The 54,686-nt window shown below is 38.2% G+C and overlaps 2 protein-coding genes across 2 annotated transcripts; one reads left to right on the top strand and one right to left on the bottom strand.

Annotated features, from left to right (window-relative positions):
• Positions 1–10,979: 10,979 nt before the first annotated feature.
• Positions 10,980–30,117, top strand: LOC145984391 (O-glucosyltransferase rumi homolog). Its single transcript, XM_083118051.1, has 6 exons — positions 10,980–11,177; positions 18,585–18,750; positions 21,098–21,299; positions 27,547–27,825; positions 28,789–29,021; positions 29,782–30,117. The coding sequence occupies exons 1-6, from the start codon at positions 11,039–11,041 to the stop codon at positions 29,978–29,980; spliced, it is 1,218 nt and encodes a 405-aa protein (XP_082974177.1). The 5' UTR covers positions 10,980–11,038; the 3' UTR covers positions 29,981–30,117.
• Positions 30,118–38,472: 8,355 nt separating this feature from the next.
• Positions 38,473–52,941, bottom strand: Arf4 (ADP-ribosylation factor 2). The gene is made up of 5 exons (XM_083117211.1): positions 52,722–52,941; positions 45,604–45,684; positions 43,255–43,436; positions 41,659–41,784; positions 38,473–39,140 (listed from the first exon to the last, which is right to left on the bottom strand). The coding sequence occupies exons 1-5, from the start codon at positions 52,786–52,788 to the stop codon at positions 39,054–39,056; spliced, it is 543 nt and encodes a 180-aa protein (XP_082973337.1). The 5' UTR covers positions 52,789–52,941; the 3' UTR covers positions 38,473–39,053.
• Between the last annotated feature and the right edge of the window lie 1,745 nt (positions 52,942–54,686).

Genomic DNA, 54,686 nt, shown 5'->3' with positions numbered 1-54,686 from the left:
GTTTCGAGGTGATTAAAACGTCTTTTCGATGGTGCTCTGATTTTCTATTCTAAATGAAAAGAAGGTGTTACAAAGGTTACAAATTATTTCCAAAAAGTACAAAAAACAAAAAATAAAACTGTGAGTGACAATTGTAGTGATTCTGCAGTACTGGCTGTACATAGTGTTAATCCTTCGCCGAGTGCATCACACCAGCAACAACAACCTCAGAAACGGCACGAACAACAGCGACATTCCAACATGAAGCCAATACATGTAATGTTTCATGTTCTGATTTTCCCTCTATAAGGTCTGAGCAACAGTGGTTGGAGCCTAAGCAAAAACATACATGGTTGGTAGCTAGAAATGGGTATTTAGGGTGTGATGATTGTTGCTCCGTAGGTTATTTAGGGCCTGATAAAAGTCAGGGATTATCATAAGTAGGAATGGGTCAAGTGTCAAGTTTCATTTAATGGCACGAATAAACTACAACATTGAAGTCTTTAAGAACCAAAATTTCGGCCCACCAGCTATCTGTAGCACATCAGAAGGTAACACAAATTCTTGCTGCATCTAAAAAACAGAAATTTGAACATGCTACTTTAAAACAAGAGGAGCATTTGATTGATGCGACAGAAAAAAAATCTTCAATACTTCATACTATTTAGCTAAGAATGATAGACCATTCATTGATCATAAGTAGATCCCGGAAGTTTGGCAAAATGGTTCTTGTTGTCTACTGAATATATTGATAAAATTTTTCCGGATATACGTTTTTTATGTTGTTTCGAATGCTTTAGAAGCCTTTTCATTTTGCCTATTTTGCCTATTTGGGACCCCACTGCCTATTCTTAATTATAATGCCCTTTTTTTTGCCCTTTTCAATGAAATTTGACCATTCTTTTTTTTTAAAAAAAATGTGTATATAAATTATTTTTCTCCCAAAAAATATTGGCATTTATTTTACTTCCGTTTATTATGTGAATAATTTTCGCCTTATTTAAGTAATATTGAACTCATGCATGTTTCAACATTGCTGAAGGATAAAGTGTGAGAAAAAAGTATTTCATGCTGAGTTAGGATATTGCCTTTCCGTTAACATTTCCTTGTACATGATTGACTGCTGAAAACCTGTTGCAGAACACCTGCACAATTACGTCATCACGTCCAGCGTCCGTGTCAGGAGGTTATTGACAAGAAACAGCACTAATGCCCAAGGGCCTTTGCATGGATTCCACAATCAAGTTCTCTATCTTTAGTTTAGTTCTGCACTTTGGAGGGAAAGGATCGTCTTGTTGTCATCATGCCAAAATTTAGTGTGCCATTAAGTGGTAAGTTACATAGGGCCCGTTCCGAAAGTCGCACGAGTTTAACGCGTTAAACGAGTTATGGTAACTGGCCGTTCCATAAGTGCTTCCGTGCGTTTCGTGAGTTTCATTATGCTGTCCCAAAAGTCGCATTCCGTGCGTTTCGTGCAAGAACGAGATTCACCAAACGCACGGGCCAGGATGCTGGTTTGTTCCGTGAAAATCGTCTGCTTCTTGCAGACAAAGCGCGTGCTGATGGATTCAAACTGCACTAGTTCGGAAAATGTATTATAATTTTAACAGAAAGCGATATGAAGCAACATGCACAAGATAAGTATGCCTTGACTGTTCTTAGAATGTGATTAAAATGAGTAACAGTGGCCATAATAGAGTTTATTTTTGCCATAAGGACATTCCTTCCGCTGACGCCATGCGGAAACTTTCTCTAAACAAAACGCTGCGCCTGCGCTTTCGCCTAGCGTGTCCCATAAGTCTGTAAAATAACTGGTTTCACCAAGTTCACGAGCCCAGTTATTTTCGTTGAATGCGTTCGTTTCGTTAAGACTTTCGGAACGCACCCATTGTTACGTGCGTGAATTTGGTGAAAGCACATTTTCGACAGACGGTACTATTCTTCTCTGCAAGATATGTGAAAAAACAATCAACCATGAGAAAAAATACTTTATATCTCAGCATGTGTCAACAGCAAAATATAAATCTGCAGCTGCTAAAATTATCGTACAGAAGAAGATATCCCTAATTTCAACAGTGGGCACTTCATCCAACAGGCAATCTTACTCAGTTTTCTCTTGAACTGTGCAAAGCTTTCAGGGAAGCAGGAATACCTTTCTGGAAAGTGGAAAACAAGTCACTGAGGAAATTCCTGGAGAAATACACTAAAGAAACGGTGCCGTCGGAATCTAGTCTGCGGAAAACATATTTAAGCGTCTGCTACGAAGAAGCTCTGCAAAGATCTCGTGCTGAAGTTGGTGGAAAGAAGATCTGGATTTCAATAGATGAAAGTACTGACGCTATGGAACGCTACATAGCCAACATCATCTTAGGAAATATGGCACCAACATGTGGAGAATGCTCGTCATTTCTTCTCACGTCAGAACAACTAGAGAGAGCCAATTGTTCGTCAATAGCTCAGTTATATTCAAATACCCAACTTCTGCTCTAGCCAGATTGTGTACATCATGATGACGTGTTACTTTTTATCAGTGATGCAGCTCCTTATATGAATATGGCTGCCATAGCATTGAAAATTGTCTTCCCGAACATGCTTCATATCACATGTGTAGCCCACGCAATGCACAGAATCGCCTAAGAAGTTAGAGTGTTGCACCCAGAAATGGAAAGGTTGATTTCGAACACAAAGAAGATATTTCTGAAATCTCCCTCTCGAGCCCGAAAATTTCAGGAAGTTGCGCCTGAACTTAGTTTACCTCCGCAACCAGTCTTGACGAGATGGGGAACTTGGATATTATGCTAACAACCTTGAAAAAAATCAGTGAGGTGATCGATGCTCCTTTAGAAAATGAAGCGGCTTCAATTCGTGAAGTGAAAAAACTGCTGTGCTATTCCGAACTGAAGAATGAACTGTCGTTTATTTTTGCACATTATGGTGCATTGCCAGAGACAATTACAAAGCTAGAGTAAAGAGGTGAGACTCTTATACCATCCATGAAAATCTTCTAGGAATCTATGCAGCAAAATGGAAGTGCCAGGAGAAAAGGGGTCATCTGTTGCGGAAAAGTGCAAACGGGTAGTGAGTGCAAATGAGGACTTGAAACAATTGAAAACAATTTGTGATATTGTAAAAGATGAAAATGCTGTTACCGAAATGAGTCCAGCTACATTAGCTTGTTTTATGTATGCTGCAATAACTTCTGTCGAAGTAGAAAGATCATTTTTTTAATGAAAACATTCTCTCTGACAGACGACCATCAATGAATGTTGAGAACTTTAAAAAACACCTTGTAGTTATGTGCAATCAAGACGGAGAAAATTGAAATGCTCTTCCCAATGTAGATTTTAACATTTTGCCAGAAATTATAGATAAAGTAAGTGACTTCCAAATATACCTTTTTTTCATTTATAGTGCCAATTTTCCACATTATAAATGCCTTTTCGCCTGCCTATTTTAACGAAAATAAATGCCTGAACTTCCGGGTTCTAATCATAAGGATCTAATCATTTTGCAAAGGTAAAATGGGCTTGATGTGCGGTTAGTAGTACCGAAATAATTAAACACATATCATCTGAAATGAAGAAGTTAATTGAAGTTAAGTTCCGAAGATAATAAATTTTCTCTCACACGTTTATTAAATAAGAAAATATGAGGTTTACATATATAGCTTTAAATATATTGTTCTTGTTTTTTCGCTGATACAATTATTACTTTAACCTTTGATTTATCCTCTATTTCGCATTTTTTAAATGGACATTTCCACTTTGACATGAAAAACGTTTTAAATCCATTCATTTTACAGATAATGACACAAACATGAGATGTGCAAAATATCTCGGCGATATTTGTTTCGGTTCTCGAGAAACACGCCTTCAAACACCGCTGAAATCTACCTCCTACGTCACGGATTTGAAAACGTCCTCTCCACAGACACAATGTCCTCATACGTCATCACATAGTAATGCGTGCAGGCATAGCTTCTGCTCGTCCCGTCAACTTAGCATGAGCCGCGGAAGCGACAGCAAACTCACTTGTTACTGTGTAAAACAAGTATCTTGCAACTTCCAGTGCAAAATCTGTGCTTCATTTCTTGGAGATGAATTATGCCCTAGCAGTATAGCAGTATTTACTATAATTTAGCCACTCGATAGAGGGTTTTCCCATTAGGGTGACAAAGCAAACCTTGTAACAGTCAATGGCTGAATACGTGAACAGCCTTGTTCATTGCGAATACATAGGTTGGTTCTGACTGGCAAGAACTTAATGTTATAGGAATGCCTTTTCTGGAATTACAATTATTTTCGTCATAATATTTTCTTCGCAAATTTTAAGATAATACGTTTAGAGCACTGGTTTACACGCCAATTTCTGCAATATAAGAGGTGATACGGTATAAAAAGGTACGGTGAGTTTTTAAATTTCCTGCAGTAAATGACAGTTTTCTTCAGTTAATATATATATTGCAAATTTTTGTATTTAGCCTACTTTTACGTCGCTTTTCCGTTCACTTTGTTTAACCGCAACGATGAGAACGCATGCTTAATTTAATATAATTTATTTATTAATTATCATCTCTAACATCACATTTCTTCCCACTTTTGGCTAATCGCTACAATGAAGATGAATAACTACAAGCTGTATTCGAAGTCGGGGTGCAGGAGTACACCCCCCCCCATACACACACACACTACCACCAACTGCACAATCTAAGTATCACCCAACCTGCCATGATAAGAGACGAACTTTTTCTTCTGTCCCATCTCATTTCGAAAACATTCACTTGTCCCATCTCCTTTTATGAGACGAGACGGAACATGCCTCGTCTCATGAGCAACACTAACATTAACAATATAAGCATCCCCCTAGCTGTCCCCAAAGTCTCGAGCAAACATCCTCCCATGTAACAATTTCCAGTTCAATGAAATGTCACTCACAAGGAAACAGTCATGCCCAGGTCGAGAGTCAAACCTGGAACATGCGACTTCCTCAGATAAATCATGAATTTTGTGTATAATAATTACAACGCCAGTTCATTCCTGGTAATTCTGAATCTGCAGTTTGGTTTGCATATATAAGCAGGATAATATTTAGTTTTCGAGGGCTGTACCGTCGAAACAAGGAGTCAAAAGAAAATAATAATTAATAATAAAAAAATATTAAGAAAGGTTTTCTTTGTATTTATAATGATAAGCCTCTGCATACGTTGTTAATTCTATATTTTTCTAGACTTGAGACGAGAACGAGAATTGCCCTCCCAAACCGAGACGGATGTTTATAAATTGAGACGAGACTGTCAATGAGACATTTACAAATAAACACGAGACAGACATTTACAACTCTCAACGAGAACGAGACCAAGGTTGTCATGTCTCGTCTCGATAGGATCATTAGTGGTGAAGTTGTGAACCAACCAATTAATGCGTTCGGGGTAACGAGATGAGGCGGCTTTTTTCGCAGTACAAAATTCAAAATAATTATATCGTACCATTTCAGTATGGGATATTGTTATACACATGGGCGTATATATAGTTCACGTTGGGGAGGGATGGATCAACTTTTGGTATGATTAGGGTTGCTTTATTTCGTAAGTGAAAATCCAGGACACTGATGGCCGGAAGCTTGTTTGGGGGGCAGGGGGGAGGGGATGTTTGACCCGACAAAGTTGTGTGTTTGTAGTCACGAAGTATTGATACTTTTCTGTTCATCTTGTGTCACTACGTTTTTAAGAACCAAATTTCTTTAATATGATTCGAGGGGAAAAAATAACTGATTTGATAGTCTCAATGCAGTTTCTTATCGCAGAAATTCCGAAACTATCAGGAAATTGCAGATATTGGTCTGCAGTCCCATCTGGTGAGTGGAATTACGAAATTTCCTTCCCATCCTATACGTCCCTAATTTAAGAGAATGAAATAAGTCCGAAGGATTTTTTATGAACAAGCGGATAGAACAAGGAAACTGGTAATTTTAGTGAACCAAAAAAAGAGAGGGGTTGGACCCGTTGAATCCCCCTTAAATACGTTCATGGTTATACACATTATTTCCTTGTAATAATTATACATAAACTAAGTATAGATATGTATTGTGCAACTAATGTAATCTTCTCAGTGTATTTTCTCTTATCTGCACAAAAATAGTTGATCATAATTTGCGCAACAGAAATGGAACACAAACTGAAATTGCTTTATGGAAAAGAAAGTTAAATAGGCTTTATAAATAAAGTGAAGAATGTGAAAATTCCAATTTTGCACTACATAGGTTACGGTAATTATCGATAAATATAAGTTTAAAAAATATTTTTGAGTGTCTGGTCAGCAACCAATTTTATAAGCAATATTTTTCGCATGGCCTGAGAACACACACGTAGCTGAACCCTTTCATTCATCTTGCACGTGAGCAGCACGGATATTTCATAGAAGAATGATCATTACAAAGCATAGCTTTCCTTTCTCCTATCGCTCCTTCTTCCATTATTTAAATCGGTACAGATTTGTAAAACTGCTGCACGTGTTCGCTCACCATGGGCTACCCATCCGGAACTGGACGCTCGAAGCAGACGACAAACGAGCTCTCCCTAAGGAGTGACGTAGGAACATGGCGGCGGCGTGTTTTCAGCGCAACGCTAGCCTCGCAACTTTGGAAGTCTCGTTTCTGCCTTAAACTGGACGCACAGAAACGCGAGAACTTGCAGGGGTCATTTTTCCAGGGTGTAGTTTTTAAAATTGTTGTAAAAAAAATTGAGTGGAAATGTCCATTATTAATATGCAAGTTGCATATCAAAATGTTCTTGTATTTTTATAAACCAAATTGGAATTCGGCATTTGCTGCATTATGGGAGAAATTGGAAGGTTACGATAATATTTATTCAATATATGAAATACTGTGCAGTGAATACGAAAATACTCACTGTGCAGTGAAAGATGCGCGTTAGTGACACGAAGATGCATATTATGAGAAAACAACGAAGGGAAGGATCGCCCTGGTTCTATTTATTTTACCACTACACCGCTGTTGACACTGCATTCCGCCAATGAGTTTATCATGTTGCAAGTCATATAACGTTACTCCTACTCTCAAGCAGGAAATCAAGTGATCATCAGTTAATCGATTCCTCTCCTTTGATTTTATCGCATTCATTGTAGAGAACGCTGACTCACATAGATATGTAGATCCGAAAGATACAGTCAAATAAAACACCACTATACGAATATTTGGATAACTGGTAGACCGCGGTCTATATATATATATATATATATATATATTACACGTATAATTTTATTTCAGTCATAGTAATAGACATTAATTATTGTAATGCAAATGTGGGGTTGCGATAATTTCAAATTCATGTGGTTTTTTTTTTAGGAGGCAACACTATTATAGGGGAATATGCCCCATGGAAAAATACCTTGCTCGTCCCTCCGTGGAAAAGAATCTGCAGCCGTCCATGATTAGGGAGGGCAACTGCCCCTTGCCCCCCGTGCGCAGGTCTATGCTCGCGACATCAGAACACAAGGTTGCTCCAGTGTTGTGCGATAAGGAAGACGCGATGTTTTGCGATGGGCGAGGGGTTTGGACAGTGATGTGCGTCTACGCGTAAACAACGATAGTCTATATTCTACACGTAGACTCTTTTATACACGTAGATGACGTAATCTATGTAAACAACATGGCGAAAGGTGATAACTTAGCAAAGGGCGCCGTGGAAGTAAAACAAAATTATACTGCGTATCAGTTGCTGATGTGTGAGGAGAACTTTTCATACACTCCCTTCCAAATTCCAACAATTTCTCACCTAGGAAATAACCTAAGATGGGAAATATTCTAGTGTTTTATGGGAAAAAGACTAATTTTGCCTCACGACTGCCATCTGTTGCTTCTTTTGCATACTATTTATCTTTTTCCATAGTTGATAATAGAAGAGAAGATAATTTTTGTTGTAAATAGGATTATTTTCAGTTCGTTAGGAACCAATATAGTTGAAAATGTCACTTTCCTTCATGAAACCCTTGAAAATTAATTTTTAATGCACTTTAGATTGTCTACGTAGTCTATGTAAACTTCAAGCTAATGAAATCTACGCGTAGATTACGTGTAGACAACGCATGTAGACGTAAACTTATAGTCTACGGGACATCACTGGGTTTGGAGGATTCTGAAAAGTGGGTAGAGGAATCAAAAAATAATTACCCGTCCTAATGTCGAATTCGGGAAATGATATTCCCACTTTGGGATCCCGAAGAGTAGGGACATTTCAAATGATCGGTTGCTACTTATCAAGAAATTTTACAATATACGCCTTTTTTTATCGATTAGACAAGTCATACTTCATTTCTGTGAATGGCGCTCAAATCAAACGCTTAGGGCAACCAAATGATGGATAACGAACACAACTATTCTCGCCGGGAATGGCGTATTTTTCCGTCCCGAATGTCGGGCTTGAAAGAAAAAAGAATCCCGCAGCTACCAAAAAATTTCCGTCCGGCGAGCACCCCTCTTGGACTAAGGTAATCTGTCTCCGCGGCGTAGAAGTAAAATCCAAATCCTGTCTTAATTAGCTCGAAACTCGAACAAAATGGGGCTGTTCATTGCCAAACGTTTCCGGCGGCGGCGCCACCCCCGTTGCGTCCCTAAATAATTTCGTTCGTCATTTGGTTGCCCTAAACTTTAGATTGGAGCTCGATGGAATGGCTATTCAAAAGTTATTTTCAATGAAGGTAAGAATTTCTCGTGTAAATCGATAATAAAAAAGGGTTTAGCAAAGCTTTAAGATAATGTAGCTAGTCATAAGTTTCCGAAAATTACATTCTCCTGAACCTACGAATTAATATATTAAAGTGCAACGGAATGGTTGCGAAAACGAGCTAACTGACGTCATTTGGGTCGTCTCTAGCTGGCATGGGTCGTCGATACTACAAAAATGTAGATTTTTACACTATGCTTTTCTCTTTTTCTGATTGCGAGCATGTGTAATCATAGAATGGTGTATTTCAACGGCGGGTAGGAATCGAAGAAACTCCCAACATTATAAAGGGAAAATGTAGTAAGTGCGTAACTACATGATATATATTATTATACACTAGGACTGACATTATGCCCTATCCGATAATTTAATATTAACGTATGTGTTCATTGTATTAAGCAGATAATCTCCCTTCGTATTTTCGTCCTTCTTTTTCTTGGTAACAACAATTTTAAAATTACAATATATCTGTAAATAAGATAACCCTAGAAGTTGCAAATGAGACATGAAAAAACATTTTATGTAATAACTATTCTTGACGAATGTGTCTATATAAAACAAAGGAGCATATTTACTAGCTACGTATTATATCACTTGGAAAAAAAGTCATTTATTAAAAACAACTATAAAAATAAAAGTACAGTCGCGCGGAATTATTAGGCATTATTCTTGACCGGATTCTCAAAAATAAATCACTTAAATTGTGAAAATTGCAAGTAACTTAAAAAAGTGCTATGTAAATTTTAAGGTTTGATTTGATTTGATTTAGTTTATTTTACTTCGCGTTTTGTGCCTCTTGGCTAATTTGCGAAGATGGGGATGAGTGATGAAATGATGAAATTGATGAATGGACATTCACAAACAACCAAGCCCGACCAGGATTCGAACCCGGGACCCTTGGCGTCGCAGCGCGATGTGCTAACCACTCGGCCACAGGGTCGGGCTAAATTTTAAGGCTTCTTTGAGTTCAGATATCTTTTCTGATGTTGATAGGGGTGTGCGGGATCCAGAAAAGTCGGGACCGGGATCGAGAAAAATAAAATTCCCCTCCCGATCCCGACTTTTCGGGATCCAGAGCAGGTGGGAAATACCGAATGGTAATTTTAAAAAGGCGTTAATTCTCGACGTTTTCTGCATTGTAAATTTCTGGAACTTATCGGAAATTGTTAGTTTTTATTCCAGAAATGCATCGCTTAATGAAATCGCTTAAAGTGAAAATGGGCCCGTTCCGAAAGTCGCACGAGTTCAACGCGTTAAACGAGTTATAGGGTGCGTTCCGAAAGTCTTAACGAAACGAACGCATTCCACGAAAATAACTGGGCTCGTGAATCTGGTGAAACCCGTTATTTTACAGACTTATGGGACACAGCGTTTTCTTTAGAGAAAGTTTCTGCATGGCGTCAGCGGAAGGAATGTCCTTATGGCAAAAATAAACTCTACGGTGGACACTGATACTCATTTTAATTACATTCTAAGAACGGTCAAGATATACTCATCTTGTAAAATGTTGCTTCATATCGGTCTCTGTTAAAATCATAATACATTTTCCGAACTAGTGCAGTTTGAACGCGCTTTGTCTGCAAGGAGCAGACGATTCTCACGGAACAAACCAGCCTCCTGGCCCGTGCGTTTGGTGAATTTCGTTCTTGCACGAAACGCACGGAATGCGACTTTTGGGACAGCATAATGAACCTCACGAAACGCACGGAAGCACTTATGGGACAGTCAGTTACCATAACTTACTGTCCCACTCGTGCTACTTACGGAACGGGCCCATGATTTCACCAGATTCACGAGCCCAGTTATTTTCGTTTAATGCGTTCGTTTCGTTAAGACTTTCGGAACGCACCCGATGACGTGTAGAATTCGAGATCTTCAGAGCTTCGGGAAATTTCGAAAATTTCCCTATTTCGTCCCAGAAAATTCTGTCCTGCACACCCCTAGTTATTGAAAATTGTCTTTTCAAAAGTCTTACTCTTAGAGCACTGATTATTCAACTATCATGTTCAGACATCATTGATGATATTAAACTTGCAATTTAATGTAATAATAATAATAATAATAATACATTTTCTTTATTCAGCGGGCGATGTATTTAATTGAGAGAACAATTGCCGATCAGAAGCGTGGGGTCGCAACAGGGGTTGAAAAACACAAGACAAATAAATTGGCCAGAAGTTTGCCAAAACAAGAAAGGCCAAACAGAGGAACAGAAGAAGAAGAAGAAGAGCATAAAATATGTGCAAATGAGTGAGTCTGTGTTGAGTGTATGTATGAGTGGGAAAAGCGAATGACAGAAATGGATTTTTATTGTCAAAAATGGGAAAATATAAAGGTTTCCTGCTGACTGTCTCTTTCCTTTCGTTCCATTTTCTGTTCGTGACGTCAAACAATTTCTGCAGTGTTAACGATGAAAAATGTGAATATTCTGATCATGAAGGGTCTAAATATTCAGAAGGTAACATTAATTTTTATTTCTGTACTTTACACTAATCCTCAGTAGAATTTAAAAATTCTTAATTTATGTGCTTTGTACAATGAAGATCCACTGACCATATATTTTAGCAGGGTAAAAATGTACTATTCCACAAACACCGGTAACTTCTTCGTTTCGTCACTTTTAAGATTCGTACTTACCTATCTGCGTCGCGGAACATTCTTTAAGGTATATTCACGTTTTTTTTGGATGAAAGTAATTTCAATTTTTCACGTTACGAGTACTTCTTTATGTGCGTTGTCTCGCTTGCGTATGACGCAGTATGGCGCGTACACCTTGGTAGATAATCGCGCGTCGTGCTTGTGTTTTGTCGATTTTCATTCGGTATCCAGTGTTTCCAACCTTCGTAACCCAAAAAAAACACTCGTGAAGAAAGCTGATGTTTTTTTTTTTCCGCATTGCTTTATGAACAAAATTTTAACTATGCTTGCCTAACCTAACCTTGCCAGAAATGGTTTGTGGGACTCTCGGTATGAATTTCACCACCGCATTGTTTTACGAACAAAATTTGGTAAATTTCTCGTATCGGACAAACGGCTGAAATTTGCTAGTTTATTTAATTTGAATATTCGTACTTACGTATTCTGCATTGAGAAACATTGCTGAAGGTGGCATTTTGCTTGTTTCACGGAAATAAGCTATATTTGCGACATATCGAGTAAGTTTCCTTCGTTTCTTTTTGCCTTTGGCAACACTCAAAATGACGGTCACAGTTTCACTACCGTACTCGGCATGCAGTGTTTCCACCCCACTGCACCCAAAATTACCTATGTAGCCCCACAAACCATTGATGCATAGCCCCACGAACCATTTCTGGTAAGGTTAGGTTAGGTAGGGTCACGTATAGGTTACAATAGTTAAAAATTGGTTTCAAAAAAAATATGCGTAACCCCACACACCAATCTCGCATAACCCCATGAACCATTGACGCATAGCCCCACGAACCATTGACACATAGCCACACAAACCATTGACACATAGCCCCACAAACCATTTGCGGAAACGTACCTTCTTCAGTTAAAAAACACATGTTTGGAAACATTGACCAGGATTACGTCATCACACACAGGCTACATCCACCTGGAAGTAAATGGATGCAAGAGCTTTCGTGCATCGGTCACACATTTATATCGAAAAATAGATGATTTACCGGCAAAATTCAATGAACGATGAAAGAAAACACTTCCCCGAACTTCCACAAGTATAAGGAAACTGCATTCGGTAAGTAATTTCTCCTGTAAATTTGAAGAAATCCGTTTGTCCGATACGAGAAATTTACCCAAAATTTTAACTATGCTTGCCTAACGTAACCTAACCTTGTCGGAAATGGTTCGTGGGGCTATCCGTCAATGGTATGACGGGCTCCTGGTATGAATTTCACCACGCATCCATGACATGTCATTATTTGTATTTTTGGTTGGAAACACTGCAGGTAACGGTTCCGATTGTTTAATGATTTCTCCTAGCAAAAGACTAATTCTTGTAGAATTTTGGAATTTATTGTAACACGAAATTTGAACCTTCCTCAAAGTAATGAGCACTGTTAGGACTCGAAAAAAGTTATTTATGTTGAAAAACAACTTGAACATTACCTTACGCACTTCTAATGGACAAGATATTCTTCGTCGACAAGCAACAGTAAATATTGCAGAAGTGTGGGAATGAATGTAGAAGTAAACCGGAACCTTAGTAGAATGCATTTAGGTACTTTATTTTAATGCTATGAGAACCTAACCTAACCACGAAAGCATATTTTGAACAAAACCTTAAGTAATCGCTAAAACTCCGCAGTCTATGTTAACAGACGTACATCCAAATCAAGGCATGTAAAAATTGCATTCATAGCATGATGAAATCACAATAAAACAAAATGGACTTGGGCCCACACTGCATCCCAATGAACATCAACAAACACAAGCATGACACGTGATCATCTACGAAGGTATATGCGCCAAAGGCTATTGTCCGTCAGAGAATTAACTTTCAACAAAAAACATGAATTTCCACAATGATGCATTCCCAAATGACAGAAACACCTTCCAGATGTTAGACAATGCTACAGGAAGTTATTACCGTAAGTAGTTTCTTGTGTAAAAATGAAGAAATCTGTTTGTGGAATAGTAAATTAGTACCGTTAGTAGTTTTATTGACATACGATAACTTCTAAAACCTAATTGCTCATGGACAACGTTTTAAAAAAAATCACTTGATGCAGTGTTTTTTAAAAAGAAAAAACCTGCCATACTAGTCCACGGCCACTGCCTGTTTATTTCTGAATGTCTGTGGGTCCAAGTTCTGATTGTTTAATTCCGAATTAATCATGGTACACAGACATTTTTTACATGACACAATTTCTATTTATATCTGTTTAGACATATTTCAGTGTCTCAATGATTATTTACTGCTTCTTGTCTCCAGAACGGTTTTCTTCCATACATTTTGTAACGGTTCCGAATGTTTTATGATTTCTCCTTGCACAAAGACTAATTATCGTAGAATTTTGGAAATCATTGTCACACGAAATTTGAATCTTCCTAATGAGCACTGTTTCGACCCGAAAAAAGTTATACATGTTGAAAAAAAAAAAAAACTTGAAAATTTCCTTACGCAAGCAAGCGCACTTTTCATGGACAAATGATTCTCTGTCGACAAGCGATAGTAAATATCGTAGAAGCGTGGGAATGAATGTAGAGGTAAATTGGAACCCTAGTAGAATGCATTTAGGGACTTTATTTTAATGCTAAGGGAACCAAACCTAACCTGCCTACCCTAACCACGAAAGCATAGATTGAACAAAACTTTAAGTAATCGCTAAAACTTCACAGTATGTGTTAACAGACGTACATCTAAATTGAACCATGTAAAAATTGCATTCATAGCATGATGAAATCTCAATGAAACAAAAGAAACTTGGACCATGCAGGAAAATGTATGAAAACTCCATGTCCAAGATGACCAGAAACCAAAAATGACTGTTTGCTGCAAAGCATGGAAGCTTGCAAGAGTTACTTTTCAAATCATAATTTCTCCAGTAAATAATACTTTGTGACAGTAGCAACTGCTGCCTATTTGCACACACAAATAAATATGTAATGCAATTAATTTTTATTGTATTTATTCATTGAATATCATTTCTTCAAAACATCAAATGTTACCAGGCCACATCACCTTCCATTTAATTCCTTACCTCAGTGTTTCTCCTTTCGCATTCACAACTTTTCAAAGTGAACCACCTCCTGGTGCTGTTTTCAGTGGTGAGTTAAGAAAGCAGAAAGGCTCTTACGGCTTGGATCAGTAGACTTTCAGACTTGTTTCGCACAAAAAATTGAGATCATGTACCTACAGGCATGCACTGACTCCCTCTTCATCATGTAGTTTTACCCATTCCTTGCCATGTGACAGAGTTGAGAGCAACCCACACATCATTACAAATTGAGGTATTTTTTTTTAGTTAGGGAAATTTCGATAATCTCTCTCTCACCTCACCCTGTTCCAAGCATGGCATAGAAATCCGCAAACATTTGGTGCCTTGCCTTGAATGAGGAATGGTAGGAGAAGGGAAAACAGCTGACTTCGAAACTGGAATTGTAAACAAAATGTTGCAATGAAACCCTTTTGACCCTTTGCTTAGTATAACGAAAGAAATAATGTATTTTCCAACAGGTTTCGAGTAGATCTGTAAGGGAGGAAGATTGTTGTAAAACAAGAACAAAGAAACTCTGCTCAAGAAACAGAAGTTTGATGTTTTGCAGTCAACTGAGGAAAAAGAGAAAAGAGAGATTATTGTTTGTCTGTTTTTTGAGAGTGGGATCAACAGGTTGCAAATAGCATAGAGCTTTCATATATGCTTATGCGAGATGTAATGGGAGGAATATATTGATACAGGTGCTGAAAAAATATGTGTATGTTAGAGTTATTTAAAAAATGTCAGCAGTTTGAATTAAACCCATTCATAATGTCGTATGAATTGGTGTCATTTAGATGCTCTGACTTGTGTTTGGAAGTCCAACAAAAATTTTGGTAAGAGTTCCGTATATCGGAGACACATTAAAATCGGATATTTTGGGTTTCGCATGGTCCGTACTTACCAATTGTGTATTGCGGAACATAGTTCAAGGTGCCATTATGCTTTTTACAAGAAAACAAACACAATTTTTCACATAGAGAGTATTTTTTTATATTCCTTTCTTCACTTCTGTAACACAGAATATGGCGGACATAGCTTGACTAACATTGTGGTTATGCAGTGTTTCCAACCTTCTTCACCAAAAAATACCTACTATCGTGTTCGTCACATGTGCAAATTGTACATTTCTTGCTTTATTGAGCAAGGACTTTCAGAGAACAAATGGGAGGATGAAGCATCTGCTTCTAGTCTTCTTAAGGACTTGATATTAGAAAAATTGGCTCGACACATGCGATGAAATTTTTCAACCGAAAAATCATGCATCTTTTTTCTCAATCAAAATTTCTGCTCACGGCAGCACTGTACAAAACTGTCTATGTCTTTTGGTGAATGCATTTCCCCCACATATAATATAACTTCTATGGTCCGTCTTCTGTTTTTACAGATTTTTACTTTCTTGAAGGCAGATATTTTGGCTGTAATAACTAATAACGAGTATACACGTATGTTATGATGTTCTTCTGAACACTCCCAAATGTTAACCTCATTTCCACGTACTTCACCTCAGCAACTGCAGTCTTGGAGACCAACGAGGCCCTGGCATCTGAACCTATGGCCAGCACAATCCTTTGTAGTGTTGTGTGATATGAGATTTTATTTTTAAGTACACTTTATACACAGATAGGAAAATCCGGAGTGGACCTAGTTTAAAGTTGGATCTGAACCACTTTGTGCCTCCACAGGGTATCGAACCCGGGTCCTCTTGATCACAAGGCAACGACGTTACACTAAGCCATCGGGGAGGCTACCTTTGTATGGTGGTATGTATGGTCGGTCTCCTGTATATTGCTCATAGGAATACGAGATGTGCTGAGTGCTCCAGTACTGCCTCGGTTTTTACCCTGGGTAAGGAGATTTTAGAGACACGCATGGTGATTTTTTATACATTATAGGGGGCTTGGCCTCTTATAAAATGACGGGTGAAAATAGCCTAATTGCTGATGCATACAAGATTTTAATTTCATCAATCAATAACATTCTTCCATGAACATCGGTAACAATTAAACAAAATTAATGGCTAGTTAATACTACAACTACAAAAACAACTATTATTATTGTTAATAATAATAACAATACTAATATCAATTATTATGATTATTATTAAATTCGTGATTTTGGCCACTTGGCCCATAGACTACTTTCTTCAAGTCAAGTATTTCATCAGTATCCGCTCAATCCTAATCATCACTCATCCCCATCTTTGAGATTAACGAAAAATTGGAAGAAAAATAGAGTAAAATAAACAGTCAATCAACCAATTAAAAACCTGTGACCCCCAACCCAGAGAGAGAAAGTTGTTAATCTACCACTTTCTGAATAGTATATATGTTTGTGAAGTGATGTACAACCTTGGTGACAATGAAGTTCGACCAGAAAGGAATACGTGATTAAATGCACAGAGGCATAGGCGGTGGAATGACGCATGTGTGTAAGAGGAGGCGTGTGAGCAGGCAAGAATCGTGATCCCAGCATGTTGCACCCAAGGTCACGTAAAGAACGAAAACTGGGAACTATACGCGTGACATTGAACTTTGACCAGGCACCAGACCCATACGGAAAATTCCAGATAGTGGCGCATTCGACAGAAGCATGACGTCACTGACACGATAAGGGAGTCCGCCATATATAAGCACGTGCTGTGCACCGAGGAACCGCAGTGCATCATCAGCATGGCCAGGGGCAAACCTATTGACAACACCGTGAGGAGAAGAGTGGTGGAGTTGCAACGGGATGGACTCAGTGAACGGGAAATAGGGTGCTAACTGAACTTACCCAAGTCAACCGTCCACTGCATCATCAAACACCACCAAAATACAGGTACTACAGAGCCAGGTAAGGCCCCCGGTCGAAAACGCCTGCTGAGCGTGCATGACCTACGGATATTTAGGCACTATATCCAGACCAACCATCATGTTTCTGTGGCCGAATTACGACTGTGGACTCGAGAACGCTTTCACATTGAAGTGTCAACCAGAACCATTCGCCGTTACCTACAGCGATGCGGTTACCGAGTGTACAAGGCGAAACGTAAACCCTTCCTTTCCATGTTGAACAAAGGCAATCGACTACGGTGGGCACGAATGTACCGGGGATGGACATTTCGGAAGTGGAACAGGGTTTTGTGGACGGACGAATCCATTTTCAATGTTGTGTACGGGAAAATATGGAAAACAGTCATTTGTCGGAAGGTGGAACAGAATGAAGCAAAATGTTATGCACGTCGGGTACAGAAACCTGCGTCAGTGATGGTATGGGGATGCATGACGGCATCTGGGGTTGGCCCACTACACGTATGTGAGGGCATTGTGAATGCACACGCCTATACACGCATACTGGAGCGGCATCTTCCCACAGTGCGAAGGCACCTGTTCCACAGGCGGCGTCTCATCTTTCAACACGACAATGCCAGGCCTCATACAGTGCGGCTGACAAGAGAATGGTTGACTCGCCATCACGTGCGAACTCTGCCATGACCACCATCGAGTCCCGACCTCTCGCCCATTGAGAATGTGTGGCGTGTTCTTAAGCGACGTGTGCAACAGAGGGGACCCACGACAGTGGCTGCTCTTATCGCCTGCCTGCAGGAGGAATGGCACCGCATCGATGTGGAATACCTTGAACGACTCGTCCGCAGCATGCCCCGATGCATTGCCACAGTTATTCGCCGACGGGGCGGCGTCACACCATGGTAAACAGGATCCTCTCTAACAGTGGTCGTGTCACGTGTAGATGGACGAAAATGTTTTATTTTGTGTGGACACCATACATTGCTGCATTGCAGCAGAAATTTATGTTTTCCTTTGTTCCATGTAGCCTGCTGAATAAAATATGTTCAGCATATGCATGCGTTCTCCTTCTTTCACAACGCACTCCTATATTTGTGACTGGTTGAACTTCATTGTCACTAAGGTTGTACATTGTATATTGATTTGCTTTATTTTACTTCACGTTTTGTGCCATTTTTGGCTAATTTGAGAAAATGGGGGTGAGTGATGATATGAAATTGATGAATGGACACCCACAAACATCCATGCTCAGGCTGGGATTCGAACCCGAGACCCCTGGCATAGTAGCGTGATGCCATGGGGGCCAGGGAAGTGATGTTCATGAAGCGTCATACTTATCACCACATAATCCTTTGATTGGTATAATTTTAATTGCAATAATTATTTCTATTGCAGGAGAAAACAAATGGGAGCTGTACAGAAGTAAACTTAAGCTTGCAATTCTACAATATCAACCCTGCAACTACAACAACTGTACTTGCTATGCAGATGTAATTGAGAGGGATTTGTCTTCTTTTGCTTCAGGAATAAGTGAAAAGTTAATCTATGCTGCCAAGGAAAAGTAAGTACTGATGTAAACAATAGAATATACCCTTGTCAAAAACATATTACAAGTGACACTTTACATTACAGTTTGTGAATATCACTGCCACGGTAGAAAAGTTAAAATATAGAAAAATAAAACATATGTATACAAACAATTAATGTATTGATAATAGAGAGTTAAATATAAAATCACAATTAATGCACTATTATTACAGAGTTACAACTAAATCAAATATGTCAGTCCTGTCAATTCCAACAAAGGCAAAGGCAGGTACTATTGTTTGGACAGTAAGTGATTTTCAGGTTTTAATTTTTGTGTTGCAGGGTGGAGCTCCCCTGAGGTAAGTGGTGGGAGGTACTTCATTCCATTCTTTTATTGCTGTGCCTATGAAAGAATTTGCATGTAGTGTTGTTTTGTGTTTGGGAATCATGAATTTAATTTTCTGAAGAAGGTTAATTCATTTGATCTTCATATTCGAAGAGTTCTGTAAGAGAAGGGGAGAAATATTGTAGTGGTATTTCTGACTTCATATTTGCAGTTGAAATTCATATGCACCCTAATCCTAAATCCATAATTAACATTAACAAATGTATTCAAGTGAATTTTGGACTTCTAAATTTCTAATTCCCATTATAGTGGCACAGCTACACCTGAAAGATTAAACCCTCTTTTCCTCATTTTAAACCACAGAAAAGTTATAGACATTAAAATGAGATGTAATAGATATTTCAAATTATCTGCCTGTGAGAATTTATTTCCCTATCTACATGATAGTTCAGACGTTATTGAAGTTTGAAAATTATATTCTGTTACCACGAATTAAGTTTCAAGTGAGGCATGTACAAGTGTATTTTCATTCAAGTGATTATTGGCATCTATTATTGCTTAGGAGTGGGGTGTGTTCCCTCACAGTATCTTTATGAACTCCATGCAACTCAATCATTTTGTTTCTTTGGAGTTAAAGAAAAACATTCATCTTATATTTGTCACTTTCTTTTATGTTTGCATGTCCTCCTCCGTTGCCGTGTGGTCTAAGGTACCTTGCTTTGGACAGCGGCTGCGGGATGGTATGGGTTCGATCCCGGGTTCAGTCTCCGGGAATTTTCGGCCTATGTATAGGGCCGTTGGCAACCCACCATCGTGATGAAATTTGGAAGTTTCGATAGAGTAAATGTAATCTGATCACGGAGATCTACTATAATGGCTGGGGATACATTGGGTTGACCACCTGGCTATTCCAATACTGGTTGAAGATCTCCATGCTTAAGAGGTGACGAAGGAAAGCATGGGAGGGAGACCGGCAGTTGGTAGATAAGCCAAGGCCCTTCATGGACTGTTACGCACAGGATTATTTATTATTTTATGTTTGCGTACTTTCAGATGTTAACATAAACAAGATACATCTAAAATTGTGAAAAGGATGTATTTACTAGAGATTGAATTCCACTTCTTCTTTCCGTGAATTGGGGTGTAAGGGTTGCCCTTTCCGAAGACACCTAATTGCCAATCTCTCTTCCACATAGTACACCCTGGACTGCATTTTGCAGACAAGTGAGGTTCTGCCATCGACCCATGGCAAGTATAATCCTCTGTGGGACTTTGTTGTGTGTATCCATACGTGTTTGTGATTGTCCCTTCATCTTTATCATCTTATCACCATTCATCCTTATCTTCGTAATTAGCCAAAATTGGCAGAAAAGTGAAGTAAAATAAACTAAATCAATCAATCAATCATTCTTTCCTTGAATTTGAAATGAACCACTTGTAAGTACACCCTTTTCACATTTTTAGATTGAAGAAAAAAGCATCTTAATCTTATGGTTGACTATGACCTAGGTAATAAAGACTTCCAGATAATCTCAGCTACTAGTATTGTACACTACTGACAATAATACCCATGGCCTGTAGTAGGAAAATGCCAGCCTGGAGCAGTGATAGTCATCATGGTCATTTATAGGAAATTATAGCTTAAAAGGATGATGCATTTTTTTTTATCATCAGATTTTGTGTGTTATATTTTGAGCATTTAGTGTGGAAGTCTGAGTGGGTACAAATGAATACTTCAAGTTCAAAATACACATCTACTATATGTTGTATGTCTTTTATTTTACAATATATTATAACTTTTAAAGTGGAGATTTATGGACCTCCTCGATGGCGCAGTGGTGGCGTCATCGCCTTGTAATTGAGGGGTCCCGGGTTCGATACCTGGTGGAGGCACATAGTGGTTTGGATCCCACTTTTTGGTCCAGTCCCGATTAGCCTTACTGTGCAAAGTGGACTTAAAACACCAACTCAATCAATGAAATTAAAGTTGAGATTTATAGGAGTATTTGGTTTAATTTTACGTGCTATATTTCAGGGGAACCAAGTACCAAATAATTAACCACAGACTATACAGAACAAAAGACTGCATGTTTCCTGCAAGATGTGCTGGAGTAGAACATTTTTTGCTGAAAATTGTTGACAAATTACCAGACACAGAGTTCATTTTAAACCCAAGGGACTGGCCTCAGGTTCATAAAAATTTCGGAGAACTGTTGCCTATCTTTTCTTTCAGTAAGGTAAGTTTGAAAAATGCCATTCAACCTTCAACATTAATTGTTAATGTAGCTGTAGACCCTATATGTTGGGGAAAAGTTTTTTCTAGGAGAAATGGTACCCAGTTGGGTACTAACTGCAGGAGGAGGCTTGTTTTTGAAGTCTCAAAGTCTTATCAAAGGACAGAATTAATTCTCATGGCTCAATTTTTTTCAACAGACACATCTACTAGTAGTATTGTTGCACCAAATATGAAATTTGTAGAATGCCTCATTCTGTTTTCAGAGATCCATCAATCTTCATATATCCATATTTTTTTAGTTATGTTTAGATGCAAAACTGCAAAAAATATTTTTTTTACAGTGAAATACTCTATAATACAGTAAAAATTTAGAAATTGTAACAATGCAAAGTGAGGCAAATTGCAGGGAAATGTGGTTAATTTTAAAAGGTCTTAAATGCAGTTAAATGATATTTTATCTCATATTTGGTTACAATATATTATGTTGCTAAACTAAAATGTTCTTACATTGAAACAACAGTTTTCATGTCCTCACAATGCTATAGATGGATTAACCTTAACAATGCAAAGAATTAGTTTAATTTTATATCAACAGTTAGTAAGTTGATATCTTTTTATCATTTTTGTTTTTCACTGCCTCTCTAGTTCTTTCATTCCACCATGGTGTTTTCTTTCTTTTCCTGCTTGTCCTTCCACATACACTCATTGACAAAAAAAAACACCTAGCAGGAGTAGTGGGAATGAAGTGAAACTGCACTTATTGGGAGGTTATGTGACTGTCTTGCAATGATTACAATATCAGATCAAATGGAGAACAGAGTGTGCACTACGGGCATACTGCTGACCCCATGTCAGTAGGATGTGGCACCCCCTCAGGCCTTGATACATGTGTCGATTCGGTTTGGAATGGAGTCGTAGAACTATTGTGTCCTCTCCTGAGGTAAGTCGTCCCACAGCTGTTGCAACTGGTCCTCTATATCCTGCAGATCGGCACTAGGTTGGAGTTGATGTCCGAGCTGATCCCACTCATGTTCTATCGGAGACAGATCAGAGGATCTTGCTGGCCATGTGAGTACCCCAACATCATGCAGGCAGTCCGTAGATACATGTGCCGTGTGTGGACGATCGTTGTCTTGCTGAAAGACTGTACCAGGATACCGTCTCATACGGGTTAATACATGAGGACGAAAGATGTCCGTGACATACAGCTGTGCCGTCAAAGTCCCCCGAACCACTACCAGAGGTGATCTGAAGTCAAACCCTATGGCTCCTCACACCATGATGTCACCAGGGGGTAATGCTGGTGTGTGTCTCGACAACATTGGCAGGATGTGTCCTCTCCCCACGGTGCTGCCATACTCGCATACGGTGATCATCCATGGTAATGCAGAACTGAGGTTCATCACTGAACATGATGCGATGCCACTTGTCAGCAATCCATGCCACCCTGTGTTTGTGCTCTGATGTTAGCGGCAGCCTCCGAATGGGACTGTGAATCCGTAGTCAGGCTGCTGCCAGTCTATGATCAATGGTGTGGGATGACATGGATGTTGTAGAGAGTCCTGTACATTTGTCCGTATAGCAAATGCAGATGTGATGGGGCTGCATAATGCTTGGCGCACCATACTGTGATCTTACCTTGGTGTGGTCAGTCTTGGTCGACCAGAACCTTCACGATGTGTGTGGGTGACCTCACATACCCATTGGTGCCAACATTGGAGCACTGTGACATCTGAATGCCCGAGATGCCTGCCAATTGCACGATACGACCAACTGGCCTTATGTAGACTCACAATGCGGTCCCTTCTGAAGTCCCTCAAGTGCTGGTAATGCTGTCTCATGCATCTACGAGGCATTCTCTGTGTTGATGACCTTCCCTTCTGGGGTCGACTGACTGTCTGATGCTCCACACAGGCCTTATGAATGCTATCAGGCCTGATAACACTATCACGTGGTGTCACATCTAATGCCCTCTGGTGACCATTTTAAACGTTACATATCATTGCAACTGTAATCATTTGCATATCCACCGAAGGCACACACGTGTAAGAAATGACGTCCAAATTGGACGTTTCCTCCAGGGTTCTTAATTTTTTTTGGCAATGAGTGTATCTTTTCGGCTGCCTCTACTAATTCTGTTTTAAATCTTATTCATTCTGTTTCTACTCCTTTGGGTTCATCTCTTGGCACTTTGGTATGCAATATTTCTTGATATTTCTCCTTTATCATCTTATCCTTCAGTTTCCACACTCCACTCCTTCTATCTTTTATTTTCCATCTCCTTACATCTACTAGTAGCCTGTGGTCACTGTCTTAAAGTTCTCACTGGGTATTACTTTAATGTTGTTCATTATCTTCTTTACTTCGTGTTTCCCAATATATAATCTATTACAGACTAGTTCATTATTCCAACTGTATCTTGTAATTTTATGGCTGTCATATTTCTTCTTAAACCAGTTATTACCTACTGCCAATCCATTTCTCTTACAAAAGTCGAGTAGCCTCCTTCCCTCCTCATTCCTCTGTCCCCATACATCTGCTCCAAGTATTTCCGTAATATCCTTTCCTGTCTCTTCCCACTTGTGCATTAAAATCACCCATCACAATTTGCCATTCCTTTCCTACATGTTCTTCCAAGTCTTCTTCAAATTCTTCTTTCTCCTCCCTTGTACATCCTGTTTGTGGGGCATACACTTGAATTATTTCTATTACTTTCCTCTTGCATTCATTTTTAGTTTTATTATTCTGTCATTTACCCTGTCTACTTCCTCACTTATCCCACTTCTGACTACAAATCCAACCTCACTTCTCCTGCCCTCTTCAGTACCTGCCCTGTAAAGTTTATAGTCTTTCCTCAATTTCATTTCTCCTCTTCCTTTCCATTTCGTTTTGCTCATTCCAAAGATGTCGATTCCTCTTCTCTCCATTAGATCCACAATTTCTTCAGTCCTTCCTCTCAGTGTTCCAATATTCATTGTCCCTATTCATAGCCTGCGTTGTCTCCAATTTACAGTCCGGCTTGCTTCTGGGGCATTCCATGTGAAATCAACAAGTGAAGAGGCACATTTCAATCTCACATATTTTGATTCATTTGAAATATGGCATACTGAAAGGGCCACTTGAGGTAGGGAAATATGCAACTTTGCAGATTCATAACTTTTGTATTTCCGAAATTACAGTGTTGCAAACTGTACAATTTTGACCATTTTTTCCAACTGCTTGTTAACTTTAAATTGTAATATTTCGGTAACCAGGGCACCTATAGAAGTGATTCAGATGGTGTTGGAAAGGTCTTGAAGGGCTCTTTCACACAAGATCTATAATTCCTATTCCAGCATAAAAAAACAAACAAGTTAAGGTGGTGTAAATAAAACTTTGGTAGCCATTTTCTCAAAAAAGGGGTCTTTTAACTTTTTCTTTTTACCAAAAAAATGCATGCTGTACATACACTATTACTCAATAAGTATACAAAATTTAAAAATGGGACCCCAAGGGATCTGGAGTTATGTTAGATTTAGGTTAGGTTAGGTTAGGGTTGGGTTTGGTAGGTTAGGTAATGGATGATAACAGATTTGGATAGACAAATTCCTAATATTCAAAAGGAAAAGTTTTAACAGAAATCAAATACAACATTGTTTGAATTAACGTAAATGAATATGATGTATAAATTCCTGTTTATTAGAAATACAGGGTGACTCAAAAGTCTGGTTCCATAGGCAACTTCATTATTAGTGCACATAGCGAAAAAAGAAAGTTGGTGGAAGTAGGCGACTTTCAATCTAAAGTGCTTGCATTTTCAACGTAGCATGCACCGTTCAGGATGTACACTGGTACAACCCTAATTGGTAACCAAAAATCCCGTGGCTGTTCCAGTATACCAAATTTCAAATTAATCAAAAAATGTAAGGTTGAGGTCCTTGTTGTTTTGACATGGCTCTTTTTTCTCGATTTTTTAATGTTTTCGGCTGTTGGCTAATCGGGCCTGTCACAGCCTACACCTGGTGGTGGGGCTGCCACCTGTGGGTTCTCAGGTTTACCCTTGTTTTTCTGTAAGGATTCCAACTCCCTTAGCCTTTCTGGATCCCTCCAGGCCCACAAGACAGTGGGGGCAAACACTTTTATGGCAGTGTTTATTCGCCATGATACAAGGGTATGTGTGTCCATGCCACTGGACACCCTCCCACACCCTGATAGCCTTGCTGCCTCCGTCCAGGACTGCTTATTTGGGTTTCCCCTGATTTGCAGCATCACCATCCACCACCTGTGACCTGTCCAGTAGCTGAGGCTTGCACTGGATGAATTACAATGCATCAGTATTACAATTTATCATTTCACATTACAGTTCATACATAAAAGTTATAAAAATTGTTCGCAATATGCTAACCATTGTGTCATTCGAACAAATGCCCCAGTTGTATGTACAGTTGTTGTTGGTGAACAATTTGTACTATTTTAACCAAAAAATAATTTTAAAAGATGTTCCAATTAAAATTTCTCTGAGATATAAACTTGTGATATTTGCACACAAATGTTTCACAAACAATTGACAATAGTTTGAATCAAATCCTCATTTGTACGGAAGACAAAACAATATAACCTGGTTAATTTCAATCGTTTACATTATTTTATTTTTGTGTGAATATTTGGCTTTTTTTATCTATGCATAAACATAAAACTTTAGAATAAATAACATCATTTGACTTAGTGTATACAGCACAAGGCCACTCAACTAGGTTTTCCCCATATCTTAGCATTGTTGTATTCGGAACTGAGGTAATGTAAGATGATGGCTTGTCACAGTGTTCATTGTTCACCATTTATCCTTGTTTTCAAAAAACGTGAGAGGTAGAAAAATAACCCTGTCTGGGAAACATTTTTTGGAGTAACCAGAAATCACGTCAGCAGCTGGTAGTTTTGAACAAGGCATTATGTAAAAACTTTCCCATGTAGAAAGGAATATTATTTTGTAAGTAATTTAACACTTAATCCTTCATGCAAGCTTGATAGAAAATTACTTTTCCATCAATGGTAAAACAAACTTCCGCAGCAATCAATTGTTCAATTAATATTAACACTTTTGGTCACCTTTTTCTTTGGCATTTTTAACCACATGATATCTTCACAGATAACTACCTTACTCCCTTTCACACACACAACAATGCGAATGAGCTTTCAGCTGGACAAAACAAGCAAAGAGGGGGGGAAGAGGTTGTCATTGTTTTGACCGAGTATGATTCGCCAACTAGTTGTCCAGTTTGCTTACCCTGATTAAGCAATATTTGGAATTTCCAAATATCTGACATCCCTTGTGACTCAAATGTGGCAAATACCATTTTGCAGTCACTTCAATACAAACCAAGACTTGCATGTACAGTGGGATCTATGAGTATTACCGTGCAAATTGTCCATCACCATGTTCGTGAACTTTATTTGACCCAACACAAACTTCAAGAATTAAAAGAAAATTCAAATCAAGCTGTTGACAACTTCTGTACCAGCATACATAAAAATCCATCGCTTAAAATCACATAGGATGTAAAAGAAAAATTAATGAAAATAGTCATGGACAATTTGCACGGAAATACTCATGGATCCCACTGTACAATGTAGGGAAAGTCAAAGGCATGTTAATAACATGGAAATCATGAGATATATTCACACTAGGTTAATGGTATTATACATTTTCAGTAAAGTTATTTTGCTTGGGAACAATACAGATTCATCCAAAAATGAATGAATGACACAGGACATATGTGTGCTCATATAGACAACAGTAGTCTACATCTTTGCATAGACAGTATAACAAAGGTAGCAACATGATAGATAATATGTGTGGACATATCAACAGACATTGTAGTGTAGTGTGGAATAGAATTATACTATATTTCAAATTCTTGAAGGTAGTGTTAAACATACCCTGCATTTTTGTCTGCAGTTACATGTAGTAAGTAAAGTTCCCCATGCATATAGCACCATGCCATGAAGTCACATTTAGGGGATGTGGGGGTAGGGCCCCACACATTCTTGATCTTGGCCATTTTGGAGGGGATGGGATCAGCACCATGCTTTGGCCACCTTAATCCCCCAGGTACCCATTGATTTGAGGCTGGGTAGCCCCAGAACCGCTTTACTAAGTAGCTAACACAATATAAGAAATATGCTCATGATTGTAAAATGTAAACATCTGTCACATTAAGAACTGTGATTAATTATATATATTGATGTGGTGTATTTGTTTTCCATTTTAGAGCCCTGAATATGCAGACATAATGTATCCAGCGTGGGCATTCTGGGAAGGTGGTCCTGCTATTAAATTATATCCAAAAGGACTGGGTAGGTGGGATCAACACCGTAAATCACTGTCCAAACAAGCTAAAATTTATCCTTGGGAAAAGAAGAAAGCCCAAGCTTTTTTCCGTGGATCACGCACCAGTAGTGAGAGAGACCCATTGGTACTTCTTTCTCGTGAACAGCCAGAGTTGGTTGATGCTCAATATACAAAGAATCAGGCATGGAAATCAGAAGCAGTAAGTTTCATGATTTGTATTGAGTTTTGAAGCAAATACGTATGTACAGGCCTTTTTTTTTTTTTAATGCCATTTTCTTTGTAATGCAGTTATTCTCAGTGACTTGAAAAAAATAATAACCCATGGCTCAACAGCCCTTGAAGGGCCTAGGCCGATCTCCTTACTGCCAGTCTCCCTCCCACAATCCTACCTAGAGGTGGAGATCTTCAACTGGTATTGGGCGTGACATTATAGGAGATTTTCGAGACTGGGTTACGCTACTCACTTGTAGCTCCCCAGTTTCCTCATGATGCCACTGGTTCTATACACAGGATGAGAACCCAGCGATTGAACCCAGGTGGACTCCAACCTATGCTGTCCCGCAGTCGGAATCCAAAGCACAGCACCTTAGACTGCACACCGACGGAGAAGGACCTCAGTGACTTGTAGATTACTTATGATTTAGCTTTAGTATAGTGCGTAGTAATGTAAGGAAATTTCTGGTTAGCCAGCCTGTTATAAGGTAATTAACCATAACTATAATTCTGTCTTCGTGCCATTTGTGTAGGCTAGGCACAACACCACTATCATGGAATGGATGGCATGTTTTTGCTTTGACATGATTTTTGCATCTACTCATTGCAACTTCTGTCCTTGAACAAGTTCATTAGAAGGTAGTTTATTGTATCTTAAAAACAGCCAATTTTGTTGTTTCTGATGATGACTCTTTCTTTGTCACTAGGTGTCAAAGTTTGGTCAGACATGGATTGATGTTTTAGATAAATTCAGATTTAAATACCTCAGAAGAGAAACAAGAAAATTCATAGAGAGTTGAGAGTTCACACAGCTTAGTACTGTATCTGTTTGTTATCAGTAAGCACATTATACATACATACACTTTTTATGTTAGTGGCACTTAACTTTGTTTTATATTGTAACTAAGTGTGTATGTGTGATGTTAATTAACATTATCTGTATTTTCAGGATACTCTAAATGCCCCTCCTGCAGAAGAAGTTTCTTTTGAGGAACACTGCCAATATAAATATCTATTTAATTTTCGTGGTGTAGCGGCATCGTTTCGCTTTAAACATCTGTTCTTGTGCCAGTCTCTGGTCTTCCATGTTGGTGATGAATGGGTTGAATTCTTTTATCCATTAATAGTGCCGTGGGTTCACTACATTCCAGTTCCAACTAGTGCAACCAAAGAAGATATAAGGTGAGCGTGCTATGTAATAAATCTAAGGTATCTACTCTGTATTGAAAACTGCCCAACAGAAAAGCTTGCTTCTTATTCCTTTGTCCTGCTTCAACTTCATTTTCTTTCAATGAATGGAAGTTATGTGAAGAGAGTTGATGTACTCGCTTCTCCACAGAATTGGTTTTCAGTATTGTTCTATTGATTTTGGTGGCCACTGCCACCATTCTCAATAGAACTTGTTGCACTGTTGTTTGTCAAATGCTGTTAGGTGTGCTGTTGTGTGTCTACCTGCACTCACATTGTCTGCCATTCCTTGGTAGTAGTTGTAGTAGGAACAGCAGACGGGAGTGCAGGCAGATGACATAAGAGCACAGCACTACATCAAATGGGGGTACAGTCTTGCAACATCATCCATATTCACTAGATTTTGCCCCATTTGCCAGTACCCTACAAGAGGCTATCCACAAGTGCTGTGCTGTAGCACCACCTTTAAAGATTGGTTTTGCCAAGCTTCTCTGCAGCTTCCATGACTATAGTGTCAATGAATGAAGCTAGAGACAGAGTACATCGATCACATCTGAAAATGTCAGGTTTCCAACATGTGTCTTTCTACTCCTAATCAGGTGAGTCTCAATCATTTTCAAGTGCCCCAAATAATTCTTTCCCATCCCTATTTATAGAAATATATGCAATCAGAAGTTGAAGGTGGATTACTTCCTTTAGCATTATTGTTTCTTAATGTGTCATGTTATGTTTATTTTGATATTTTATTTTTCAGACAACTTCTGATGTTTGCTCAAGAAAATGATGAATTGGTGCGTACTATTGCTGAGCGTGGATTTGAAGTTGTGTGGAAGCAATTGCAAAATAAGGATGTCTTATGTTACTGGGAACTTTTGTTAAAGAGATACACAAAATTGTTGACATACGGACCAAAACTAGATAAAACATTACTTGAAGTTAAACAACATAATTGACTGCAAAGTAATAGGTCATCTTATATCTTCTCACAGCAATGCAGATGAAGTATTCAATGAAGACAGAATTGTAGTCTGTGTTTCTTCACAGATAAGTGATATGACTAAAAGTGATCAATATATTCTTAACAAGTGTATCAATTTATTTTTTCATTACATAACTATAGGTAGAAAAGTAAAGCCTTGTCCTTCCCAATTGTGACAAGTAATTAAGACAGACATATGCATGTGGAAGTAGGAGCTCTGCACATTCATGATGTTGACCATTGTGAAGGTGGAGGGATTAGTGCTAGGCTCTGGTTGCCTTTGCCCCCTTGTATTAGAGATTGGGTGAGCCTCAGATCCACCTTACGTAGAAATAAGTCTGAAAAATTCCCTCCCGAGATCACCTACCCAGGGATCAGATGCCCTAACATGGACCACCATAGTTACTTTATTCCTTGAACTGAAAATTGTTTAATACTAATGTGATACTGCATTTAATCACCATTTTGATTTATTGCATTATGAAGTAATAGATTGAATGAAAACACAGAGACCATAACTTTGTAATTAAAGAGACAATTGCAGTAAAAATTAATTGTAGCCTTGAAAAAAAAAATATCTTGAAATAGTCACTTTACATTTTAAAAAATGCCTACTTTTGCAAGCATTACTCTGCATTCCTTTCCTGTATATGTCACTTTTTCTGTGTGTCAAGTTTGATATATACCGTGCGTCCATTTCGATCTGCAGCCGAGAGATCGGGAGAAGCGTGGCGGGCGGCACTGACGGAGATGCCGACATTTGCGGCCTGAAATGCCCGCTTATTTTTATGGACATATGCAGACATTTATATAAATATTGCAAAACGAGCACTAACCTGTGCTATAAGAGTATGGTTTTAATTTTAGTAGCTTAGTGACTGTATGTGCCGATGATTTTGACACGCCCACCTCTTGTGAAACACGGCGTAGAGGTTTGTTTGGAGAACGTTCTAACGCTGCACCAATATCATCGAGTTTTGCTTCGGTTAGAATCCGTCGTTTTTGCTTAGGTGTTTTAAAATTTAACGATACAGTTTCTCGTAATTTAAGGACAAGATATCTAATCGTATCTCTGTGTGGAGTTGAAACGCATGGGAATTTCTGTACAAATTACCTACACACGTCTCTACACGAGTTTGTTTTCACGTAGGTACGTGTCATACATAAAAAATCTTTGTTCTAACGTGAATCTTGCGGCTGGCATTCCAATCGTCTCACTGACACGTCACACATACACACTACAATAACACAAACAAGTAACTGCAAGTAACCAAGAATAACACTCTTGCGCACAGTACGAAATTAACACGCTCTTGGTTTACATTGCTCGCCACTATATTTACAACTCTGTCTTCATCTAGTCACGAAGGAACAAAAAACTCGAGCTCGGATATTTTGGATTGCGAGGAAGCTCACGAAAACCATTCACTTTTATCTGTTTCGTCTGCAGTGTAATCCTGATACAGTGTTGCACATTCGAAACCTCCAAACGATTCCCATCGCCACAAAACTCTTTCAAGGATATAAACTTAAGCAGGACGTTACTGATCAAAACCATGATTAAAATGCTTTTTTATCTGTGGCTCTTAACATCGTTTCTATAGCGTATTTATTTGTGTATATAAGAGCAGAACTTGGATGAATTACAGAAGAACTTTTGCGTGTTATAACACAGGTTAGTGATCGTTTTGCAATATTTATATAAATGTCTGCATATGTCAATAAAAATAAGCGGGCATTACAGGCCGCAAATGTCGGCTTCTCCGTCAGCACCGCCCTTTATTTACAATTGGACAGGCTTCTTCACTTTGTGCAGACTGCCGAAATTCTACTCTAAAAAGAGTGCACTAAAGGTCCCCCCCTCCAAAAATGTTGGTTATAACCGAGAAAAGTTGAGACAAAAAAGGGGGAGCAACATCCCAGCAGTGTTCTTGTAGTATGCATGTTGTATGGTAGGCAGGAATGATATGAGGAAGCTGAAAATTTACTCACCAATAATTTTTGGAACCGATACCGATGCTGATATTTAACTGTTTCCGATACATAGATTATTTAACAGAAATGGAATGTTATATTTAGCATGACAAAAAAAAATTGCTATGTACATTTCTATTGCATATTATATAATTTATATATACAGAGCATTCCCTGACATTTGCTATGAGACTCGGAGGCAAGCGGCCCAGCATCAGCGATTGTCTTTGCCGGTGAACGGGGTCCGCGACAGTCGCATGCTACAGTCTAGTTTTTTTTTGCTCTCTTTCCCTTTCTGTTTACGTTGCAGACTGACGCCAGTATAATCTTCCCTGGGAAGTTGTGTTGTGTCCGTGTGTTGAAGATTGTGGCTTAATATGGCACCACAAAAGTTTACATTACAACAAAGGATTTATCTCGTTGAGTGTTATTTTGGAAAGAGGAATTGTGGAGAAGTGTGATGACGTTTTGGAACGAAGTTTCCTGGTGTTCCCATTCCACATAGGGCCACTATATTAAACCTCGTAAAAAAAGTTTAGAGTAACAGGGTACAGTTCTGAATAAAAGTGGAAAGAAAAACCCTCGTGTACTTACTGAGGAAAAACTCTGAGATAGGACAAAGAAAATCTATCTGCCACCTCTCACAAGAAACGGGTGTTTCAAAAACCACAGCATTTAGAGCCGCTAAAATTTTTAAATTTAAGCCCTACAGTGTGACAATAGTGCACGATTCCAGCAGGATTCAGCAACTGCCCATACAGCAGATGAAACATTGAATTTGATAAAGGGAAATTTTTGAGGGCAGGGTTCTTAGTAGAGGATTATGGCCCTCTAGGTCCCCCGATTTGTCAGCCTGCGATTTTTATTTTTATTCATTTGCCACCGAGTCTCATAGCGAATGTCAAGGAATGCTATGTATATATATTCTCAAGAGATTTAACATTGGTAAAGGGCCTCCCCGATGGCGCACGGGTAACAATGGTGGAGGCATATAGTGGTTCGGATACTTTAAACTGTAGGTCCAGTCCCGATTAGCCTTTCTGTACATAAAGTGGACTTATAACGTCAAATCAATCAATTAACATTAGTACAAAAGCAGTTCCTTGAAATGCAAAATGAATTCTTGTTCTAATATTGTTAATTTAATGCTGACAGATTAAACTTCAGAAGGAAGAGTTTTTGAAGCACTTCTGGAAGTAACCTACTTGTCTTACTGCAAATGTGTCCAGCAACACTGAATACTGATGCAGCAGGTATGCTTAAGTATTTCTCACCACTTGCTTCAGATTTGGATATGCACTTTTTAAATTTCCAATACAACAGATTCTGGTCATGTGGAATAGTTAGTTCAGCAATGTACTGTTCTATTTGATTTTGAGCTAGGTTGATCCTCTGAATGAGTGTTTGCAATAAATGTATCACAAAGACTCCACAGTGATGAAGATCCATAACCTAATTTTCAAGAAATCTTACACAATTAGAATATAAAACTTATTAGAAGGTAAAAAAACTAGTATCGGTATAGATTTAAGTATATATTTTCATACATTGGTAATCTGCTTCTGCACATCCCTAGTTGGCAGTATATTGTTGATATAACTGATCACTAGGGGGATGCAGATTTCATTTTTTACAAAAACATGAAATGTGAAATAAATAAACTCTTAAACACGAAATTTAGGATTTATTTACTGACATAATTTTTTTTTATTTACACCAGAGGTCTGAATTATCCTGAGAGTTATGCAAATCACGGAAAATTGATTAATTCTGCTGTAACTATTTCAGAAGCAAAACTAAAGTAAGAATCACGAACCTTCCGACCCTCTGTAAACAACCGTCTCACTTCGAGTAACGTATCACTCTGTGCCAGCTGTTCGTGAATGGTGCGGCCATCAAATGCCGCTCACTCGCAACCTTTAATTTTACGTAACATGGAAAAACGTATTCTTACTTTAACTGATAATCTACACATTGAAGTATAATAAATTTTCTACAAGTGATTAAATATGTGTTCTTGTTCAAGAATGAACATATTTTTCTACGCGAAAAGCCCGATTTATCTGACACTGGGTTAACAGATCCCCCTTCCCCCCTCCTCTCTCAGTATACAGCACCAAAGTTATAGAAGAGAGAGAGAGAGATTCGTTACAATAAATTCAAGCCTTTTGGTTTTGTTGCTTCCTCTTCCACCAAATTATTGCCCAACATTGTTGACATGTAGAGTATTGTTTTCTCCTTTGTGCAACAAATATACCGCCAGTTTTAGAAGAAGCTAAACAAAGGTAAGCCGGGGAATAAAAAGAGATTGTTTATCTTTCTCTCGGTTTCTCGTGCACTAGAGTGCACTAGAAAACAAGAAGATAATAAGCACATTATTTACGCACGTCTCATACAAGTAATGTATTTTCTTAACTTGATTCAGCAGTTCCTTTTTTAACTTGAGGCATTTTCGGCGCTAGACATCATCCTGTCTGTCAAATTTGCTTCCCAAAAAGGAACTCAACGTGGCACAAGAGGCGATTTAACATTGACTGCTAAAATTGGGGAGATCGTCATCAATCATCACTATCAACATCTTCCCCACAGTGGACAGGACGGCTCTTTGATTGAAAGAATACGAAAGCACCTCACGTTGTATTGTGCTTATCTCAAACTCGGTGTACTAGTTCATACGAGCAACGTGTTTTTCTCGTGGGACTCACAACTTGACTGGTCGTTTTCCTTTCTTTCACCAGATCAAAAAAACACAAAGACGCAGACACACAATTACACTTGGACACCAACTTCACTGCTTGCTCAGGATAGCACCGACACATCATCACATAAACGTTAAGAACAACCGGTTTCTTACCACTTTTCAAACGGCTGTATTTCCGAAAGACTACTCTGAAAACACAGGAGACCTTCCTGCATGCATGGAAGTCGCCATTGTAATATAATTAAGCCTTGTTTCCATATTAAAAACACTAAGTAACTGACCAAGGCAGTTTATTAAGATAAAAACACTTAACAGGTAACGTTTCAACCCTGTATCAGGGTCTTCCTCAGTCGAAGAACTAAACTAAAATGATGAAATAACTTCAGAGATGTTGAAGTACACACTGGAGGATACTGAACTGTGCGACATTGAGGTGTAGATCGACCACGTTGTGACACACACATTTGTCATTAGTTACGAGACTATGAGGGATAGGTGATATTAGTTAGCCGCTATGAGGGATAGGTGATATTAGTTAGCCGCCCCGTGACGGTGTGGTTAGCACATTGCGCTATGATGCCAGGGGTCCCGGGTTCGAATTGTGGCCTGGGCATGGATGTTTGTGAATGTCCATTCATCGATTTCATCATATCATCATTATTCATCCCCATCTTCGCAAATTAGCCATAAGTGGCACAAAAGGGGAAGTAAAATAAAGCAAATCAATCAAACCAAATGAGTTATTTCCATTATTTTTATCTAATTAATAATTATTAATTTAGTCAACCAAATCATATGTATTAGCTTACTTTCATTATCTATAATAATAAATCATAACACTTTCAAACATCAAATAAATGTAATGAAGAAACCCCGGTTTCAAAACTTAATTTATCTTAATGTGTCACATTCTTCTAACAAGTTTTTTTTTTAGTAAAATATGAGAGAAAATTAATCCTTTGGTAAGGAACAGTCTTACTCCTGGGGGATAAGATGTAAATTTTGTATTTTTTTTAAATTTAGCGTTGCTTTTCTTCCACTTTTGGCTAATCCCGACGACGAGAATGAGTGATCCTCACATGAAATTGATGAAGGGACACTCACAAATAACACCCATGCCGGGATTCGAGCCAGGGAACTTCGGTGATGAGTTTGAAAGTCTGCCACCAGGCAAGATGTAGATTTCTTTATTATTTTTTTTTTTTTTTTTTTTTTTTACGTACATTCAATAACTTTCAACAGGTCATCAGTGATAACTGCTTATTCCGCATCTGTTGACAAATGGAATGTTTTTACACCTTGTAGGCTATGTGGATTATTTTTTCTCGTAAGTTTGCAACACTGTTAGGTTACATGTGCTTTTGTTTACAGAATGTCTTAAGTTCCATGATTCTCACTTTAGACTCCTTTACACAGGAATAAATTTAAAACTATATAAATGTGCTATTAGAAGTAGAATGTCAATTAGTTTTTAAATCAAATTTAGGTTTTTATTCACTATTTTAACACTGAAATATGTCAATTTGTATACTGCTTTTGATCCCAAAATATGCCAAGTTTTTCCACAGAAATCTTGGATCATTTATTCACCATAAATATGTGGCTCTACCAATCGCACACTTTATCCAACACAAGCCCCACCCTAAGTTTTCCTGGTGTCTGGGTCAAATTCATTTGTTGTTAGGTTAAGGGCTCTTAGCATTAACACATTGAAATATTTGTGACATCATAATTCAAAGGGCAGGGTCGAGCTCAGCAGAGCATGCCCAACATGGCCTCCCCGATGGCGCAGTGTCGCCTTGTAATCAAGGGGTCCTGGGTTCGATACCCGGTGGAGGCACATAGTGGTTCGGATCCCACTTTAAACTGTAGGTCCAGTCCCGATTAGCCTTACTGTGCATAAAGTGGACTTAAAACACCAATTCAATCAAACATGGGGAGAATGCCATTGGTGGTCAAACTAGGATTTTTTTTTCGTTAGCAGGATTCGTGACTGCTGCAAGTTCTTGTCTTATTCAGTTACAGGAACTTTCCATGCTGAAAATTGGTATGAACAGCTGTTGTGTGCTTGCGGGTACAATAGCTGGGATGATCAGTGTTCGTCTTCAGGTGAACAAATTTATTTTTGCCAGTGGTGGGGATTGAACCTTGGGCAGACCTGCAACTACTACAAACCAGGTGTACTAACCAACTACTCCACTGTGCATCTACAAGGCATTGTGTGTTTAAATAATGACATTCACACAAAACTGTCAGTGTAGGACAGAACATATCAATTAATATTTTAACTAGAAAAAGTTTTGCCAGGCGCTTTAATTCCCCTCTACTCCCCTCTTTAGTTCCTCATCTTGCATAACATTAGTACTTTGTTAGTGTACTTACTGGATTTGTAGTAAAATCTCCACCACCAGCAAAAAATAAATATGTACCTGAAGAGGTGCTTTCTCTAAAGCTGCAAGTTTTTTTTTCCTGTGACGTTTTGTCCTGGTTTTCCAGAACTTTCTCAAGCTTGCACCAAGGTATACACAAAACTTTACATGGATAGTCAACTATACACTTCTAAGGAATGTATAGTTTGTCTCCTTGTTTTTTTTTATTTTCTAGGAAAAGTGTCTTGCTACTTTGCTGTACCTCCCTGTTCTGGGAGACCATGACATGGTAATTGATGATATTGTGTAAACAACAAACTATACCTTTTTGTAATATGAAGTAACCATCAATCTCACCTATATATTGAGATATTTCTATCCATCAGCCAGTGTTTACAACAAACTAATTTATTTTCCATATAAGTACTGTACACTAAATGTATGTAAAATATGAACCCCAATTTTATGTATCATGGGACAATGCAAGAAAATATAAATTCAGGGTTCCACTGTATTTTAGCAGTGCTACTGATGAATACCTAACACCTTTTTTTATGGGAAACATTATTCCTCTCTGTTATTGGCTTTTAAAAATGTGAAGCGATACATTGTTTACATCTTACCAGGCCACCATTAAGGTATGTTTTCCGTGGCAGGCAACTGTGGCCATGCACCATGACAATTGGCCTTGACAGATCTATTGTTTCAGTCGAATGTGTTTTCCTAGCTGCATCTTTCGCCAAATTCAATGGATGACAGTTCTAGGAAAACGTACCTTAACTTCTGCATTCGTGACCTAGAGCTCACTTCTATGAGAAATGCTAAGGAAACTAGGATCTATTCTATCTATGCCAAGGCATAAAAATGCTACAAGATTTATTTATTTTACATGGTAAAATTCAATCGTTGCAGAAATGTTAAGAAAATGCTTTTGTCTAAAGTGAGCCTAAGCATAGGTAAAACCACTAGAATGTATAATGTCCAATTATCATTGCATGCTAATAAAGAACCATTGTCACTAACATTCAGAGAATTGTGATAATAAGCCTATTTGAAAAACATTTCCATTGTCCCAATGGTTTGATATGCACGAATGTCTCATTCTACTGTGCTTGAAATCTTCTGTAAATCTCTGCAACTTCTTTGCCATCACTCCCAATAAACTTCATTGTCTCAAATATGTCCTTCATTTTTAATAACTCGCCATCATGATGCAAGCCTCCTAGTGGAGATAGAAGACACTTGCCACTTTACCATCAGTAATTCTTGTTTATGTACCCGAAATTAAAGTCCAGGTCTGGCTTGAAAATTCCTGGTATTTTATGCACAAATTGCAATTGGAACTAAAAATTAAGACACTTGGCATTTACAATTGATATGACTGCAGAAAAACAAATTATATTGTCAGGAATTACAAATGAATTATAAACATCTTTTGAGTTTATTTCATAAATGAAGAACTGTGTACATAGAGTATCTAGAAGTCAACATCCAACTAAATTATCAAGAAAACTCAAGGTGTTGAAGGAATGTTCTGTTTACTTAAAACAATTCAAATAAAACAGACAATAATAATAATAATTAATAAATCAAGCACATGTACCCAAATAAAGTTTATAGTCATCTACAAGGCATTGTGTGTTTAAATAATGACGTTCACTCGAAACTGTCAGTGTATGACAAAACATATCAATGAATTAATATTTTAACTAGACAAAGTTTTGCCAGGCACTGTTGAATTCATCTCTACAATTCTCATCTTGCATAAACATGATTATCACTTCAACCGAGCATACTTCACTCATATTTCTGTATCCTGTGCTTCATAAAAAGAGTGTGAAAAGGTCTAATCCCAAAACATACAATATTCGTAGTTATACACTTAATGTGCTCCAGATTTATCCTTGCCTTGCACTCACGCATATACACATCCACATACAAGATGGCCTTAGAGTAAGAAGTAACACATAGGACTCTTTCAGTATGTTTTGCATTCCCCTTTGTTACTTCTTAGCTAGTTCATTGGAGAGCCAATCAAGGCCTTCATACAATCCATGACCTTGTGTTGCACAAGTCGCTTGAATATACCACTGTAAGGAAAAATATATTACTGACATTTGAGATACTGTATAAAATAGCTCAGTGCTGCAAACTAAATTAATAATATATATTTTAATAGATATATAAGTGTCCACTTTAAATAAGAGAAAGTACAGTGGAACCCCTATATCACATTTTCCCAAACATATTCAAAACTTGATGGTCCAAACATAGCAAAATTTCCCTCGATTTTACATTTTCCCATATTGTAACCTTTACTCATATTCTGTTGCATATATGCAACACAGAAAATAAGGGTGTTGTCGTAATGTGTTACATATATGTAACATGCAGCTCAAACATGCTTTTAGCATGTTGCAAGTTTTATGTCAGGCTGGAAACACTGACAAAACCTCCTCCAAGGGTTTACAGCCACCTTGTGAATGAAAACTTGCCCCTGGCAACACATCAAGGTCACGGTTTGGTTTGGAAGCGTGCTTTGGCAAGGGAACGCTAAACATGTACAGTTTATGGGCTTGTTTTCCTTCTGGCGCAGGACATGAAACTTCCAAACAACTGTGTGCAATAGACTAGAAGGCCTCTTTTGGCTTTGCCAGAAGCGAGGCTAAAAATAGCAGCTAAAATGTGTCGCACTTGACAGCACAAACTCAACAATGCCACAAAGGAAAGCAAAGTTAAAGCCCACACCCCATCTTTAGCATTCTGAGGTACATAGGTCGAATAGTCTAGGAGTTAGAATAATTTCATGTGCAATATGCAAATTAGTATTTTTTTTTTTGTTGTAAAAAAGCAGTTTCACATATTGCCTCATATTTCACCTTGTATAATAGCCAGGAACATGAGTTTCATTTTGTTGCTAAAGTAATGCTAAACTTCGCATCCTTTTCCCATAAAAGTGGGGAAAGAGGGGGCAAAGTCCAGATTTTTCTTCCATGGAAATTTGGGGGTTGTGCCCCCCCCTGTCATTCTTACTTGGGCATTATCAATTAGCATGAGTTGCATGCACTGATGTTTTAGCTTCCAAACAAAAGTTGTCCGAGGTACATATGTTGAATTGTGTAGGAGTTATAATAATTTCTTGTGCACTATACAAATTAGCATTTTTTTTGTAAAAAAGAAGTTCCACACATTGCCTCATAATTCAACTTGTATGACAGCCAGGAGCATGAAAGAAGTTTCATTTTGTTGCCAGAAGTCCATTCTATGAAAAGGCCAAAGTTTACATCCTGTTCCCATAACAGTGGAAACAGAGGGGGCCAAGTTGATTTTTTTTCATGAAAATCTGGGGCATGGTTGCATGCGCTATGCTTCTAGCTTCCAAACAAAAGTTACCCGAAGTAGATTGGTCCAACAGTCTTAAGAGTTATGTTTTATCTGAAATAAGTGTAGAAATTTAAAATTTGCGGGGAAAGGCCTCGGCGACACAGGGGTTACTTTAGGAAAACCCGCTCAGCGGTCTAAAGGTTTTTTCAGCTTGGTCCATTGAAAAACGTAAAATCAAGGTGCAACTGTGTAGGGTAAATGTAGCATTGGTAAGGGTGGCTACTGCAACTGTTGATAGTCTCCAGATAATACAATCCAAACAATATGAGTTCATATTAAGATGGTTATGGAAGCTACCTTGGCTGAGTGGAACCAGCATGGGAGGGAGAGCTCACCATGTTTCCAGAAGAGGAAAATGCCATTAATGAACCAAGCCAAGGAAGTGGTTTCCTGGGTTGGGAGTCTAGAAACTTGTTCAAGCCTGTCCAGAAACTGGTCAGCATGTAAAGTGCCTGTGGTTATGCCACAACTGTGGAGAAAATGGTGGGGCTAATAAGGTGAGGAAATCAGTGCTGAGACTGTGTTGTTTAGGTTTTTTGTTGACATGATTTCTGTGAATGAAGGTTATGGATTAATTGCAAAAAGTGGTTGGTGTAACACACTGACATACATACATGAACCTCCCAAAAAATTCAGAGTACTTAATACAAACACACTATTCATAAAATTGTGGAATGTGTAAAAATATACAATGCAACTACTAAACCACATCATTCTGACATTGCAACTGTTTCCTCAGTTAATTTCTTCTTCCTAACAACAACCCCACCTGATGGAGTAGTGTTAACATCATTGCCTTGTAATAAAAGGGTTCCAGGTTCAATACCTGGTGGAGGCACACAGTGGTTTCAATCCCACTTTAAACTATCAACCAAGTTTCAATTAGCTTATATGTGCATCAAGCAGACTTAAAACTACATAATAATAAAAGAACAATCCTAGTTTTGTCAAGCACAGCCAACACAAGAAGTAAATCAAGCCAGGATCAATGAATGATATTAGGTAAGTTGTTTCAAATGTACAGGTTCTTAAATTAAATTAATAACCAATTAATTTTTGAATACATGCAAATAATATGGTACTGGCTCAATCCTCCATAAATTTAATTCCTGTAGTCCCATGATATTCTAGCTTCCCAGTTTTTATTAGTCACATTACTGCTCTAAGAAATCAATTTCAAAGTGATTAATACACTAAAGTTATATGTGAAGAAAATAATCTTACATGACGATTGCGAAGATTATTGAGACCAAGTTTATCAGTTAATTCAGCTGCACTCATTGCATTTGGAAGATCCTGTTTATTGGCAAATACAAGCAATACTGCTTCCCTAAGTTCGTCCTCCTGCAACTAAAAATAGGAAAAATTTATTAATTTATATTGTCCTTATCATTTCACAGGTACACTATGTATACCTGATATGCACTTCAATTCCTCACTGGATGAAGATTTTTCCAGTAGTGATATTTCAATGTGTTGCCTGTACATGTTCCAACCGAAATATGCAACATGTCTACATCTTGGCATATATGTAAATATAACATAACCATCAGCAAATAACTTCATAAATCTGTCAAAGTGATTATGAAATCTTAAAACATTCACATCAAGTATTACTAAAGTTCTTTAGAAAAGAATCATATATATATAATACAGAGAGAGACATAATTAGGGATGCCATAAAATTTTGAATAAATGATCTTAAACAAACCTTCGGCAGACACTAACCTCTCCTGCCTGTGAACCTCTTGGTATGGGATGTTTTCAAGTGCAAGCTCTCAGCCAGGAGTGAAAGCATTTTCTACATTGATTGCATTTAACAAGCTCAAAACAACATAGATTAATTACTCAGCTGGATCTTATTTGATAACTGTCACATTCATATTTAATTTTGAACACTGTAGGGAATAAGGTGTGACCCTTTGTAAAGACACCCAACTACAACACCTCTTCTACATAGCATTTGCAGACCAATGTGCCTGTGGTATGTGGACTTGAAGTCAGTATATCTGTGTGCTGTCCACGTGTGTTTGTCAATTCATCTATTTCACCTGATCCTCATCATTGTGATTAGCCAAAAGTGGAGGAAAAGTGAAGTAAAAGAGATAAAATTAATCAGTCAATCAAACACTGTAATTAAAGTTTTACAAATATGAATTGAAAACTTGCACATTTCAGCATTAATAAATAAATAGAAAAGAAGTCCCTCAGAACCCACAATCTCCCTACCAAAGGTTCCAGGTTCAAGTCTGGGAGTGCCCACCAACTTCAAGTATTCAACATACCATTATCACAATTAGCCAAGTACCAAAAAAGTAACAAATTAAAGAAAAAAAATACAGCAATATGTAAAAAAATAATTTGAAAAACTTACCTTATTGTGGTGGGTTTTTTCTTCATCCAACATTTCAAGCAAATAAATTGGTCTTTATCAGGTAACAGCAGGAATTTTTTCAGACACAATTACATGCTATTAAATTCCGTTCACTCCAAATGACCCTGACACACCATGCTCTAGTTTCATCATTTTCTTCCTCTTTAACTTGAACATTTTAACCTTTTCATAAGCATGTAATTTTATATGAAGAATTGTCTGTTGCTTCCTGAAGGTGGCCAATGTATGTTTGTTTGAAACATTGAATGAAGACAAAAAATTTGAAATAAATAACCTCAAAAAAATCCTTACACAATTTCAGTGATTAAATTGAAATCAACAATTTCCAGTAATGATAATACATATTATGGGCCAATCCTAATTTAAATTATTGCAGCCCTACTTATTCTCACTTCAAGACCAAACATATGAACACACTGAATTACCATATTCTGCAGTTCCTTTTCTGCTTCACCAATTCTTTCCCTGTCGTTTGAATCTACCACAAAAATTAGACCTTGAGTATTTTGAAAGTAATGGCGCCATAAGGGCCTGATTTTGTCTTGGCCTCCAACATCCCAGACAGTGAAACATATGTTTTTGTACTCGACAGTTTCCACATTGAATCCTATAAAATAAAATTAACTTTGCATTACTACATAATATGTATAAGCAATATTAAAGTAAAATACTACACTCTACAAAACTGATTCTATTTCCTGCTCTTGGTGGTCAAGCTAGTAACAGATTTTTCTTAATCCAACAACTCCAACACATACAAGTTTATATTGCTGGCTGAATACTGTGTTGTCATATGTTCATCTGCACGAACTTTTCAGGAGAGCTGATTGAAGTTTGACATATATGGATATTGAATACCCAAAAAAGAATTGTGCAAACATTTTATTATTGTTGATATTCACACCACTCGACATGCAGATACTTCGGAACGTGACACATTAACATGTATGAAACACGATAAAGTCATCAACTCATTTCAGATGGAAAGTGGGGATACGACAAAACAACATTCTGCAAGCAATATTCTATATTCATTGCTACACACACATTCAGGGTAATTATATGGTAACACCACACATGTTTTTCGAAACACTACTCTTAACATTGTAATGATTATATGTAAATGACAGATCAAGTCTTATGAAACCAGACATGGTACTACTCATCCCCCCCCCCCCCGGGAGAATGGTACTAGAATTTGGATCACTTATTAAAAATAATGCTTTCTTATTATGATTTAGAATCCGTTACAAAAACTCAAATTTGAAACATTGAACAGCAGTAACAGTTACAATGACTATAATATGATACTGATGGGTTGGATGTATCAGGACCCAATGCGATAGTACTCAGTTCTTTCTGGAGATTAGGATTTTATGTTTTTCATTGATTTTTTAATCATATATATTAATGTTATTTAACACGTGTTACTTTAGCATCGTACAGATTACACATCCTTCTCTGAATGCACCGGTCCAGTGGTTACCATCATGATGGAGACCCAGGTTTGATTTGGGGATGGATGATCTTTGGAATAAATATATCTATTAATGTCCTTTCAAAAGCTGCTCTGAGGCACACCCTTAGCAATGTGTATCTGGGAGGTGACACAAAAAGGGAGGGGAGTAAAGACACCTGGAGCATGATGTCATTCACATCATCTCTCCTGTGGATGAGATGGAGAACATGTGGTGTAATACATCCCCTCTTCTCATTTAATTAATTTAGTATTTTAATAAACCTGCTTTTGGAGTCTTCACACTTACCAAGACCAAACGTCTTCCTCTGAAGAAGATTTGAAATTTTTTTGAGGACCTTTTAATTTCAACATGTTGGCTCATGGCCAAGTATATATTTATTTATTCCTTGTTTTGGATGGTGAAGTTAAGGCACAAGCCTTTTCTTCCACTTAACAATCTCTAGTTGACATTTTATAAATTGATTACAATACATAACTGTTTGCAAAATATATAAAAACTAAAAACCTTAAAATACAAAAGAAAGAAGAAAAACACATGAAGAATATGCCATACACACACACACACATATGTACGTAACAGATAACAGAAAGTACTAAATATACAGAAAAAGCAAATGAGTTTTCATAACAAAAAGTTTACAAATAGGGTTTCATTTTATGGTACTTCCCTGTTTTTCAGTACTGGTAAGTTAGCTCCACAAGGTGATATATCAGACAGGGGTGGGGGATAGTGGCCATGAAAGCCACCACATGATCAAGATCATTTCTTTTAATTCGAGCCCGAACCTGTGGCCGAGTGGTTAGCACATCGTGCTGCGCCGCCAAGGGTCCTGGGTTCGAATCCCGGTCGGGCTTGGTTGTTTGTGAATGTCCATTCATCAATTTCATCATTTCATCACTCATCCCCATCTTCGCAAATTAGCCAAGAGGCACAAAACGTGAAGTAAAATAAACTAAATCAATCAATCAATCTTTTAATTCGTAAATTATTTTCATATGTAGTAAATATATAAGATATATGTGTAAACAAAATTTTCTACTGATGTTGCAATATAAATACTATGAATAAATTCTAACATGTCCACAAAAAAATTCTTTACAGCACAGGTAAACATATATTTTTAAAATTGCAGGTCACAAGTTAAAATGTTTCTCTAAAATGTAACTTTACAGCAAGTTAGGTATTTTTCACATTGAACATTTCACTATATTTCGACAACTGCCTTTACAAAAACATCAGCATACCTTAGTAATAAATTTTTTACATGTCAGTGCTAATTTTAGTCAAACTTACCGATAGTGGGTATAGTTGTCACAATTTCACCCAATTTGAGTTTGTACAAAATGGTTGTTTTCCCTGCTGCATCTAATCCAACTGTAAGGGAAGGAAAGTATTATAAAACTGTACTGAATTATGTACAAAATAATAAGGACAACATGATTGCACTGTACAAAAAACAAAGGTTTCATGACCCACTGCATATGTTAAGTTTACTCAGAGTGATTGGGACAAGCAGACAATTCCCATGCACGAAAAGGAGTGGTTTTCATTAACACTGACTGTTATATTAATATAAATACTACAGGTAATAGTTGAGATTTAATTAACACTTACAGGACTGACCTGAAGATATTGTGATTTTGCATGCAGACAGACTGTAATTTCTTTTTAAAAATCAGTATTTACCAAACCTTTCTGAAATTTACAAAACTTCATCTTTCCACAGATATAAATGTTTATTTTATATATGTTTTTCCCCCACATATAAGAAGTCTTTCTGTAACAATTTTTTGAAAGAAAGTATTATGACATTATAAGAAAAGATATTGAAAAATAACCAAAATTCTAAATGCACCATTTCATCTTCAGAATTGAAATTGTCACTAACTTCAAAATTCAAAGTGGAATTCTTGTGCAGGATTTCCACTATGTTATATGCATCTATATTTTTCAACATAAACAAAAGTGCAATGTACTTAGATATGAGTGCTGGAATTTGAAAGAGGTGATTGCAATACACATGCACAAGAGATTCAGTGTTATATAGCCAGTCCTTCATTAACAATATGAATCTATAATAAAGGGTGGGCTATGCCTATTGCCCATCTGAAATGTGTTAAAAGCATATTGTGCCTTAAATATTTATATTCCTGATACATGATTAATTTCATATTATACAGATCCTATTTTGAAACCTATGTCCAGTTCCAATTAGCCTATCAGAGCATAAAGTAGACTCAATTTCATATATTCTCACCATGATCTATGTACTATCTAAACATTCCAATGACTGCATGCATGCCCAATGTGTGATACGCTGCAGTCTTTCAACCAATCTCAAAGCTATTAGTTTGGCTTACCACTTGAAACAAATAATACCAAACTAACACATTCACACAATGACTAAAAACCAGTTAATTGCAACAAGCTCACATGGAAGACAGGGAAAAACTCTTGGAAAAAGTTTTATGTTGAAGTCCAAATGATGACCAGAAGTTAATTATGACTGAAAGCAGCACTTATTCAGGCCTGGATTTACATATGTGGATGCATGGAGCTATCATCATCATAAGACCCCCCCACAATTTCAGTTATAACTTTAAGCCAAGTTATGCACAGAGCTGCAGAGACAATTATAAGGGGATGGGACAATTTTGATTTTGGGAGGGGTCTTATATTACATTGAATACACAGTCATGGGATAAAAAGTGGAGACACAACACAATCGATGCTAGCATGATAACAACTCTAACTCAGGAGTTGATCCACAATTTTGAATCTGAGGAGAGAGGGGCATGAATGTTAATTCAGTAATAAAACAAATTCAATTTCAAGGGGTATCAGGATATTCACTCTAACTTATGCAAAAGTACAAATATTAACATCTTATGATGAAGACGCATAATTATAATGCTTAGGAACAAACTTAAATGAATTATGGAAAATTAAAATTAGTAATCATATACAGAAGGTTGATCCGTCTATGTGTGTCCAATTTTAAACCTTCAACCCTGCTCAAAGAATCGACCGATCTGAATGATTCAAACAGAAGGAGAAAGCCAAAGGCCTCTTGTATCATGACAAGTTCGAGGGTGTGTGCATCATGGCTCCCAATGTGCACCAGTTTTGGGAAGGCTACGTCGTAACACTTTTCCACGCCACGTTTTCCGTGACACAGATTCAAAAACAGTGCGGGGAAAATGGATGTGCATTGGATTTAACCTGTAGCTCAGAAGTTGCGCCTAATGGCCCTACAGGAAAACCCTCCTACGCAACGTGTGATGGTAAGACGAGTGCACGTGGCACAGTCAACTGTGAACAGCAACCTACGTGACAAATTAATGTTCTGGATGGTGTTTAAAAGTCGTGGACACTTCCTCACTGCAGCCTATCAGAGGGAGAGAAAGACTCACTGCAGGAGCCTCTACAAACACCATCTATCTGGGGAAAAGTGGAAGTTTGTTACCACACTCTATGAAGCATGGATTTATCTATCAGATTGTGGCAAAATTCGAGCCGTAAGGTACACCCCACGAGATGCAAAAACCCGTCCTGACTTCATCCGTCAGTGCAGAGCAGTGCAGAGGGAAAATGGATGTGCATTGGATTTAACCTGTAGCTCAGAAGTTGCGCCTAATGGCCCTACAGGAAAACCCTCCTACGCAACGTGTGATGGTAAGACGAGTGCACGTGGCACAGTCAACTGTGAACAGCAACCTACGTGACAAATTAATGTTCTGGATGGTGTTTAAAAGTCGTGGACACTTCCTCACTGCAGCCTATCAGAGGGAGAGAAAGACTCACTGCAGGAGCCTCTACAAACACCATCTATCTGGGGAAAAGTGGAAGTTTGTTACCACACTCTATGAAGCATGGATTTATCTATCAGATTGTGGCAAAATTCGAGCCGTAAGGTACACCCCACGAGATGCAAAAACCCGTCCTGACTTCATCCGTCAGTGCAGAGCAAGATTCACAAAGGGATTTCTGGTTGTCGCGGGATACTGCTATGAAGAAGGCAAGTTAACGTTTCGGCACGTTCCTAAAATCTGCAAAATCAACTCCACATTTTTATCAGCAACATATCCTCACACCACTTTATACAGACGATCTGCCCAGTTTGTATGGAAATGCAATAAATCAGGACCATGTGCATATGGATAAGGTCTCATCACATACATCTCATTCTGTACAGAGATTTCTGCAACAAATGGCGGCAGACACCGGCATCCAGGCTATTCCCTTCCAGAACATACCAGTGAAGACACCTGATGCCAGTCCCATGGATTTTTGCGGGTTTGGACTATTGAAAAGAGCACTTGCATCTCGTCGTGTCACCACTGTCCGTTGCCTCTGGAAAGCCTGCCAGGAGGAGTGGCTCAAGATTCCTGTTCTTGTACTTCAACGGAGCCTCCTACAATGGAAGTTATGGTGCAGGGTATTGTCAGGACCCATGGTGCTCACATTGAGGGCAACCGCTTGGTGGTCCCATGGTTTTTCCTAAAGTAGGTGAGACGTCAAAAGCGGACACACACAGACGGATCAACCTTCTGTAACACATTGCCGAGTACATGAAGTGTTTTAAGAGATGGCAGTAATAGTCATTAAATTGATTGATTGAGTGTTTTAAGTCCACATTATGCACGTTAAAGCTAATCGGGACTGGACCTACAAAGTGGGATCAAAACCACTATGTGCCTCCAACGGGTGTCACCTTGATTACAAGGCAACGACGCTACCACTGCGCCATCGGGAAGGCCCTATAGTCATGAAATGTTTGCTTGCTTGGATACATATAGGTAATGGTTTGGTAAGGTTTGATTTATTTCAAAGTTTCATAGGAGAAAGACGAATAATTGTAGAAATGGTTGTTACAATAAATTTGAACCTTGGTGAAAAAAAGACAAAAGCTACCTTTTGCAACCACCCGTGCTTCCCATATCAACAAGGCATTTTTCATTCATAGAAGAAAGAGAAAGTATCACAGTAAATTTGATGATTTACGAAGGCAATAAAAGAAAATTTGAAATTTCTGAACGTAATTAACATTTGCAGTTCCAAAAAGTAGTATTTATTGGCAAAAAAAAGATGTAAAACTCAAAAATCCCTTCTTCCAATAGACAAGGCATTCCATGGACTACTGCCGACACGAGGTTCAAACAGGTTTCAACATAAGATGTTGAAAGCATTTAGGGAAATCACTAATACCAAGACCCCAAAACCTGGCAGCCCAACCTAACCACGAAAGCATTTAGAGATATTATTTGAATACTAATAGCCGTAAACCTGACTTGCCTAACCTAACTACAAGCAAGACCTCTTCGCCACACACACATGTAACCTAGATGGCAGCAGCAGTTCATCAGTAAACAAATTGCTGTTTTCAAGAGAAGAATGTTATAAGAGTATATGGAAGTGAAAAATAATTCTCAAGCAAACATGCAGTAAGTAATCGCTAAAACTATATGGTATGTGTTAACAGACACAAATAGAAATCAAACAATGAACAAAATGCCTGTGTATCATGATGGAATCTGAACTTGGGCTTGGAAGTATATGGGGTAGAAAAATGTTCTGTGCAGAAGACCTGGTAATTATACATTCACACATGTGTAAGTTCTTATGCATGGGAAATTCATGTGCATCACATGAAGATGCCAGTAGCGGATAGTATAAAACCTGAACACAAATTTTCCTTTCCAGGTGTTAACATTTAAAAGGCTTCCATATGCATAAAGATTCAAGTGCCTAGAACTAAGGCAAGTTTGTTTGTTCCAAGTGTGGGGGCAATAGTAGACTCAATACAACTCCATGGAAGGTACACAATGTCCCCAAGTGTACCAGTGTCCCCCTTCGATATTCAATGCGAGATTGCAGCAATGTGAACCATACTGCACAACGTGAACAACGGATGTTTTTGTGTAGCTGAATGTTCTTTCTTTATCTTTGTTTTAAGTTAAGCTATGTTGTTCTGTTGCACTTCTAAGCCACGTAATATTATAAAGTTGACATCAGTCACATGCTTGGAGGACTAAATATGCAACAAGAAAAATATCAAAAGCATAGAAAGACAAGAGCACACAGCAGATTCAGATTTTATACAGAAGTGGGTTAGTGAGGAAGGGAAGAACATGTAGTTGTGTGTTAGTGAGAAAGTGACCGAAAGTTAACATGGCACTGCTTCGGTTGTTATGTATTTCAGCACACGCTGTCTCCCAAGCATCAGACTTGCATCACTTACAGATCTCAGAAGAAAGGCAAAGAAAGAACGTTATGCATGCATTCGCAGTATAATTCACAGCGTATTTCATACCCATAAAGATAGTTAAAGGGTTGGGGGACAGGTGTACCCCACGTGGATATGTATGTTACAGAAAATGATGTGCCTAATGCAGGGTTAAAAACATTATACCCAATCAGTATGTTGTTCCAGAATTTAACCCCTTGGACAATTTCAGTTGTGTGCAATAATGATACTGGATCAAAGAATCAAAACTTGGGTCAAATCGGTATGACTTGAGATGACCGGACCCCTCTCATTTTCTTTATATTTGACATAGTTACTAATTGAGGCCTGAGGTTAAAATTTGTCGGAAACGTCTAGAACTTTGAAAATAAGCGAATCAATTTTCCTGACTGGACCGCTCTCAGATTTTTATAGTACTGCTCATACTTACTATATATGTTGTCCGCATGAAGTGCCTCGATGTTAACATGCTCCGGATAGTTTTCTGGAAAGCGTAGAACTGGTAAAATTTGCTTCTACATTACCGCGATGATTCTTCACATAGAAGGTTGGAGGCCATGTTTGATGACATGCACATGTGATGCTCGGAATGAGCTACGCCACAGATTCTACAGTGTTGCCACACTATTGCTTTCTTACTTGGAGAAGAAGGATCGTTTGACAATGGCTGCAGAGAGGAGTGGAAAGTTTGTTAATGTTGTCCAAATGTATAGGTGGAGTGTGGAGGATGAAGGATGGGCATTAATTGAGAAACTTGGTGATTTCGGAGTTTTGCCAAAGGAGGGGACATGAGTGTGTCCGCGAGGGTATATTCTAAACTTGACAAAAGACAAATATGCGTGGAATTTTTTTTTTTTCCCCGGGTACCTGGCAAAATACTCCTGAAAAGGTGTCATCAGTTGGGAACAGACACTACCATAGAATTTTTTCGCCTGGCAGGACAGTTATACAATCCCTTACTTGCAAATGAGCTTAAGGAAGAAGAAGAAAGTGACAGTGACAATCGCGAGGGAGAGGAGCATGTCGAGTGCGGACTATAGTTTGGCAACATTGTATCCCGCATTGGATTTTGTGGAAATGGCATCTGGAAAACATTGAAAGTAAGTTTCTGTTCCGTTCTATCCAGATTTCTTTAATATTTGGCATACTGACTAATTGATGACTCATAATCACGAATCTGAAGTCTTGCACCATCATGATGAACCTTAAAATGACAACTTTTATGAAAACGTCTTGAGCAGAAGAAAAATACAAAACACAGAGTTCAACTTGTGTGTGGCAGTTTCCTAACTGTACAACGTTGCACTCCTGCCATACGCTGGTCACCACAGACAAGTGCGGTCCCACCAGATATCTATTCTAAAACCGCACACATTAAAATAAAACACATAATAGCTTCCACCACCTGATCATTTAACACCTGGTCTTAAGCATGCCTGTCTGAATCTGTCTCTGAGAAGACTGTAAACCAAGAATGTTGTTGCTACAAACAAATGTGCAATGTGGTGGTAGTTCAACAGAAAAAGTCAGTTATGATACAGCCATAATGTTAGAAGGGACATAATTCCAGTCTCTGTAATGTAACATGGGAAGAACAAACAAAACTGGAATCCAGAATGGCGAGATGATGAGTCGACATATCTTAGGAATTGTCACTCTCACCCCCACCCCCTTGGAGGCGGTTTTTTGAATTTAAAGATACTACAGAGTTGATCGTGTGGTAATGTTTTCGATGAAAAAAAAAAGGATGCAAATTGTTAGTGTTGTACTTGATAAATGGGTGTTATGGCGATAAGTGATCCCAGAAGAAAGTAGTTCATGTGCTCGTCGTTTATTCACTAGAAATATTAATCGAACGGATACAAGCGAAACTTCGCTAAAATAATGTCTGGATACGAATACAAAATTTCGATCATATATTCGAGCTATAACTCCACTAAAGTGAATTATGTTTACTTTTGATTCAATGATAGTCAATGCATTCACATTGACGACACTTTCCACTGGTTTTCTGATAAATGTATGCATATATCGGTGAAGAAAAAAATATCACTCGTGCGAGTCAGAAAGTGGTTGTTCCTTACTTGAAAAGCCGCTGAAGACGGAGTAATTTAGTAAATTTGGCAAAACATTCACTTGCCGATTATACTGTTCGCTAACTTACCCATGAGAATTCGCATTTGTTTCTTTCCAAAAAGACGAGTCAAAACACTTGAAATTGTCAAACCCATGGCTTGTCTCTTTTAAATATCCTACACTTTTCTCTTTCCTTCACTTTCTATGTAATAAGCCTTCTATTCACAAAGTAAAGACTATTTCACCCTTCTGCCACGTCAATCTACACAACATTTCACTTCATCCATTGCATGACGTCATGCTGCCAACTACTACTATGCAATGAATGATGGGAACAAAACATTCATTTTCTTCGAGATATAGTCTGTGAAATGTGAAAGTTTGGAAATATGAATATAATTTCTTATCATTAACACCGTTACTAGTATTTTCTTTTATGGTTGATTGTGAGGGGAAGGGGTGTACGGGATCCCGAAATCGGTACTGGGATCTTAAAATAAATTTCCGTCCCGATCCCTACTTCGGGAAATGATTTCCCGTCTTTCCTGTTTCCCAAACATTCGGGAACTTCCAAATGATAATTACAAAAAGTGGTTAATTCTCAACGTTCTCTGCATTTTAAGTGTAAGAAATTTCTCGGAAATTGTTACTTCTTATTCCAGAAAGGTCGGTATGGCAAACCATTGTAGGTGGTAACACTCCCTGTTGTTTCCCCACGCCCTCTCAATAAAGACGAAATTATTATTATTATTATTGATAAAAAAGGTAAAGTGCTCCCCTGTGCATAGCACCACGCCATGAAGGCGCATAGGGATGTGGGGGTAACGCCCAACACTGTCTTGATACGGTCGTGAGTGGGGGTGATGTGATCAGCATCACGGCCCTGACCGCCTTTACGGGACGAGACGGGACAGGCTTTAAACATTTCGAGACGAGACGAGATTGATCATGTGTCCCGAGACAAACGAATATTTTCGAGACGAGACAGCATTTCCACGAGACGAGACAGGCCAAAGTCTCGTCTCGTGGGCAACACTAGCTGCCACGCACGTGTCAGCAGTAAGAATAAGCGTCAAATTTGCTCCTGCCACGTAATTCGTCTGCTAAAAGGATGTTACAAATCTTAAGAACAGATGAAGACGAGAAAAATGCAAATTTTTGATTAGTGGGAATGAATGTACAGGTAATTTAGAACCTTTTTCTTTAGATAGCATTTAGCGATATCATTTTAATGCTAACGGAACCTAACCTAACTACGAGAACATTTAGGTTTATAATTAGAAGAATGCTAAGGGACCTAATCTTAAAACACTTATGTGAAAGTAATCGCTACAACTTCACAGTATGTGTTACAGACGTAATTGCATACATAGCATGATGAAATCACGATAAGACAAAGACCGAGTCTGCTGCCACGCGCATCTATTTTTAGGTTCCACCAAAAAAAGAACGTGGCAGCAGACACTGCCCTATACAATACATATTATTTAAATACCAGTGCCGTGGCGTGACTTTTTCAAAAGTGTTACCAGGCCATCAGACGTTATCATCTCCACCCTACCCCCCCAAAAAACATGCCTTTGATCTGGATTTTTGTTGATTTCGTTCTTTTTTTTTTATCAATCCGCTCAATGATTTAGCCACAATCACTCCTAGAAAGAACTACCACTCATGAGAGAGTTACCGCGAAAATCCAGTGAATAGTAGTCGAGCCTTGTCAACCATCTCTGTTTCTTTGCAAAGAGGTGGAAAGGGGAAGAAGAACCACATATTTCTCGGGTCAGTTTGACGTTTGTGCGGTGAGCAGACGACAGAATTCCCCCTCTCCAGCGGTGGAAGGGTTAGGGTGATCAGACACATACATTCAAAAAAGAGGACAGAGCATGGTGAAAAAGGACAAAGTCATAAAAAAGAGGACACCGCAAAAAATTGCAACTCATTTGCCATTACTCATAATTTCATTAATAAATAAAGTACCAACAATTTGCTGACATATAATTCTGATGAATTTTTCAATAATTTGAAATTTCCCCTTGCCTTTCAGCAACAAAAA

This window comes from Lepisma saccharinum, chromosome 2 (genome assembly GCF_977018435.1).
Source record: "Lepisma saccharinum chromosome 2, izLepSacc3.1, whole genome shotgun sequence".
Classification (NCBI taxonomy): domain Eukaryota; kingdom Metazoa; phylum Arthropoda; class Insecta; order Zygentoma; family Lepismatidae; genus Lepisma; species Lepisma saccharinum.
This window is presented reverse-complemented; position numbering and strand designations above follow the sequence as displayed.

Coding starts and splice junctions, on each gene's coding strand:
- Arf4 (XM_083117211.1), bottom strand. CDS start 52,788: ATGGGTTTGACAATTTCAAGTGTTTTGACTCGTCTTTTTGGAAAGAAA. Junction 43,437..45,603: donor GACAACTATACCCACTATCG/GTAAGTTTGACT, acceptor TTTATTTTATAG/GATTCAATGTGGAAACTGTC. Junction 41,785..43,254: donor AAAAGGAACTGCAGAATATG/GTAATTCAGTGT, acceptor TCCTATTTTTAG/TTGCAGGAGGACGAACTTAG.
- LOC145984391 (XM_083118051.1), top strand. CDS start 11,039: ATGGGAAAATATAAAGGTTTCCTGCTGACTGTCTCTTTCCTTTCGTTC. Junction 11,178..18,584: donor AGGGTCTAAATATTCAGAAG/GTAACATTAATT, acceptor TTTCTATTGCAG/GAGAAAACAAATGGGAGCTG. Junction 21,300..27,546: donor CTATCTTTTCTTTCAGTAAG/GTAAGTTTGAAA, acceptor TTTCCATTTTAG/AGCCCTGAATATGCAGACAT.